The 60,948-nt window shown below is 40.0% G+C and overlaps 6 protein-coding genes across 7 annotated transcripts; 1 reads left to right on the forward strand and 5 right to left on the reverse strand.

Annotated features, from left to right (window-relative positions):
* Nucleotides 1-8,431: 8,431 nt before the first annotated feature.
* On the reverse strand, nt 8,432-24,957 carry esyt3 (extended synaptotagmin-like protein 3). Its single transcript, XM_071544433.1, has 23 exons — nt 24,407-24,957; nt 22,719-22,760; nt 22,032-22,166; nt 21,274-21,350; nt 20,984-21,053; nt 20,671-20,760; nt 20,509-20,564; nt 20,224-20,344; nt 19,552-19,728; nt 18,748-18,830; nt 18,309-18,357; nt 17,880-17,969; nt 17,623-17,685; nt 17,469-17,528; nt 15,499-15,570; nt 14,974-15,060; nt 14,025-14,174; nt 13,185-13,549; nt 12,336-12,434; nt 11,518-11,649; nt 11,240-11,345; nt 10,802-10,851; nt 8,432-10,354 (listed from the first exon to the last, which is right to left on the reverse strand). The coding sequence occupies exons 1-23, from the start codon at nt 24,758-24,760 to the stop codon at nt 10,315-10,317; spliced, it is 2,568 nt and encodes an 855-aa protein (XP_071400534.1). The 5' UTR covers nt 24,761-24,957; the 3' UTR covers nt 8,432-10,314.
* A 619-nt stretch (nt 24,958-25,576) lies between these two features.
* On the reverse strand, nt 25,577-37,153 carry parp14rs1 (poly(ADP-ribose) polymerase family member 14-related sequence 1). The gene is given in 28 exon segments (XM_071544426.1): nt 25,577-26,609; nt 26,896-27,070; nt 27,363-27,502; nt 27,763-28,377; nt 28,512-28,724; nt 29,168-29,344; nt 30,511-30,573; nt 31,111-31,258; nt 31,567-31,659; nt 32,413-32,633; nt 33,082-33,085; nt 33,207-33,437; nt 33,673-33,945; nt 33,947-34,098; nt 34,101-34,416; nt 34,419-34,648; nt 34,651-34,831; nt 34,834-34,997; nt 35,000-35,236; nt 35,239-35,385; nt 35,388-35,765; nt 35,768-35,836; nt 35,839-35,931; nt 36,114-36,131; nt 36,134-36,231; nt 36,233-36,335; nt 36,960-36,972; nt 36,974-37,153. Coding segments are annotated over 28 exon segments (5,016 nt in total). The 3' UTR covers nt 25,577-26,325.
* On the reverse strand, nt 37,130-41,229 carry LOC139665422 (E3 ubiquitin-protein ligase DTX3L-like). 2 transcript variants are annotated; one of them, XM_071544429.1, is made up of 5 exons: nt 41,026-41,229; nt 40,819-40,922; nt 39,912-39,939; nt 37,415-37,550; nt 37,130-37,244 (listed from the first exon to the last, which is right to left on the reverse strand). In XM_071544429.1, exons 1-4 carry the CDS (start codon nt 41,198-41,200, stop codon nt 37,459-37,461), a joined length of 399 nt encoding a protein of 132 aa, XP_071400530.1. In that variant the 5' UTR covers nt 41,201-41,229; the 3' UTR covers nt 37,130-37,244; nt 37,415-37,458. The 2 variants fall into 2 exon arrangements, with proteins under 2 accessions (XP_071400530.1, XP_071400531.1); XM_071544430.1 differs by lacking the exon at nt 37,415-37,550 and having other exon boundaries at nt 37,138-37,244.
* Nucleotides 41,230-41,395: 166 nt separating this feature from the next.
* On the forward strand, nt 41,396-49,124 carry parp9 (poly(ADP-ribose) polymerase family member 9). The gene is made up of 8 exons (XM_071544428.1): nt 41,396-41,526; nt 43,294-44,205; nt 44,593-44,823; nt 45,199-45,414; nt 45,796-45,826; nt 46,167-46,639; nt 47,095-47,257; nt 47,795-49,124. Exons 2-8 carry the CDS (start codon nt 43,321-43,323, stop codon nt 48,115-48,117), a joined length of 2,322 nt encoding a protein of 773 aa, XP_071400529.1. The 5' UTR covers nt 41,396-41,526; nt 43,294-43,320; the 3' UTR covers nt 48,118-49,124.
* A 432-nt stretch (nt 49,125-49,556) lies between these two features.
* Nucleotides 49,557-53,853, reverse strand: faima (Fas apoptotic inhibitory molecule a). Its single transcript, XM_071544441.1, has 4 exons — nt 53,456-53,853; nt 53,031-53,259; nt 51,367-51,416; nt 49,557-50,955 (listed from the first exon to the last, which is right to left on the reverse strand). The coding sequence occupies exons 1-4, from the start codon at nt 53,567-53,569 to the stop codon at nt 50,806-50,808; spliced, it is 543 nt and encodes a 180-aa protein (XP_071400542.1). The 5' UTR covers nt 53,570-53,853; the 3' UTR covers nt 49,557-50,805.
* A 3,231-nt stretch (nt 53,854-57,084) lies between these two features.
* Nucleotides 57,085-60,189, reverse strand: cxcr2 (chemokine (C-X-C motif) receptor 2). The gene is made up of 2 exons (XM_071544440.1): nt 60,055-60,189; nt 57,085-59,311 (listed from the first exon to the last, which is right to left on the reverse strand). Exons 1-2 carry the CDS (start codon nt 60,124-60,126, stop codon nt 58,226-58,228), a joined length of 1,158 nt encoding a protein of 385 aa, XP_071400541.1. The 5' UTR covers nt 60,127-60,189; the 3' UTR covers nt 57,085-58,225.
* Nucleotides 60,190-60,948: the final 759 nt, after the last annotated feature.

Here is a 60,948-nt window from a genome sequence, read left to right on the forward strand (position 1 = left end):
TTTCATGTTTTGGGGGGAAATAAGGCCCAAAACGTAAGCAAGAAAAGTTTAGAATCCATGGCATAATTAATAAATAAAGTATTAAATTATTGCTACTGTACAACCTGTCCTAGAAACAAAATGAGGACCAAAACTGGAACAGACATTAAAACCAAGACCAAAACTAAACCAAACTGAGAACTGCTACGAAAATTATTAGGGAGGCACTGGACAGGCAATTAGGAAGATGCAAGGAACAGAAAACTTGAAAGTGGAATGACTTCCATGAACCTACAAAAGCTGGTATTAACTTTAAAATATACCGAAGTCTCAAATGGTCCATATCCACATTGCTATGCTGACAGAATAGATTCAATATATTCCTGGTATGTGAGAATGCCTTTCGTGAAACTAACTGAAAAATGATAGCGAGCATTTTATGTTTGGCAAAACTGTTCCCATTTATAATGAGCTTTGGCTATTACTGACACATAGATCTGGAACAAACAGTGGTATGGTTTGGTTTAGCCATAGATGCCATATGGGTGGTGAGTAGAGAAAAGCAAAATGCAAAAGGCACCAGAAAGATTAGAGTCTGAGTCACTGAAAAGTTCCTTAAAGTCAATATAGTGTACTTTGCTTAGACTGACAATGTGACCTGAAACAATCTGAACTGTTCAGATGTTGTAAACCCAACCTGTCTGCTACCCCAAATAAGTGAAAACAAACACAAATAATTATTTACTATTTTATATTATATATTAGTATATTATTACATTATATAACTAATTGACTCAAGTCTGTTTAAGTGTGATGGTATTAAGCTACTCCACAGTGTGCATCAAATTGGAGCCAGTCATTACATATGTTGTAGACAGTGAAATAAAGCATATCTAGACTGAAAACTTGTGGGACTCAATTAAAGAGCACATCACCCAGACAGAGGGGACCCATGAGAAGCCAAACACTTTCAACATTAAGTCATAATGGCCCTTCAAGTCCATCTAATCCCACCTCCAACTGCTTTGGTCTGAGGTGTGAGGGACAATTAGTTATACACAGCACGTCGCACCAAGCTGGCCGGTGTGACGAGAAGGGAGTTAGTACCTTGAGCTCCATCAGTTTCTGCGTGTCGGGCGGCATGCTCAGTGCCTTCTCAGCAATCCTCTCAAATTCATCGCAGAGCCTGTGAGTGAGAGAATATTAGAGTTCAGTGTCATGGGCAAAGGGTGTGACGGCTTGGGAAGGACTTGGACTCATGTTCTTATTATTGCACAACAGGGAGCTAAGAAACAATATTGGGATCTAGGTCAATAATGCAGCTAAACGTTGGATTTAAAACAGAAAAGGGAGTGCTGCATTCCCTGTGGCCTGCAGAATGTTTATTTTGAGACTACAGAGTGAGGCCAACTAAGGTCTAAGCGCAGTTTGATATTGGTTGAAAGTGAAGAAGCTTCCCTATGCACACCTGAGGGGAATATGTGAAGGAGAAAATTCTGTTTATCCCTGTTAGGCATTTCTTAAGAAGATAACTTGGAAATTAAGTTTGAAATGAAGTTGCACAGAAGTAGAGGGGCTTGTTGGGTGGAGGATATACTGGATATTGGATATATTGGAAAAATAGCAAACCGACTCACTTCTTGTTGATTTCCTGATGGTCCTGCAGCATTCGTGTGACCAGCTTTTGACGTAGCCCCTCGGCACGCTTGGCGAGAGAGCAGATCAGCTCATGGGAGTGGACCACAAACATGCCGAGACGCACCACCTGAAGCCCAAAATATTGTTCAGTTTCACCATTAACATAATTTAACACATGTCCAGTGGTATAGCTATAGTATGGTTAATAGTAGACTTATATCAGCATCAGCTAGATGCCTAAAATGTAAATAAGAATGCAACTTTTGGGCCAGGGACTGCATCAGATTATAGTTTGTTGGTGAGTTCCACCATGCTGATCAAGTACCTTGCATGAGGTGTACTGGATCTGGTCAGCCAGCTGCTGGTAGCGAATCACCTCTACCATGATCTCCTGGAAGGAGTGCTGCTCACGGAGAAACTGATCCACATCTTCCTCCGCCTGCTTGGACACCAGTGTGGCGTACTTATCGTACAGGCGCACATGCTCCGTGGGCCTGAGACTCTCGGCCCAGATCACCCTGCGCACCTCCTCCTGCTGGGCCTGCAGGATCTCTGGCATGATGATGGGCTTCAGGGTGACCCCAGACTGGGTGCCCAGCTGGGGAGACGTGAAGCAGGGTAGAGAGCATGGCAGGAAACAAAATCTTTTGTTCACTGGATTCCATGATTTACGAGTAGGATTTTTAAATATAGAATAGGACCTCCGAACAACATTACTGGTAGACAAACTTACCAGCCACAGCAAAAATTTAGATGGTAGAGAATGCGTTTAACAAATAGCAATGCACCAACACCAATAATGGTATCAGATATAGGGATAAGTGAGGTGAAGTGAGGTGCACTAGTCTTTTTTTACGCACTTCTGTAAAATACATAACTAAATATGGCCATCACTATCTCCCATTTAGAGCCAACAAGCTTTCATAGGTACGATGAAGATGACACTTTAACAATCCCTATGGGGAAACTGTGACATAAGGCACACATGCACATAAACACACACACACACACACACACACACACTTTTCTGTTCTTACCCATTCAGAGTAGAGTTTGGTTTCCACACGAGGCACAACGCTGATAGACCTGAGCATGAAGTCGTAGGCGTTAAGGAGGGTGATCTCGACCAACTTGAAGCCAGGCTCAAATTTGATCTCCCTGTCCTCCAGGATCAGATGCAGCACAAAGCCTGGGTGCTCATAGGCTCGCACAGACAGCTAGGGTGGTGGGGTACAAACCAAAACAAGGCGGTAAGAAGAGTGCAACTTCAAATCCAGGTCCACCAGCCCATCAAAATCCAGAATTTATTGAAACTAGTCCATACCCGGGGATGCGTGCGCCACAACTATGTGCAGACTTCCGGGGATGCGCACAGCACAACTCCACGCAGACTTGCCAAAAATGTGCATAAACAGCGTAAATTTGGGAAAATGGAAAAATCAGCTTCGTCAGTCCCTGCCTATGCCAATGCTCAATGCCCATGTGCAGTTTCAGATTGATTGGCCAACCCATCGAGGAGCAAAATGGATGCAGACATTTTATAGTAGGATGGCTTTTTATTAGTCCAATTCTGTTTTTTTGTTTCATAGTACTATGTTTCAAAGTTGCAAAGGTGGGCTGGTGCACAGACAGAGTAAAAACAAGTATCATGTATCTTAAAATGTGTTTTTCCTACAGGATCTCGGGAGATGAGGTGTGTGTAGTCCCTCATGGAGTCCAGTGCCAGGCTCTGCAGCTGTGAGGTCATCAGGGCGGCCACACAGTTGAAGAAGGACTGTAGCTTGGTCATGTTACTGTTGCTGGGCACCAGCTTGCGCTTGTTCCCCTGGTAGTAAATGTTCTGCACCTCAGGAAACCATCTGGGGAAGAGAGGAGCTAAATTCAGTGAAGGCGTTCACAAGCACACAGTATCCTGGATACTAGCTCATATTGCAATTAAGATAGTTCGAAGTTAATGTCCCTACAGCTATATATGTGAATAAACAGGATATTACAGATTAAAAGTCTTGTTCCAAACTGATATATTTGTTGTTTTTTTACATGTTGGGCACGGTTATTGATATCTTAGTATCTTATTGATATATTAGTATCTCCAAAGTTTGGGACTGGGGACTGGGCACCTCCAGTGCAGTTGTTATAGGTAACTTTTGTCCTTCATCAAAAGTGTTATTGTGTTGTTGATGTATCTTAATCACTTTCTGAGTTCAGCTGTTGGAGCTTGCTTTGGCCCTTCAGTGTGTACTGGAGAGCAGCACTCATGGCAAAATTAAACAAAATTAAACAACATAAAGCTACAGTGAAGTAAGTGATAAAACTTTGAATACAATCAACCGTCATGAAGGCAAAAATGAGGAAGATAAGGCACAGGTTGAAAATAATCGGAATCACCCTTTAACTGATATCCTGGCCTTACTTTTTGAGGAGGATGCCTCTGGCACTATCGATATGTCTGGTGACAATTTTCTGGAAAACAGAGAGCTCCATGGACTCCTCTCTGCTGTGGAACTCCTCCACATCTATCAGACGCAGCTTCCTGCAGGGAGATCATCCAGGAGGGTGAGATGACATGCAGATCTGGGTCTACAATAACTGCTATCATACCAAAGTTGTAGTTACAATGGCTTTTACCAAAAGTAGCAATATATTATGGCATACTTACTTGAAAGAGACATGCCAGAGGTCCAGAACCTGCAGCATAGTGGGGTTGATAGCGTGAAGGTTATCTCTCATCCTCCTCTGGGCATGGACAAAGGACTTGTGCCATGGTTTTGGCACCACCTCCATTCTGACGGTGAAAGATATTGGCCCATAATTATAAAGGTTGCCCATCTCTTTCTCTCCCAATCTTTCCTGTCTCTCTCTACTTTGAACTATCTAATAAAGGCAAAAAAAAAAAGGCCATAAAATAATTTTAAAAAAACACAATTTTAAAGGTATAAAGAAATAAAGGCTCCCTGTCTCTCAGTGCTGATCAAGAGTAAGTTTTCCTTTTAGAATAAATAACATTAATGATTTGGGATAAGCAATCTGGATTATTGACCCTGAATTTGTGACCCTGGTTCCAAAATATTGCATGGTGGTCTATGTGGTCTGGTCTGAAGCATACTTCACACAAGATTAACACGCAACATCCTCCCTCAAATCCCATTGACTTACTCAGCTCTGTGAGGGGGCAGATCTTTCACCTTGCCTTTGTCACTTTCTCTTGGGTCTCTTAACACAAAATCCACTGCAAACACACACAAAAAAAAAAGTGTCACTTAATTGCTTCCTTCTTATTAATTACCAATTATCCAGTTCTTAGTGAGGAAGAATGGTTTGTTGTGAATTCCATCAAAAATTACTCAAGCACACTGGTATTCTTGCTTTTTGAAAAAGCCCTGAAGGTCTTTTGACCAAAACGAAAGTAGCAACAATGTGTAATTTTTTATGATTTGTGACGCCTATACTCTGAAAAGCTGGAATACATATGCAAACTATTTCATAAATTATAGTAAGTTGTCAATTCCCCCCACCACTTGCTAGGCGTATTTCAAGTCTATTGAAAATCTACTGTTTTCAAACACCCATTTCACCTGATAAAAATTCAGAACAGCACGTGAAATGTTTGGATTCACCTGTCACTTTAGCAGGTAGAACAAAAATGCTGTTTCTCATCCTAACTGCGGTGTTTGATAAGGTAAATATGTAGCCACTAGGCCCTACACATGCATGTAGGTCATAAGCCTACATGTGATAAAACCCCATGTCTGTAAGCCAAAGTGAATAAGTAAACACCAATAGCCTTCTTGACACTGAACAAGTAGTCCTCCTTCATCTCATCAGACAGCAGCTCGATTGTCCTGGCCTGGTTCTTCAGGTGGGAGGGGACCAGTTTCAGAATATTCTCCAGCCACGAGTCCTCCATAGGGGCCACATGCTCTGTGTCAATGCCATTACGGATGTAGTAGGAATATTTCTGACAGGACAGAATAGTACAAAATCACTCTCAGCAGTAATAACACCATTTTAACAGACATTGGACTATAATGCCTGAGCTGAATTCAGTGTAGAGGTACTCTTTTTCCTTTGTTCATTGTTGGCTTCAGTTTATACTCTGTACCTGAGATAAAGTTCTATTTGGGGAGTGTGTTCTGTGCGTCAATTGTTCAAATGCATTTATAAAAAACAAAAAAAATGCAAAAACCATGTATGCTGTTTTCTTGTTACGCCATAGTACAGGCAAACTGCTTGCGTTGTACTAGAAACAGACATAGCAACTGCAACTACTGGATTCCAACAAAACAAAACAATGTATAAAAGACTGGCATATCAAGTGTCTTTAGCACATTATGTCAAAGAATGATGCGTACTCAACCTTCACTGGATAGAATATAATAATGGTCATTAGAACATAGAACTAACAAGAGAGGGTCTGGGAAATAATGTATATATAATATACATATAATATATATATGTATATATATGTTTGTATATTGCATTTCACCAGAATATCCTTTTCTGTAGCTTCAGGAGAACCATATGTAGGAGAGTCACTGTCCTCAGCAATGGCCTTGTCAGCATTCTGCTCCTGCTGCCTAAAAAGGTCAAAAAAGTTAGCCAAACGAGAGTCACAAGGAATGGTATTTGTGTCTGGAAAGATATACAGTATGTATGTGCAATGTTTACTCAGTAGTTTAATGTAGCAGTGGTGAGGATGTTATTAGTTTTGGTCCCAGTTACGGTTAGCGTGAAACGTGTTTCTCTGGATGCTTTATCATAACAAATAAAACGATTCTAAACATTAGGACTACGTTATGTTTAAGAAGGAAATCAGGCAAAATTATATCATATTGTTATTTCACATTTTCTCTTGCAGTGGTGGAAATTTTCTTGCCGTGTTGCCAAACCACTGTTTAATAAATAAAGAGGAAACACTAATGTACGTATGGATAGATGGATGGAAATGACATTGCAGACAGATGGATGAATTCATTTGCAGATAGACTGGGCCTATATCAAGGCCCAATAACTCACAGGATGACGCTGACCAGGGCACTGCGGAAGTCCTGGCGGTCTTTCTTGGGTTTTGTGTGGGTGCTGCTGCGGAGCTTGGTCTGCCCTGCCTCTCTGCTCTGGGACGCCTCCAGACTTCTGCCCTGACTTTCACTTGGTCTACCACCTGACCCTCCAACCAGCACATCTCCTGCAGTGCACACAGGGGTTAATAGTTCAAATGCAAAGAGGAAACCATTGTTTTTGCTTGAGTGAATGATTGCCAAATCAAAATGTGTATAAATACACAAGAATGTGCATTTCTTTGTCATTAATAGTTGAAAATGTGTGAGAACACAGGTAGTTGATGGTTAACCAATAATTTTTTATTCAAAAGATTAAGTAAGTTTTTTATGACAGGTATGTTTGTCAAATATGCATAATATGACACAGGACAACATGGAACATTAAACTCACTTTTCACTGCTGCTCCAAATCCCTGTGGCTTCCATTTGACTGGGGAATGCAGCATAAATGTAGATTGTGTGTCCAGCCACGTGGGTTTTTTGCTGTGTCCCTTGAGATTCAAAGGTGACCATTAGTTTTGTAAGGCACTGGGGTTTTTTTGTGTGTTGTTTTGTGTGTGTGTTTTTTTTTTTTTGGGGGGGGGGGGCTTACACTTGACTTACAAAATGCCAAGGTATATGTAATCCTGGCAGGAAACAAACTTTTTCATCACAGTGGCTGCTGGATTCCAAAAGTCACCTGTTAGTTCCAGTATTTTACGAGTAGTCAAATGTGCTTTTTACAAAATGCCCTTGGAATCAGGTCACAAGCAGTCAAAGTTTACTACAATTTGGCTGGTGGACAGTGTTTATTTTCTACCCTTGACATTGTTGTATACACCTGTGGAGGTTGTGGTAGGATGCATGCTGGACTTTCAGGAATATTATCATTAGGGCATTTCCACATTTGACAATAGATTGTGTATGCCAGAGATACTAATTAAGCCTATTTAGACCCATGTTTATCATAGATAGGTTAATCTAGTCAGGACTTACCTTGGTGTCCATGTTGATGCACTTAGCTTAGCTATATTGCTAGCTAGCTTAAACCAAAGGAATTCTGTAGGGTGGCGAGTTTGCTTCAAATTAACCGACAACCTGCGTTCAGCTAACAGTAGGCGGTTGCAGTTTTGTCAACAGTAGCCAACAGGTGGCCTAGTCATTGTGTCCGCCCTCCACTACTATTTTTCGTTAACGTAACTTATTCAATAAAGTTGTAACCGCTGTTTATCCGTGAGGGCTGAAAGTTATCTGGTTGCTCAGCGAAAACGGCGTGTCGTTGCTAGGACGGTTGCTAGGGACAACCGTTGCCTCCCCGCCCCCTCCACTAGATTCCACTGTAGTTTTCAAATTAAAGTAACATAATGTAGCAATTAAAGTGCTTTGCTTTCCAAAATAATAGGAATGGGGTCAGAGCAAACGACATTCTTGCGGTTGGTATAAGCAATAATATATATATATATATATATATGAGTAATATCGATAAGCTGCTGCAAGGCCGTACCTCTGAGCTGCTGTGAAATCACTAATTGCCTTACTGCATTCATAAAACGTCGATAATGACACTATTGTAATAGAAAGACAAATGTAAACTTCTATTTTCAATCGTACCGGTAAGATTTTCGGTCAGTGCAATAGTATTTAAATTACAGGTCACAGGTGTCCTTTTATCGGGTATTTACAACTTGTTTGAACGTGTCTCTGCCAATCAGAATCAGGCTCTTTAACTGCAGCCCACCTGGAACAATGAAATAACCAACTGAGAACAATTTGGGTGCCAAAACAAAACTTTATTTGTCATGCCACAAAAAGGTCTACAGCAAACAACAACTTTTTTTTGCATTTGTTCACAGTCATTCAGAACTGATTACAGCAACTCCAGAAGATACAGAACCAGTCAAAAGTTTGGACACACCTGATTGAATGTAGGCCTACTATTTTTTTCATTATCTTAAAGCCATTTTGATCTAAAGGCTTATGCTTAAATGCTTGAAATTAGTTTTTTAGACAAATAGTGAAGTTGATGCCTATGTATGAATTTATTTCCAAAGCCTTTGCCTTTCCATCAAGGCAAAAGGGTGGCTACTTTAAAGAATCTAAAATATAAGATAATTTTGATTTGTTAAACACTTCTTTGGTCACTGCATAATTCCATTTGTGTTCATAGTTTTGATGTCTTTACTATTATTCTAAAATGTGAAAAATAGAAAAAATAAAGTAAAATGTGTGTGTCCAAACTTGACTGGTAGTGTACCTGAACTGGAAATATTTTATTCTCTATCCTGTGAACAACCTCATTTAAACAGAGAACAGAGAAACCGCTCATGGTTAGTCAAGACCTAAGTCTTGACTCTTTCAAGTTCAAATCCTATACTAAATGTAGACCGCTATGTTCATATTGAAAACTTGCTTTGCTCTTTTTCAAAATTAGACATGGTTATTTTGGCTTAGAAAAATGAACATTTATCCATGTTGGTTATATGGGAAAATACAGAGTTCTGTGCAAAAAAGGTGGACATTATCCACGCAAAGTGGTTGTGTGAAGATACTTAAAAAAATAAAACTGGGCATGTTTCTAGAAGGTCACTAGTCCCAATCCTGACCAGGTCGGAAAATCTGAGAGGGTGAAGTGAACAAGACATGCCCTTCCTTCCTAACTGTGGTCCGGGCTCCCTGAGCTGGTCAGCTGCCAGCACTACAAGACTGTGGTTGTACTGGGCATCTCCCAAGTGTGAATGTGTGTGTGTATGTGTGTGTGTCAGAGTGTGTATCCCTTCCTCCCCCAGCAATTACTCCCTCAGGTTGTTGCTGTAAATCAGACTTGGCTCTAAATCGACTTGCCTCATTACATAAGGGTAAAAAAAACAAAAACAATCAATACAACTATTTATATACAAACACAAAGTAAAACTTTGGTTCAGAAAAAAAACAAAATAACAAAACCCAGGCCTCTCTTAAAAAAAAAATAAATAATATCTAAAATATAGACTTTCACTTGTTTCTTAGAAAAACACAGATGAATGACTTTCTTTTTTTCTGTGACAAATAAATGTTTAGCAGTTTAGGAAACTGACAATTTCCCTCCAATTGTATTGAAACCATGTTAGCAGTGAGGTCAGCCAGTGTGTTTACATGCGCAGCATTTTCATTATTATTCAGGATACTTACTTTGAGTTTGTGTGTGTAAACATCCCACTCACAATAACCCAAATAACTCAAGCTCCTTTCCATATTATTGAATATATATATATATATGATAAATGGGTTACGCCAACATTATCTGGGATGCTGAATATATGGCACCATATTTACAGTGTACTATATTTTGTTTAATCATGTATATTTGTATATCCGTGAATGGGATATAAAAGATGCACTTCAACAGTTTATCCCGAATAAGACCTGAAGCAGAGGTATTGTTTGGAATATTGTGTGCTTGTGAACATCTGAGCCGGGTTTTACAAAAGCAAAAGCAGCATTTGTTAACTGGCAAGTCAACTGGACAAAGCTTTTGGAACACCTAGCCCTGGTCCATGATGATGAAGAGACAAAGAAATATGTAGCTCTCCGAGCTTTTATTACACCTGCATTTTGCACTGCAGCATCCGAGGAGCAGCTCTCTATCTTGCTGCAAACAGACTTTTTACAGCTCCACCTGCTAGTTGGATTTCTTCAGCCCAGGTAGTGTGAGCTCATACCTTGAGAGGAGAGAGATTTGGAATATTGATGCAGTTATGCTTGAACAAATTTCTACTCCAATCATTCATTATTGTCCAGACTAGACAAAGTTATTTTAAAGATCTATGCCCACAGACGATACTCGGGTCAAATAGTAGTTGCAAATAATTCCTGACATTTGTTTTAACCTGCTTGGAGAGCCTGATTGGATCGGGTTTGCTATAGGAAACTATGTAATGATACTGTAATATACTTAGTTCCATCACTGACAACTGACCTGACACTATCTGACTTGTTCTGATGCAATACACCCAACTCACCTGGTATGCTATGCAGAATAAAACACCAAGAATCATTTGCAACTACTGTTTCACTATAAGGTCCGCATCTACACCCTCGTACTACAAATATGAACCCATGCTACCAGGTTCACACATCATGGAAAAGTAGAAGACTGGGCTCCATACCATTCTGTGACGCCTTTGGCCAGTTCCAGCTGGGAAAGATCTATCAGGACCTGTGGACAGAAAACAAGTGGGAAGCAGATACAGTGCATGTTGCTAGTTATATTTTGCATTTTGGGCATTTATCCAGACCGATGTACAATGCATGCAACAGTAGAAGATGCTTAAAATCAAAGGTCGACAACATTGCAAGCAGCCAATGGCACAGAATCCGAGGGTCAGACACAGCAGCCAGATATTGATTCTGCTATATACTGTATGTATGAAATAAAACTTTATATAACACAGTACCATAACGATCAGTCCAGTGGCAAAGTGAAATATCTACCAGTAAAATATCTACCAGTCTAATATTGTGTAACATTATCAAGCATTTCAAATACCAATAGCCTTTGAGCTCTTCTATCAAAAATCAAAAAAGATGGCAGCAGCCTTGCCTACCATGCCAATCTCCTTTCTCTCCCGTGTGTGGAACATCCTGTTGTTTTTCACTGCCACATCCAACTTCCTGGTTTCTGCCTCTTCAAGTGACACAGAAAACTCAAACCTGTGACGAAAGAGGATTGGGAGAAAGAGAGGAATGCCATACACAGTCTCAACCTCCAAGCCTCAAGTACAACTTTGCAAATGTCGGGAATCATAAAAATCAACAGATGAAAATGTCAAATGTTGTTTTTCACACGTAAACGTGTGATGTGCGAGACATCCAGTGAGCTTACTTTTCGTTGAAGATAGGGTTGATCGTCCTCTTTTTGACATGAGTCTTCATGCGGTGTCTCCAGGTTTGGTCAGGGAGCAAGTAGAGGCGGACGTAGGAATCTGAGCCATTCTCATTGCAGGGGAACAGGTTCCTGCGGGGAACCGGCACAAGTGACGCCTTAAATATATTGCAGCTGGTTATGCGTTTTTCTCTTAATGATTCGTTAGGTTTGAATGACATATATTAATTCCGGTGGCAATGTCGTTGTAATTGAAACCACAAAGAATGAAGCAAATGAAGAAATCTGAATCAGAAATCTGTGTTTGGATCTTAGTTGACTAAATTCCTAGTTAGTATACATACTGATGTAAAACACTATAGGCCCTACTAAGAGGAGGGAGGTTATATGTTTTCGGTGTACCTGTGAGGAAGTGCTACAGATGGTATTAGGACTGCACACTAGAATGAGAAATGCTAATAGTTATGAGTAAATCATAACCATTAGCATCTCATTTTCTTAACCCCAAACTGTGTTTGACATTCTTGCTGAAAGGAAATTATGCAGAAAATGTTGTGTCCATATATTTCCACATTCATATAGCAGTCAAAATATTCAGCAACAATATCCTAGTTCCCTTGATAGTACCATAAATATGTCAGAGTTGCTTATATGTATTTTAAGTAATATTTAGTGTTGATTTTTCATGTTGATTAACATATACTGTAAATTCCAATGCATTCAAGAAATATTTATGTGATTACAACCCCCAATGTGCCAATATGCCTGTGTTCAGATCTGAGCTGAGCAAATGAAGTGGAGCCTGGATGTTGGAGTACCTGCAGGAGTTGACCAGGATGATAAGCTTGTTCCTCAGGGTGGCGTAGCGCAGGGTCAGCTGGATCTCCCCAAACGACCCCTGATGGTTCATGATGGCCCTTCGGTGATGAAAGTACTTTTTTTGTTACGTGACTGTTACTAAAACACCTACACGACAGCTGTAGAAAGGTTAGAACTCACACTTAGAACGCACACTGACTAAAGGTATAATGAACACGAGCGGACACACTTCAGCCTAACCATCAAAACTTGGAGAGCACAGAAGATTAGCTTAAGTTTAGCATAGATTTTTCAAGTTAAGAAACCTCCAGCGATGCCCAGAAATGATGCAATAATTATAACTTTACATGCTGGTCTAGAATGAAATCTTGCTGGAAGCTTGAACTTCCCTTATAAACTAGAAAAATGGGAAAATAATTCTGCACACTGCAAATACAATGCTTGGACAAAAAAGGTTTTCCTAGCTCAGAAAAACAAATTTATTGTATAAGTGCCCAACTTGAAGGTGAAAAAAAAGTGAAAGTGAAAAAAGAACTATATGTAATATGTTGGGCACTTATGCAAAAAAAATGTAATAAATTTGTTTTTCTGAACTAAAAAAAAACCTTTTTGTCCCAGCCTTTTATTTGCAGTGTACAGAATTATTTTCCCATTTTTCTAGTTTACAATATTTTGATTCTTGCACCTGCGTTACAACTGACCTTCATTTTAGTGCAACCAGCACCTTTACATTTTTCTCCACTTTCCTTATAAAAAAAATCTGTTAAGTGATAGCATTTTTGCAAATCCTCTCAGATCTCACACTGCAGCTCTGCATGGTCTCATATAGAGTAAAGCAAAAGACTCACGCTGGGTAGGGAGTTCCCTCTGAAAGGTCGAAGCGCGACGAAGCGATGGAGTTCTCCGACAGCAGGCTGTGGGAGTCGAACCGACGCATGCCAGCAGGTGTCCGCCGGCCTTCGGAGGCCAGGAAGGAGCCGCGGCGCTGGGGTGCGTAGTCTCCATTAAAGCCGTTGGTGGAACCAGCGGCCGGGATTGGAGATGAGGCTTGGGCAGAGACGGTGTTGGAAGGAGGAGATGGAGAGGAGGCGGTGGAGAGCGAGGGAGTGGCTGAGGAGGCGCTGCTTGCTTGGTTTGTCTGAAGTGTTTGTGGTTTGGGTTGCGGAGGAGGATCGAGGATGATCTTGGGCGGGGGCTTTTCCAGGGTAAGAATCTATGTTGGAATTGAGGACATCAGTGACAGTGAAAAAAATAGCTGTACCAATAAGGTGACATAAAGTGTGAAAATGATGACTCTACCAAATTTTAATGTGGTATAAGTTGTTTCTGAAGAAAGGGGCCAGAACCCAAAAAGGATAAAAACTGAGGTATTGGTTTCAAATAAGGATAAATGTTGCTTAAAGTGGTAATCAGCAAGATTCTTGTTTTGGAGACATCTTTGGTGCCAATCACTTTTCTTTTTTCGCCACAGGGGTTTTTCCTGGAAAGACATACCTCCTGGCAGGTGTTTAAAATAACAAATGCAGCAAATGTCGGCAAATGTCACAGATACTTAACTGCAAGTGAGAAGAGGAAGCAGTGTAACCGGGTCTGGTGTATGGGCGTGTGGTGTGCTTATGTGTGTATGTGTAAAATGAGTGTATATGTACTGAATGTGCGTGTACGTTCGTATTAATGTGTGTGCTCACCCTGAGAGTGGCCTTCATCTTGATCTGGCTGTTGGCTCCAGAGCGCTCCAGCAGGAAGCGCTGGTCCAGCGTCATGTTGGAGGTGCTGAGGAGGCGAGCCAGGGGCAGGTTGAGGACACCCAGCAGAGTCTTCTTCTCATGCTCTTTGACCTGGGACAGCACAGAGAGACAGACAGACACATCAGAAAAATCTTCATATAGTGAGTGAATTAACTTTTATAGTCCCTGAGGATACTTGTTTGGCACAAAGAGCATGAGAGGCGTAAAAAACATTAAAAACATATGGCTATAAAGACAGTTCACATGGGCAATGACAAGACACAATTTTAAGTGTAGCATTCCATTGCAGGACTAAAACTTTCTGGGGACTGGGGAGGTTTGGCTCATGAGATGGATCCAAAAAATAAAGTTCAATGGATTTCAAAATATGGTGATGCTCTTTATGTTTTGAAGCCTTCATCACAATAAAACTGCCATTGTTATGTATTGTACTTTTATATTTGAATAGGATTTTTAGCAAAACATTAGCCGTGTTCACTAACATTCTCCTGTTCGTGGCACCGAGCAAATTCCTTGGAATTGACCAAATACTGTAAAGAATTACCAGGCTAACACTCTCTCTGATGTGTGCCTCTCTAGTGACTTCTCTGAATGTGGACTTTAAGACACCTCCAATGGTCAGAGCACACTCACAAGACTTTCGGTACATGACACTAGGCGGAAGCTGATCCTAATAATACATGACCTTGGGGGCTGTATTCCTCTTAAATATTTCTGCCAATGTCTGATTCAAGACAAAAAATATGTAAAAATGCTGCCTGGTAAAAAAAAAAGCAACTTTAAATTTTCAGTTGTGATTATTGCTCCCTTTACAGCTAAATCCAAAACAATGGATCACTTCTTCTCGGAGAGAGCTTTTGTGTGGCATGTACAATGTTTAGTGGCAGACCTGAACACTGAGCTGCTGGTTCTTGATATTATGCACAAAGAAGGTGAAGCCTTCCTCCCACACCGGGTCTTTAGACGCGTACACAACCTGCGAAGAAAGAAGTCAGTGACAGGGATAATTAGAAGAGAAGGGTTCAGTCCAAAAATCTAGATAGCAATTTTGGACAGAAGACTGTTCATAGCAAGTTAATTTACTTTCCCTGAGATGTTTTAAACAAAGGACTTAAAAAAGGCAATAACCTAAGTAATTTCAATAGTGACTTTTGTGAAATTAAGTGTTACATTTTTCAAACCGTGGAGATATAATTTTGGAATGAAACTTTTTCAGAGAGTGAAGATGTTACAAAATGTTTTGGAAAGTAAGAGAACTGAAAACTTAAAGCAAAGTGGCTCCTAATAGCAAAGGGATTAGCTGGTGCTAAAATAAGGCAAGCAAACAAAAGGAACATTAATTGACAGATTTGACATATTAGACATATCAATTAAAATAAAATGGTGTATATATATAATAAAGTGAGAGCTGTACCTTGCTTTTCTGAACTTGTTCATCGATGGAGAATTCCACAAATGAGTTAGGATTGGCGGTTCTCCTTGTGAGCTGAAAACATAATGTAAATTGTCTTTAATTTACCAGAAAGATATTTTCTGACACTGGGAGTCAATACGCCACACAAAAAAAATCAGCAACCATGATGAATATTAGCCAGCGAGTGTACTGATGGGTAGAGTAACTATTTCAGCCACTTTGACACTTGATTTCTTAACTGCTAGCAGAAATAAGCCAGTGCTCATCTCCCATATCAGAGAGTCACGCTGGTCCCATTTAAGGTATTTACATTCAAGAGCATCTGCTGTTATGATGCTGCTTGACTCCTCCTCGTTTTCTGCCTGTGGGACAGGGAACCACCAACACACTGGAATGCTGGGAGTTTGCCTGCAGGCAGCCGGTTGCCTCCTAGCTTGGGTTGATTCCGCATTCCACTCCTAATACACACCAGAGCCATCTGGGACATGTAAAACAGATGTTTTACGTTGGCAAGGCAGAGAGAAGTGCCTTTTCTATCACAGGATAAGGAGGTGGATGCTATTGCAGGAGTGTAGTCCATCTCAGATTAGCTTCTAACAGGCATGGGTGACCCTCATTTCAACATCATTCCATGTCCAATGCTCATTACTATTCTATATTTACTGTAGAGCCGACCCACAAGAGAGAGACATCTCACGTTTCAACAACAGTCTTCCCCAAACCCTTCAGCATGCACTGAAGGAAGAGGACTGTCTTGTATACCGCCTCTAAAAATACATTTTGACAATAACGGAGCATTACAACCACCTTCCTGTAGGTGTTTCCCCTCAGTTTTTTTTTTTTTTCCTTGATTGTGAGGACTTTCTAGTGCAGAATGAACCTTCTACACAAGCATCTGCCTGTAGTTCATTCTCAACTATCTTTACTAAGATTAAATATAGAGTTCAGGATAGCAGAACCTAAACAAGACTGCCAACTTTTCTCTCCCTGAAAGGATCCTGTGTTGACTTCAACACTTTTTACTTTGTGAGTGTATTTTCACACAATGACCAGCAGAGGGCATTTAGAGGGAACCGCTCCGCAGACAGTTCAAGTCAGGACATACAGTGCTGGGATATGTTTACCAAGCAGATCTGGGTCAAATAGTGTTTGCAAATAATGCTTAGCATTTGCTTGAAATTGCCTTAATGGCTGTGGTTTACAACATCAGTACACATCAGACCGAGTAGACAAGCTGTCGATCACAGAAATCACTTATACTAAGTGATAGTCAAACTACTTATCTGTGCTCGTCTGAACTTTATGGCAGCAAAACTATTTAACCCAGGTTTGTTTCCAAGAAGACAAACAAATAGAGATTTAATATATGGAGTATAATTCAAATTTTACACAACAAACATAGTTCCTCACCACACACATGCTCACTTCCTATTATACACTTCTAATCCCATTTCTTTGTCGTGGAAAACTCACCCTGAACAAGCCTCAGGTGAAGGAGTAACTCTAGCAACATGCACACCAGCTGGTAACACACACACCCACATAAAATGACAGGCATTCACCAGACAAACAGGAAATACCAGCCATGCAGAGGGATAAGTTCACCTGGAGTGAGTCTGTGTCTTGTCCGAAATCTGCACAGCGTATACACAATCCCTCTGCAACGACTATCCATACTAACCTTACTGTATACTCCTTACTGTAGCATGCAATGTATGGAACAATATCAACATGACAAATTAAAATATATAACATTCATACTCAACAGGTACAACACAATGTAGTGGAGATTTCAGTCAGAGAGACAGATCTGGGGCGATGGTAGCCTCTAGGTCTAAAGAAGGGGTTTGTGACTAGGAGGTCACCGGGTCGAATCCTTGGACTACTCCCCTGGGCCAATGGTGTAATTATGTTTGTGTTCTTAGTCAACCTGTCTGGTTAAACAAGGGTTAAGAAAAATGCTGACTTACCCTGGCTTCCTTTGAGTGCTTCCCGTGTTTCTGATTGTGGGTGAACTCACTGTTGTCCTTCTGTTGACACATAACGAGAACATCATCAGCACACGTGTCAACACATATGGCAACATCTGTTTTTAGCAACAAGGAGACCTGTTAAACCACTTACTGGTATGTTTGAGGCATTGTCCAGATACACTGCAAGCATAGCGCAAGCACAGCCCTCGGTAGACTGGAAGAGAGTAATGGCAGACAGCAATACATGATTTACACACCTGATTAGGCACTGGCCCTACAACCTGGTCCCACACAGGGGAGGTGAACTTGTGGCAGGGAGGTTGCCAGGTTGAATAAGAGCCTACTGGGAGTGTATAAACGTGTGAATGTGAAGTTTGATGGAAGAGAAGTAAGGAAAAGTGAGGCTACCTCCTTCAGCAGGGTCTGGTCAGTCTGGAGGGAAAGCCACTGCAGTTTCATATGAACTTCTCCATTCGGGACCCCTTCCAGAGGAAACCACTACAACAACACAGAAGGATATCCATTTATTAACATGTCATTAATATAAAGGCTTACTTCCAAATTGCTATATATTGAGTTTGGGGGAAAAATTAGAAATGTATCAACGTTTAAAAACATGTCAGTTCATTCTCAAAAATTGTGCCATTTTGTTAACCAAATGGTTAATAACCTAGTAAAATAGTATTAGGATTAGGATAGTATTCTGTAATGTGATTTTCTTTCATGCCAGCAATCTTTTTGTGAGTGCCGGTGTCATTGTTTTTTTGAATGGTGGAAAAAAAATATTGGAACAAAGCTCTTTATACAGTGTAACCATTGCATTAAATAGGACCTCACCTGATCCATCTCTTTCTCCCTCTTCACCTCTCCGAAATCAAGGTGATACCTAAGGGGTAAGTTCGTTTATAATGATGAAAACTGATAATGAGGGTTGAATAATATGATGACTTTAAAGGAACAAAATCAAGTAGATTCACTCACATTCTCAACAGTGCATATAGTGCAGTACAAATAGTAATAAAAATACTAATTGTTATTCATAGTTCCTTACTTTACATCGCCACATAACTTAGTCTTAATAGTCTTATCCAAACAAAATATCTTTGTAGTCAAACAACCTCTGTTTGCAATCAAACCATAACTGAAACGGTTGATCAGTGTTTATAGCTGACAGGCCATATTAGGACACAAACCAAGCAACATCATGAATACAATGGATCTGACTAGAGCAGTGTTAAACCTATTTATTCACACTGTTATTAGCTGGTTTGCTTACCTTCCAAGGAAGTCGTCTTTGTCTGTGTCCTCGTCAAATAGCTCCAACTCCAACTCTTGTCCTGGGGCCTCATGGACCACAAACTGCACATAGAGAAAGACAGGTTGGCATTAGCAGATGTCTTAAAGATGGGATTGTGGATGTAAGAATATATGCCCTGGATCAGCACTCATACTCAGTTTAATTTCAAAAAGAGTGCTATATTGAGGGAAAAGGCCATAGCGGATTAAATATTGAAAAGAGTATATTGGATGTTGAACATTACAGCTGCAATGTGGCGGATAGATGCGCCACTTTGCAAAAAGTAAACAAAAAATGGAGGCACTTGTCACCACAGGTGACAACCTTAACTTTCTAATATTGACTTATTGGCAGTAATCTGTTTGATTTGTTCTCCAGTGTAATATATGTGACAGAAGTTATGTTTCTTCACCTCTGCCTCACAAACAAGGAAGTGAGGGATGGGATTTTAACAATCTGGTGGTTTGCATTACAGAATACACACGTCTCCAGTGATCACAGGGTGTCTTCAAAAACGTGTTAATAAACATGCAGGTGATGTGTTAACTTTCACTGTGTATAGTTATGTGCTATGAATTCATAGTATTGTGCTCTGCTGTTGGGTGAAAACCTTCAACCTCCAAAATGTCAACTTGTCAGGAGCTAAGAAAAGCAGCCTTGTTTGTAGCTTTTTGAGTTTCTCCAATGGGGTTTGAAAAGGTTTTATAAGCACAAGGATGGCAGAATTTTCTTAGTTATGAGGTTCTCACATGACAACAGCAATATGTTACGTAAAGCCTCTACCTCATACACTTCGTTCCATTGCGGGTTCAGATTCTCTTTGATAGTCTCGCTTTTGAACTGATTGTTGCCAACTCTGAGCACCGCGTATGGGTCTGATTTGCCCTTCACAATGCCCATCATGTACGTATCCTTGGCAGGCAGGTCTCTGGCCTCCAGCAGGTGGACCCTCACCACCCCCTGAGGGACAGAGGAGCACATGAGTCCAGATGAACATTTCACATGAGCACAATCTGTGTGAAAAGATACCCGCACACTGTCTTCACCTGCACTTCAGACATTATAATGGCAAGGACTGCAAGGGTAAAAACAATTTTATTAGGCAATGTTTTAGCTGAGGACCTTTATCAGATATGTCATGATGTAGATCCTAGAGCGAGCAATGGCTTTTAAATATGCAAGTGACTGTGCAGGGGTCTTTTTACATGAATTTTACCCTGTCTTGCTTCCCCTTTACACAATGACATTAAGCACAATCTGACAGGGCAAACATCACATTCCCATATTCATAATTAACAACCAAAACATAATCTACTTCTGACATTCAGCAGATGCAGAGTGTTGTGCTGACCCTTGATTCTAATGTTAATAATTTCAACTCTTATTTTAAGTCACTCTGGATGAGAGTGTCAGCCAAACGCCTACAATGTAAATGTTAATGAGTGAGTTACATACACGAGGTAGTGGGAATCGCATCTGGTCCACTTTAACCTGGTCTATGAGGGGAATACACATGCGGTTGGGCAGCACCATGAGAGAGGCAATGATGTCCATGATGGCCCCTTCAGACAGCTGACTGGCAGGGGACAGATGGGGTCAAACAGCATTAAAACCAAGAAACTCAACACCATGAAGACAGTGTGACCATTAAGACCATTTTTCAGCCACATCCTGCATCACTTTCACATGAGTTGCACACATTCACGCGTAACAGTCCGAGGCTTTTCTGTGGAAACTAACCTGAAAGCGGGAGTGTCCAAGAGGTTGGTCATGCCGGTCCAGTTAATCTGCAGGGTCTGAAAAATCATTTGGACTTTTACACTTATCACTAATCGTACAGCTCAATTAATCACAGTGAGATGTAGAGTAAGATGTAAGAGTAAAATGTCCTTGGACACTCACGGGGCGGCGAATGAAAAAAAAGGTGACTCCTCCCACCAGCGGGGCTTGACCAATGAGAGGCTCCAGAATGACTCTCAGCATCCCTTGTAGCTGAAATGATTCACAGAACTTTGTTTTAAAGTGCTCATGTATTTTTCAAATTGTGGAAATATGAACCCAATTTTTCACACTACATATGTAGCGTGTGTCCCAGTAATCCCAGTGAAACGATCTTTAACTGAATATGTATTATGTAACTAAAACAACTTGTAGTACGCAAGAGTAGTGCAGTGACGTGGTGTCAGGCGCAAAGCAGAAACTTCAGAAAACCCACCTGAAGTCCTTTGACACCAGCTGTGATAGGTGGCTTCACCTCCGTGTCGATGTCCACGTCACCGTCATAACTGCAAAGTGAACAGAACCTGTGAGAACTACATGACTGTAAAAAGAGTAAACATTATATGGGACAGTATGTACATCTAGGAGCAGGGGTCTCATGTAGAATTTACAGGGAACTGGAAAAAAAGAGACAGTGATTGAAGTGATTAATTTGACAATTTCGACGTCAACCTTTGTGTTCTTCACTGGCAGGCATGATTATAATTAGAGTACAGCCTTACCAACCTTATATTCATGTCCATAACCACTTCCCTCTTATCCACTTCATGGGTGTACACTTTCATTCCAGTGATCCTGAGAGGCTGGAATGAGGAAGAGGAGGATCAGGTAATGTTCCCAGAGATGGTGTGACGGTTAAGACTCACATATCTGGAGCCACATGTACCACAAATCCCACCAGTGCTTTCTCTACTGTTTCAGCTTTCCTACACTCTAAAAACAAAATAATAAGGGGTGCCGACTGCTCACACTCCTTTCCTAAGACATTACTTGACTTTTTTTTTTAGAGTAAATGTTTGCTGCTGTTTTACCAGAATTTACATGCACTTTAAATTGTCTATGTCCTCTAGATGTGTGCATATGTATGTATGTATGTATGTTTTTATGTATGATTACGTATATGTTCTTATTTTATTTTATTATACATGTATTGCTCTTGGCTTTGTGAAGCACATGGTGTTGCTTTTTGTATGAAATGTGACTTTTTGACTTGATTGTACACTCAGTCTATTAGGTGCATCACTGCAGGAATCATTCCTATAAATGACGTGGCTGGGGTTTGCTTTATAGAGCAGGCAGGCATTGATGGATTCAATAAGTGTTCAAGTGAACACTAGACTGAGCTAAAGCAGGTGTTTAAGTGGCTTGGACTATGGAATGACTGTTGATGCCAGGCAAAAGAAAGAAATACACACACAGACTCAAAAACACAACACACAGAATGTAAATGGACTAACAAAGAAAAGTAACAGACGTCAACTCACTATGTGTCCGAAGTGGACCTTGGTAAAAGTGAACGTTTTGAGGGCGGGGCTAGAGAGCCTGATGGACGGCTGGATGTTGTCTTTAAGGAGCTTCTCCATGAACATTCCAAAGAAAGGCCAAGCTTGCTCCAACACCTGACCACACACAACAAAACAGACCTGTAAACATGACATATTTCCACGCCTCGGTCAAACAGCAAATATGTAAACGTAAATAATTCTTTGCATTTGTTTTAATGTGCTTGGAGTACCAGATTGGTCAAAACTTTTGCTGTGCTTGTGTATAATTTCTGGAAGTCATTGCAGGCTTTTTTTTTTGTAAACCATGCCAATCTGTCACATAATTAGTTGAAAATAAACCACAAAACCTAATTGCAAATATTATTTGACTAGGTTGGCTGCAGGTTCAGGTTCAGCTGCAGTGGTAGTGATACAGTCATAATAAAAACTTGCATGTGTTAAAGGTGTCATACAAGCAACTGAGCCCTGTGCTTCTTTGCATAATGCAACCAGGTCCTGTGCTTCTTTGCATGATAGACGGCCATGCTACCAGTCGAGTCAAATCAAAAACACCCACTTGATTTATTCAGAATGGGATTTCTCCAACTCTGTCAGATATGCTTTGCATCACCTCTTCAATTGTAAAAGCATAGGAAGAGGCAGGTTAGCTTCATTTTATTACTGTACCTTGTTAACCCAGTCAACTCTCTCAACATCAGGGAAGTGGACCTTTGGAAAACAAAAAATGATAGTTATGATAGAAGTTGTTCGGTTTTCCAATAACTACTAATCACAGACTTTGACTTCTATTGTCCAGCCCAAATCACAATGAGGTGACACACAGTGACATGCATGATGTTGGTGATAAGGGTGATTATCATGATTATGATTATTATTATGTTGTTGTGATAAAGTATTACTGTTGTTGAAGTGATATTGATAATGATTCCTCCATCATTTAGCTAAAATGGCTCGTGACTAATTCATTATACAATCAGTGAAATTAAATAAAATCCCCAAAATGGCAATGCAGGGAAATCAAGCAGCAATAAGATTAGTGAGACAAATTGTGTAAAATTATGAAAATTGTTCCCATTTCAGAAATTTGACAACATTCCATGGGAGCACAAATGGTTGAATTACCACAAATGAATATGGCAAGTACAGTAATATTTGTTATTTAGGTCTTACCAAAGCTTCTTTGCAGCTGTAAAGCTGTGGGCTGTAACAGAAGTGTGGTATCATCTACTAATACACAGCAAGTGATGTGACTCACACCTTGTGCTATTAAACTAGTGAGTACCTTCACTGAATTCTATCTTAGATGTTAAGAGGAAGGATGGGGGTAAAATTGGATGAATTGAATACTCTGTTTAATTCTAAAATTGATTGACAGAGCTCTTGTCACAAGGACTGTTACAAAATCAAAACACCAACAGCAACAGTTCCTTTGCTGTTCGTAAACACTGGAGAAAAGCTGTTTTGAGCTGTGGAAAGCTTATTTACCATATGTATACCCTTTAATAAATCAGGTATAATTGGTATACTCTGGAAGAGAGGGCAAACCATCTGTTCTTTGTTTTTGGTACTTGTTTAGTGGGATCGAATGACGCATTGGGCTGGAAATGTATGTCTTACCTGAAGAAAATCAAGAGGCTGCGTGACACAAAAACATTTGTTTGAGAGGATTTGCATGTCATTACCTCCCTCTCTCCCCTCTCTTTCACTCTGTCTCACACACACAGCAATTGAGAGAGGGGGTGAGAGAGAAAGTGCTCACACCAAAAAGATTGAATCAGTCTTTTCATGTCTACTGTACGTTACATTCCTCTGACATGACAAGAATCCCTCTCTCGGTCTCTCCTTTCTTGTTAGCGTGAGTCACTGTTGGTGTGGGTGTGGTGTAACCAAATGTGGAGGGGTGAATGCTCCTGCAAAAATGATAGCTGGCTTAACCAGCCTCTGAGTCTGACATGTTGATCCCGAATCTAGCATTTCATTGCCCCATACAAACAATGTGTATTGGTAGTCATGACAACAGTGAGTGTAAAATGTAGTCTGAATATGGGATGTAGAAAACACTAGGCTTGTTTAAGATTTATGATTCCAAATAGATAAAGAATGAACTATAGATGTGAAATCTGGCCTTTCTTTCACTGACATGATGTGACTGGTTAGTGTCTGCTTTGAATCCCCAAACTGAAAGAATGTGGAGTGGAGTGGAGTGGAGTGTTGCTGGAAAGAGCAAACCTCCTTGGACAAATCAAGGATAAAAACATCAGTCCTCTACCTTTGTTTGCCTTGCACAAATTTGAGATTTCGCTCCATGCAATGGGCAATACCACAGCCACATCTCCATACATAACGTTACATACCCAAGTTGCCATATTCAACGCGCTATGCAACTCCTTGTTGATCACGTGTGTTTCATTATCCACAAATTCAATGGCGGTTCCGATCCGGACGTCTTTCCACTTGCGATTTTTCTTCCACCAGGTGAGCATCATCATGCACAGCAGCACCCAGCTGATACTGAGGCCGAGGTATCCCGTCAGATACACGGGATAGAAGACCACTATCGCCTTCCCACAGTATGCCAGGAACTCCATGAGGATCTGATTGACCGCGGACGGGCTCAACTTCTCCGTGCTGCCGTGAGCAGTGGAGCTCTCGCCGGGGCGCCCTCCCTCCACCGGGCCGCTTGGAAGCATCTGGCCGGCGGATGACATTCAGTCAGGGTCCCGCTGAAGCCCGGTGCGCTCCGTCAAAGTTCGGAGCTGTTTACTTACCCCGCTCCAATACAAATGATGTGTTTAATTTTCTTTTCTGGTTTTATGTCGTCTCACTTGTACGGCTTTCTCTTAACATAGCTGCAACATCCAGAAAGTCAACTTATTGCACAGCACAAGAGCAGTCACGTCAGACTAAAAACTATGTAAACTTCCGTGTCTGAAACTTGCAGCAGGTAGACACTCCCAAAAATCTACACCTGCGCCCATGGGTGGGGGGCGACTATAAATATAACCTGCAGGTGGAGCCAGAAACACAAGAAACATGTCTAGTTTAGTTCCTAAATGCTACAGCACTGTAGTGTAGTCTAACAAGAGTACATTTTCTTGACGTAATTTACAAGCGATGTACTGTATGTTTCTCTCAAAGATGAATGCCAAGTTCACTCAGGTCCAAAACTCGTATACATGACTCAATGTTGATGACCCAGAACTGGAACTGGATGTGACACCAGATATCTACCATTTTATGATTCATGACTGGACTTCAATAAATTGGATTCAGCCACACTAGAGTGAAACTCTGCAATCCTCCTATTCCAAAAACCCTCCTTGTTATTCTATTTCTTCATCTCACTGGATTGGAAATCAGGTGATAACTACGCAGTTGTATGCTGCTCTCATTACCCTGAGACTTGGGAAGGGACTTAACTAGGACTCAAACTTTAAAGGAAGTCCATCATTTCCTTCTCAGACTTGAGCTTTAGTGACTCATACTAGCTGTTACTGACCTGTAAACCAAGCTACAAGTTGGTGTTCATAGTTTTATTTTAGATGACGCAAACACAACACGTTAAAACAGTTGATACTTGTTTAACAGAACAGATGTTAACTTTCACTTTTCTTTTCAAAACCAAAAGCTATGGTTGACGTGATATGAGCATGCATACACAAACAATCTTTGTATCACATGATTTCCTGGAATATCCTGTTTTTCTTCAAGTATCCATTAACCAGTTTTTACGCAATCCAATTGTTCTGTGCAATTTGATTAAGTGTTAACACACTATACAGGTTAGAACAGTAGGGAAAATCCAGCGCAAAAAAGACCACTGATTTGAAAAGAGTAAGTAAAACTTTGATCACCTTTGCAATTAACTTACACATAACCTACAATATATGAATAAAAGCGCTTCAAAAAAATCCCTTCTACCCCTTTCCTTTTACTTTCTTTTCCCAGCACTTCTCTCTTGCATGATCATTCATTCTATGTTCATATGGATATTTTCAAGGCACTATGGCTCTGAGCCTTATACTCATTGGTTGCTTGTAATGTTGTAATCTAGGAACTGAATCTTATTGCACTCATTGTAAGTTGCTCTAGATAAGAGCGAAACAGCTAAATAACTAAAATGTAAAATGTCAAAATGTGTTCAGTATATGGTTAAAAAATGAAGAATGATTTAAAAATCACCTGATCATTAGCATTGTAAACAACTATTTAATATTTTAAGGCAGTGTAAAATGTAAGGCATCTTATTTCTGGCAGCGCTCTGCATGCTCTATCACTTGAATGTAATCAAATATTCTGGGTAAGCCAGAGAGTCATGGAAGATGATGAACATGGAGGGATTGGCCGGGTTGTCCACGACGCTGTCGTACTGCTGAATGGAGGCGGAGCTCTTGGCCGGCGGCACGACCATGCCTGACTGGCCCCTGGTGAAATCCCCCGTCAGGACACGACAGAGGTACATGAACTTCTGCCCTTGGGCATCCGGCTTGGAGTAAGTGTCGCTGGAGGAGTAAGCAGCTCTGACAGCAAAGTATGTGCCGTTGCCATACGCAGCAGCTGAAAATGGGATATTAGCAGAGAGTTATTAAATTGATCTGTGGTATATGGAGAAAGGCATAAAGATTATCAGTAATGCCAGATTATATTCTGAAATTACCAAAATACAGGACCTGATGTAACCATCCCATGTGCTATTAAAATAGATGTGTGAGATCTGCTGGGACTCGATCTAGTCATCTAAATGCTTGCATGAGAATTACATATATTAATTTAAGGTTTTCAAGCAAGATTGAGGAAGTCTCAGTTTAAGCAATGTCCCAAATATTCAAGGTATACTTGTCACCATTCTTCCCAGCGTAACTCCTGTTGAAGCCGTGTTGGTTGATGTAGGCTACAGTGGTGTGGCAGGTGCCGTGGAAGAGACGCCTCTCGTTGTTCTGGTGACCGTTTCTCTTCTCCATATCCTGCTTCTTGATCTGGAGGCTCTTCCACAAGGTGGGGTTCTGGATCCTCTCAATCTTAGTGGGATAAAATATGTTTGTTCTTTTTGTCATTCTGTTACGGTTTAATGATTGTTATTACTTTAACCTCTCGTCGTGCAACACTGGTGTACAAAATGCACTTTAAATAAATTTGATTCAATTCGATTCATTTGTGTCAAAACTTGAGTATCTTGGTCTGCAAATTTGTGATCAATTTAATAATCTCAGCAAATGTTGCTTTGATGATGCTCCCAAGAAACATTCATCAATATAATGTGATAATTAAAACATTACACATTAACTACGGGGCACGTTACAGGTAGACTACCTTAGTAACCGTTCGTGGGCATGTGGCCTGGAACAGATTCAGGACTTCAATGTACTCTGCCGTTCCAGCCTGGATGGTGAGGGCCTGACACGCAGCGTCGGCTGGCATGGTATCCCAGTGCTGAGGCAGGGTTTCAGCCTGTTGAGCTGGAAGCATAATGGACAAAAAAGATTTAGTTTACCACATCAAAACAATTTAGATAGGTCCAAGTAAAGTATGCTAAATACTAATAATAATTTGTAAATACAATTTGACCCAAATCTGGTTTGAATGTACTTCTATTCTGGCCTCAAAGTGATATAATTAACTACTGCAACAGACTGCAGAGCTTCGAGAAAAGAAGTGAGAAGATTCTTTCAATAACAGGCTTCCATTGATCAGTGGACATGTAAAATACCATTCAGTTTGTCAATGCGTCTGATCTGTAGAGTAAGTCCCTGTCCATGGATATCTGTGGCAGGTCCACTTGGCATGGCGACCTTGTAGACTTGACCCTGGACATTGACTTCTACATGAAGGTGTTCCTTCTCCAATGCCTGCTCAAGGTGGAAGTTGGACATTGGGTCAAAGCTTTGGAACTGAAGCCCCTGCTGCTGGTACTGCCAGTCCGCCACCGTGCCAGCCAGTTCCACTGTCTTCTTCAAATCCTCCTCATCTCTGGCCCTCCTCAGCATCTTATGGATCTCATTGTTGGCTTCTAGCACGTCCTTGCTGAGTCCCATGATGGTGAGAGATGCTTTGAGCTTCTGACATTCGATTCTTATGCTCACACCCCTGGTCCTCTGGATGTCAACAATACGCTGGTGGTCCGCAGCAGTGAGGTTGAGGATGGTGTCGTCGGTGATGCAGTAACTGCTCAGCTCCTTGGATATCAGGTCACTGATCCACTTTTTGGCTAAGTCAACTCCAGCCTGCGAGGCACCGCAAATGTGGAAGCAAGCAGAGGCCACTTCCTCGCAGTCAATGACAAAATCATCCTTCTGTGGCTTGTCAGCAGTTACCCCAGTGAAGATTGCTGAAAGAATGAGATCCAAATGTCATAAAAAAACAGGCACGCCTCTGCCATACTTCATTACCCAAGACACGTGGGATAATATTGGTCATGGATTAAGCATGATGAATACCTGATTTTTTTCCCCCTTTACCTACATTTTATTTTGGAGCCGAGGTTTCCCCAGAATCCCACTTTATCCTTAGCGTCAGTGGCTGCTTTCGTTTGCAAACTGTTGTAGAAGTCCTTCAGCATGGGAGGTTGGAAGATGACTATCCGGATCGTCTTCAGAGTGTTGGGAGTGCTCAACACGTCGACCACTGCATCCAACATGGCATCCGCCACCTGGCCTGCCTGTACATTGCCTTGGCCTGAAATAGCACAACATAAATTACTGATTTTTGCTATGAGCAAAATAAGTCAACAGTAACAACAGTACCTGAATAACAGTAGATGAGTCTGTAAAAAACACTATGAAAAAGTTACAAACATATTCTACCCATGCTCACAGTCTCCCAATCAATGGGCCTCACGCATGAACATTTTCTTTGATTTCCCTTAAATGTCTGTTAAATTTGTTCAGTAGAAAGATACTTTAGGCAACTAAAATCTGAAAGATTTCTGTCTGAATCTGAACTGACCCTGAGGAATAGAGAACCTTTTGTGATTCCAAACCTGAATAAAACCCTAAATTTGTATTAAGGGTATTTTTGACCTTTGATGAATGCTTTAATCCAAAGTGCCTTACAATACCACAAGTGCACACAAACTTGTTTTCATACAATATACTCCAGGCCCTGCTGTTAAATCTCACCTGTACCAATGGCAGGAAAGGAGACAGATGTGTACGAGTTTTTCACACACATTTGGAGAGCATCCTTCACAGCCTTGTTGATTTTGTTGGGTTCTGACTGTCCGACTAGGTGAAGGATCTTCTTACACTTCAGGTTGCCCGGCTGGGTCATTATCATGCCTGGGTTCTGCTGGGCACCTTAAGGTGAGGACAGTGGATTTAATTTCCATGTTATAATGCTTTAAAACCATGGGAACCTCAAGTGTATGTGTGTGAAAACAACAATCACTGCCCCATAGATTCTAAAAGATAAAGTATGATGCAAAAACACAATTTGTAATAAATAAGCAACAAATATTTCAGCAAAACTGTAGTATTCCTGCTGAAGATGAAGGTAATGTCTGTTGTTAAATTCTATTCAGGTCACAGTTCCCTTCCTGATAATATTGTATTATTGTGGAATATAAAACTGGGTTAATAATTAACTCTGTATCCAGGTCATAATCAGTAGGATGATGGTTATGCTGTGCTCGTTCATGCTTGCTCAGGAGGACAACCAGTCAATCATTGAGCCAGCATTGTAATCAGCAGAGTACAGGGAGGAGAAATATGGTCTAATTTTAACAGGCTTCATTTCGTTTTCTGAGCCACTACAGTTTTGATGCTTTATCTGTTGCTTTAATAATAAAGAGGGAGTGAGTTTTGTGTATAATTTGTTGCTTTACTTTCACTATCCTTGCTTCACTATCCTTTAATCCTATATTAGGATGTATGGGCTTATCTCTTTATTGTATTCAAAACAGACCAAAAGAGTTAATCAATAAATTGAAAAGGAGTGATATGTTATACATTTTTACTTCTTAAACGTGTGATGTCAATGTACAAATAAAAAGGACGATGACATGGAAGACGGACACAACTGAATTTCTAGTTATATATTCTCTGTACACTGAAAAACGTGTCAAGTTAGGTTGCCATTTCATATAGTCTCATTATAGTTCTGCTGCCACCCGCCACACAGTAAGACTGGAACAAACAGCATTCCATGACTGGCATTCATCTCTTGATCTCACAGAGGAATGCAGCAATAAAACTAGTTCTATGTTCCAGTGAAAAAAAATTATTGTATTGTGAAACTACATCAGTGGCAAAGGTTCTCTCACTCCTCTATTATATATGATCATTCTAGGGACACAGAAATATAGTGATAGATAATGTTAAGTCGGTTATGGATGCTGTGGCTTTGACATTTTGGACTTATGTTGGCAATCTAGGAATTTAAGCTTATTCTATCAATTTTACTTATTCCCTCAGGATCAGAGCTTCAGCTAAAGGCTTAAAGGGTAGGTGTGATAGGTTTTTACCAAGGGTTTGGCATTCCGCTTGCACAGCCTGACCAGCTGCATTCAGAATGGCCTTGGATACTCCTGGAGGAGAGAAAGACAGAAAAAAAAAAAATAATAACAGCTGCATGTATTCATGTATAGTTTTAAAGCCTTTGTTTAGCCAAGGAAGTTTAGCTGAACACATTTGCTCTTTTGCAGGAATACCCTGCATTATACTCATACAGTAACATGAGCTCAAGCCAGAGAGCTGCCATCCCAACCAGTTTGCGCCATTAAGAATCGCTGCTGGTAATAGCTCCATCGGAGCAGTTTGGGGGTTAAGGGCCTTGCTCAAGAGCTCAACAGTTGTTATGAGAGAGGACACATTCACCTCCCTCACCAACATATTCAAAACTGGTCAGGAAATTCAAATCAGCCACCTTTCAATTGCATGCACACTGATCTGGGCTACCGCTGCAGTCGTTCAACTATGATGTTGAAAGTAGCTTAAGTCTGCTTTACATGTGCAATAGGTTGCCTTGATGTTACCTTTAATTAAAAATATTATCTACTACACAAACAGAAAGGAAAAGGAACTGGGAGCGAATTGAGTCAAAGTTGAGCTGATGTGTGATCTACCTGTATTAAGAGAGAAATCATTGTTGGAGGAGTTGACAATGACATCAGTCGTCTCCTTGGTTATGTCCCCTGTGACCACCTGCACAGCCACGCTTCCCATTTTGGTTTCATGCATTCCTGAGGTTGAGGTGACTTTAGAAAAAGTCACCTCAACACGGAAACAAATATCAAGAATAAACAGCAAATACACACTGAGCAAAAACACTTTTTGTAAAAAACACACAAGGCACTCAAACATAAAAAAAACAAACATTTGAAGGGTTTCATTCCAAAATTATATAGTCGTTTTTGTTACTCAATCAGTGCAAATTTCTAAAACACAGGTCATTACATTTGCAACAATGTTGCTAATTTGTGAATAAATCTCTTATGGTCATTATTAGCATCATTAATATCCCTTGGTGCATTTTACCTTCCTTTCAGTCATCATTTTTTAAAAGCAGGTTAAGATCAAACCAAATGTTTCCTACCTGTAGTCTGTGCTGTAGTTGTTGGCACTGGACCACCTGAGGTAGTAGAAAACCTTTTCTTAAACTCATCAGTGAAAACCTGGGGACAGAATGAGAGAGAACCTGTCACCAAAAACTCGCAGATATCACACCAACACAACACAGCACATAGAAAACACAGCCTGACAATGCTGCTGGTATCATGCAGGTTTCTACCAAACAGTTTTATTTATTGTGCCTCTGTTTGTTCATGATTATTATGTAGTAGAGTCTAGGTCTGATAAGTGCTGGGAGGTGCCCGCTTGATAATGCAAATGATATATCCATTCTCATCAAAGCAGCTTTCCACTAACATCTAAGCCAGTTTTCTTCATACATGTTTACCCTAGTTTAATAACACAAGGGATACTGCTTAATGAGTATTACTCTATTTGTATGAATATGAAAGCAGTGTCTTTTTTCATGCAAGCATCTACATGTGTTGATGTCACTAAGACATAGAATTAATAGTTTGTTGAAGTGTTTCACTTGCTAGTAGAAGATTAATTTCAAGTTCCCTAGGTTCCTAATGAAGTAAGTCATGTCTTTTACCTTTTGTTATTTAGGTTTTGCATATTGTTTGTTGGACTTCTTCATTCTAAGTGGGTTTAATCCTTTGTTGAGGATGTAACATTACTGTAGCAGGCATTGCTAAGTGTATGTTACCAGTACCACCAGTTAAGTTGTAGCAGTGAGCTATTATTGGTTGGTATTACTGATTTTTCATTGTTAAATTTTCATTTGCCAAGACGCTCACAGCTGGCAAGCATGAAACTAATGCAAAGCTAGTTAGTTTTCACTTTCGCTTCTTTACCTGGATGGTCTGTGCATCACTTGGGTGAAGGACGATAACTACTGTCTTCAGGTGCTTAGGTTGTCTCTTACTGCTGAACTTCAAGATTTTATCCAACACTGAAGAGGCTGCAAGGTCTTTGGGGAAGCCCAGGTTCCCCGTGCCAATGGCAGGGAAGGTTATGGAGGTCAGCCCACTGTCCTCAGCCTGGCCCAAGCAATTCTTAAAATGCCATCCAGTATCTGGAAGACATGTATTTTCTTTAATATCTAGTTAGCCTACAAAATATTGATCACTTATACTAATGTTGCAAGTATTTAGCAGTCCTTGCAACCAAGATATAAAAACAACTAGATGTTTGCGATGCTATAAATCTTATTACTGTAGAACATACAACAAAGCATGTACTTTCCATTCTATATTTCTGTGTTATTTTTCTTGACTTCTATAATGACCCCGCTACCTCAACTGACTATGGTTGAATGGCACTTGTCTTGAGAGTTACATTATCAGACGTCAATCCAAATATCTTCTGCAAGATGTGCAATAAAGGAAAAGAGAAAAAAGTTAAATAATTGGTATTTGCCATCAAATGATGAATTATAACTATAAATAAAAAATATGCAGTTTGTTCATTATAGTAAATGGTTGTTCTGTTTGCAACCAAAATGTGCTGCTGCTGTCTCTTACAGGTCTCCATTCTAAAACGATCCCTGATGTAAAACAGGATTAACCTGGCTTAAAATAAAATCAGATCAGACCAGATCAAAGGACTGAGTAAATACATAAATATCCCTCACAGGTTAACACTTTACCTTCTGAGCTGTGCCTTGTCCATTGTCCCAATGAGGCGCAACTGCATGAAAGATTTTTTTGCTCTTCAGCTTGCAGGCATCAGTAACGATGACATCGCCATGATTTCCTTTAGTTTGCTTTTCCTTCACCAACTCCTGAAGTTTGGGTCCGGCCACACCAAAGATGGCATTTGAAACTGCTCCTCTTGTCAGCACAAGATCTTCAGCCACAGTATTCACGATCACCTCAGTCTAAGAATGTGTTAACAGAATGTTTTCAGTTGCAAGTAATATATTTTACAAAATTTTTTCATATCATCGAATAGTCTTAAAAGTCCTATAAGACTACACTTATGACTATACTCAAAAGCCAGAGGATAGGGTCAATAGTCGATGATATACAATCTAATCTCTCTGTAGGAATATTACATTTTTAAACTAGCTGATTGCAGGCTCTTATTGTTAGATAATAGAAAATACGAATTACCGTGGCATCCTGGATATTCCCTTTCATCAGAGTGATACTCAAGCCCTCTTTGGTCAGCACTTGATCCGAGCTGCTCGGATTCTGAACATGTCGCACTTGCGGAGGCTGGCTGGGTCTGGTAGGCTGATTCTGTTGAGAATGACTAACGCCGTGGGTTCCAAAACTCCTTTTGACAGCTGCCTCCATAGCAGTAATAGTACTGTCGTCATTGCTCACCAAATGGATCCTCTTCAGGGTGTTGTCGCCATATTTGTCATCACAATGTCCCTTCAGCTGCTTTGACGATGGTGTCTGCACACAAGCTGAGAGGAAACCCCAAGTTTCTGCTGATGGCAGGCAGAGCCACAGAGGGGCAGCTATGCGTTTCAGCAAGCTCTAAGCTTCCTTTAACAGCTCTTCTCAGCTGCCCCACGGCCTTCTGGGGTTAGCTTGATCAAAACTGGGCCCCACCGCATGGATGATATTTTTGCAGCAAAGCCGTCCCCCTGCACCAGTCATGACACAGTCTCCAGGCTTGAGCTGTCCCTTCGAGTTAATTAGTTTGTCACATTCATCCTGCAACTGAGGGCCAGCAGCATTCAGAAGTGCCCCTGCAAGACCTCCGTTATGTTCAAGTCCTGATTAGAAGCCGTTGACAACTACACTCACTGGGTAACTGCACATATCAGCCTTGCAAACAGCTATTTCTACTCCATCAGGTGTCTCAAGCTGGTACATGGGTTTTGGTACTCGTCCAAGGGCCAGGCGTCCTGCCCACCACCAGTCTCATCAACCAATTGGACCAAGCAACCAGTGTCATTCATGACTGAGGAAACATACATCGCTTCTTTTTCCTGGAAGAACTTCTTTGCTCCAGGCTTGGAGACTTTTAAATCATTACAGAATACTGAAGAGATCAAGTCTTCAAACAAGGTCTTGCAGTCTGTAACATTGACTCTAGAACCACTTAAGTAGATGGCCTCTTTCCTGAAAGAACCTCCACTTTGTCTTTCACTTGGTCCCACCAAGCATTTCTGTTATGTTTCTCAATATATTTGACATTGATGTCGGGCTTGACCACAACAGTTTCTTCAACTTGAGCATTCTGCTGTAAGAAATCATCAAGTTCATTTCTAACTGTTCTAACGCTATCCTTGTAACCTGACACCACTACTTGCTGACTTGTCTGAAAATCAGGGGTTTGAATCAGAATTTTCCTGAATGAGTCATTGTGGCATCCTCCAACCGAGCAACCAGGTCCTGCCACTCTGACTTGTTCAGGACATCACTATCTTCAACAGCAATGGATTGAGAGATCAGCAGTGTGCTCAGTTGATCCTCAGCTTCGTCAGAGCTCTGTCTGAAACAGCAAGGAGCTGCACTCTCTCCCCACTTATCTCAAGTGCTGCATCTATTTTCTTAGATGTGAGGAGAGAGCTTGTCAGATCTTCTTGATCTTCATCCTTCAAAAACTCAAGCACAGAGTTATCTATTTCTAAAATCCGTCGTTTTAGTGCCGTGACTCCTTTATATACCCCTTTGCTTGCACCCAAAACCTCATTGTTTAAGCCAGTTAATGACAAATCCTGGCTCTCCTTTTGTATGCTATTTTTAGCTCTGGGTATTCATTTAACAGCTTGTCCTGAAGACCATCTTGACATAGGATGTAGAAAACGGATGGTGACAAATTGATCGTGTCTGTTATGCCACAATTTCTCCGCTGTACCTTTTGGCGATCCTGTTGAAGATTTCATTAACAGTCTGCTTCAGTCTGTTTACATCATCCTCAAAGCCAACCACTGACAAGACGCCATTGGCTTTATCTGCGACTACAGCCACAGCCTCATTCAACAGCGCCTCTCTGATCTTCTCTTCAGACTCTTTCCATGCCACCGACTCAGGCTGAAGCTGCAGGGATTTGAATTTTGACACGGCTTGTGCAAAGGCCATCTTTACTGTCTGTGTCCACTGTTGGGATGTCCTTGGCTTGACACTCTTTTGCTGCAGTAGAGATGGTAAGGGGCTTAAGCATACAGTAGACCGTTGGAGGTCTACCTTGCAAAAGTGTTTTGCCAGATCGCTATGAATGATCGCTGCAGCTTCATGCTTGTTTTAAGGTATCTCCATATAGCATCATCAATGCTCTCAGAGAAGGCAGCAGGGAGTTTGAGTGTGGGTCTGTCTTGCCATAGAGGGCCGTTCCCAAAGATTCATAAAAAGGAAAAACTCTGATCGGTTTCTGTTCGATGGCAAGCTTCTTCTTGATGATTCTGTCAACAGCTAGTCGGGAAAGCAAATACATCTTTTTAATATCTTAAATATTACATAGGATTATCGTCTAGAATTCATATGAAAGTGTTAATTGTTCCTTGTTCATTCAAATGGTGAATATATTTTTAAATGAAAAACTCCATATTTATCATACTATCATATATTGATTAAAAAAAGCATAACTGCACTACCATTATGGTCTTTAAAGGGATGATGGCAGACTGTTCCTCTTCATTACGCGTGACATCTTCCACATCCTCTTCCACATTCTCAAAATATAGGTAGAGGTGATCAGTGCTAACATCTGTATGTCTTCAGCTCTAACTTGGCTGTGACTTCAAGAGGTTGGACCGATAATTTCTTACTCTTGAACATCCGGTTGCTGGGGCAGCTTGTAAGGAAATCGGTGTTCTCTGTCAGGTAGGGATAGAAATTAAGCAGTCAGACATTATAACTTCCACACCCTGTACAGCCCGTTGTGTTTTCATTATTCAGTTTTTTGAGGAAGACATACTGTTTAGTACTTTTTACTCATTACAAATAATCATTCATCACTTTTCACTGTGATTTGAATTTTTTTGGCTTTGGTATACTTTTGAGTTTAACATTCCTTAACTTAGCGCTGGGCAATAATTCAATATTATAATTTATCACGGTTCAGTAGAATATATTGTGATGATATGACAATATTCTGATATAGTGATACACAATTATGTTGTCAAATTGATAACAAGCATTTTATTTAAACTGATTCAAAGTGCTATTGAAAATTTTAGTTTTGTTTGACATCACACTTAACATTACAAGCAGTTCAATGCGATGAACATTAATTTAACGTGATTTTTGCACACATAATCCATACTTTGATATATATCGATATCAGAAAAATCCTTATGATTATTGTGGTATTGATTTCAACCATACTGCCCAGCTATTGCCCACCTACAATGAATATTTGAGTTGATAATGCCTTGATGATTATAGTGCATGCGCACACACACACACACACACACACACACAGGCCACTAAATGACTACCTTTTCCACTCTGGGAAAGTCACCACAGCAGAGGAGATGTCAGGCAGGACCTCCAAACTGAACTTTTTGGAGGTAGTTGGAGAGTCTGGATCCTTTAAAATGTTCTCCACCAGCATCTCCAGAAACTCGCGGTTCATGCTCTGTGGAATATTGCCTAAAACAGCTGAGGTGGAGCATGGCTCGTCATCTGCCATCTCATCATCTCTGCTTTCCGTCTCCGTCTGAACTACAGCTGCGGCGTGCCTCCGTCTCCACCTGTTCCTTTGTTGTTTGCAGCATCGTCAGCTGGTAATGAGACATGATGCTAAGTGACTCAACACAAAATTCTTCATGAAGTGAGCTAACCCGACAAGTTGATAAATAACAATTAACACAAAAAAGATATGTATGAATGGATCTCACTATGTGGATAGTTTAATAGACATGCTTAAACTTTTCAACACATTACTACTGACCAACCACTTGCTTTTTGGGGACTATCTCTTTGCTTGGTGCCAAATCAGCATCTGCCTTCCGTTTTAGCTGGTGGCTTGTGATGGGTGTCCCTTTGGTCATTACTGCCTGATGAACTGTACGGCTGATTATCTACTACTAAAAACACACAAATGATAGAAAATCAATCCAAAATACATACACTACCAGTCAAAAGTTTGGACACAAACATTTTTCTTTATATTTTACTATTTTTCATATTTTAGAATAATAATAATACATAACTATTGAAATAACACAAATGGACTATGCAGTGACCAAAAAATCAAAACTATCTTTTATTTTAGACTATTTAAATTAGTCACGGCAAAGGGCGGCTTCACCATTTAGATTTGACTAAAAAACAAATTTCAAACATTTAACATAAGCCTTTAGATCAAAATGGCTTTAAGATAATGAAAAAACATAGTACATTCAGTCAGGTGTGTACAAACATTTGACTGGTAGTGTATGTTTATTTGTTACACTGTAACTCTCTCAGCAGAAGGCCCCGGCATTAACACTTTGAGTGTTTCCAGAGCCTCAAGAGAGGAGAATTTCTTTTAACTTTCATCAACAGAAAGTCACGTTTAAAGTAACTAACCTTGTGTCTGGGGCGCAATAGGGGAGGATTTTATTATTGTGGTAGGCACAACGTGGTCTTAGTCAAATAGTGGACAATAACAAAACCTAACTGCCTTGAAAAGAATTACTGTAATGTGCAAAAATGTTGTTGTTTGGGTTCTTCAATTCTATTTGCTCAATAAATTCTATCTGGTTTTCAATCCCTTCGTACTTTCAGTCTAATCTGAGTTTTTGAAGGATGGACGATCACAGAAAGTGTTTGGACAGTCACAGGACTTGGTCTACTCCATTCTATACTGAACTGTATCTAGGTAAATGGGAAAATAACTTCCATGCCAAAACAAGCTCTCTGCCAAGAATGTATGCATGCACACAATCAATGGATAATTATTAGTGGACTATACCAACAGCAAATAAAAATAAATATTGGCTTTATCATCTTATAAATACAGTATTCTATAGAAAAGGCATACAATTCATATCAGTTAATATGTATATTAATAGTTTACATCAGTATAATATATATATATATATGTAAATGGTAAAATAAAATAATGATAATAATAATAATAATAAAAATAAAAATAAAAATAAAATAATAATATGTATACTGTATATATTGTTTGTTTGCACTGTTGCACTGTAAGCCTTGTTCTAATTTTAATGATCATCCTATTTGTATTGCTCCCTGTGTTCCTTTTACCATTTGTATTCTGGTTTGACTCCTTTTAATGTTATTTATCATTTATTTAACCAGGGTAGTCACACTGAGATTTGCATCTATTTTTCAAGTGGGCCCTGGCCAAGAAAGGCGGCATACAGAGAGTTTAAAACAATCAAGAAGAAAAACACAAAAACCAATGGTAAAAAAAAAATACAAATAAAAGATAAATGAACACATTAGAAAATAAAGATGCAATAATAAACCTCAATACATGTTAAAAGCATGAGCACTCCATGGTAAGCAGGTCTCCAATCTGTTCTTTAACTTGATCAGTTCCAATAAGAGAGTTTAACTTAAGATCTTTTTGTTTTAATTGATTCCAAGAAAATGGAGCAGCATAGCTGAAGGCATGTTTTCCAACTTCAGTTGTTATATTGGGAACATGATATGAAAATACAGTTTTGTGATCTTAAATTGTAATGTCCACCTCTTGCTCGGGTCAGAGCGCTTATGTAAGGCTGCAGCTGCCCCAGAATGGCTTTATACACAAACAGATACCAGTGTTATTTCCTTCTTATAGCCAGGGATGGCTGGCCTGACAATTATTATTATTAATGTACATTAGTAATATATATTAAGATATATAGACAGTATATTATATATTATTATTAATATACAACTCACAATGATGTGTAAGGGGAGTGCTGTTTGTAACAAACTGCAATACAGTACATTTAATTGATGATTTTTTACCTATGTATTTGCACTGAAGTGCCTTTTAGCTTGTACTGTAGTAGCAGTAGTACTGTACCTGAATTTTGTATGCACTTTTATATATTTTATGAATATTTTTTGTCACTTTGTGACTTCTTGTCTGAGAAGTGCTATATATATAGTGCTATAAATAAAGTTTCATTTTAATGTGTTTAGTGGTGATGTTGTAATTCAATGTGTAAAAGAAACAGGAAACAGATTTTTATTATCATTTGATTTGGTTTGTAGCTAGCGCAAATATGCCTCATCACATACAGGCTAAGAACCTTACAGATAACTCTGATGACATGACAAGCTGTGTGTGTGTGTGTGTGTGTGTGTGTGTTTAGAGACAGTCAGAAGTCAGAAAAACATGACATTGCACATAAATGTAGGATTAGAGGCAATATTCAAATTTTAGCATTTCATACAAACAAAAAGCATAACTACTGAATACAGGACTTTCTATCAATACTTACAGGTCTTGAGGTTTTCAGATGAAGGTTCCTACATAGAATGAGAAAACTTAATTTAACATGGAGTAGTGAAGCCTTACATAAAGCCCTAAATGTTAATTGGTTTTCAAGGGGGTCGTAATAGAGAATAAAACAAGCAGTAACCAAATTTGTCACATGACTATAAATCCCTTATGCAGTTAGACTTTGGAGTGTGACATACTGTATGCAATGAAATATTTCACTTCATTGCATACAGTATGTCAGTTTGGGCCTCTCATGCGATGCGATGTGATGACACTATCCACTCCTCATTTTTCCATCTCCAAATTTTACACATTTGCCATTTTGACAAAGCTTTACATAAACAGCAGGGATTATGAATACTGAATCTCCCTTATCCTTGCAGCTAAGAGAACTAAGAGAACAAGAGAAGAGTCTGTATTAGACAAGGCCTCAAGGTTTATGACCACTCACATGACTAGTAAGATGTCCATAATTTCAAAATGCTTAGAGCAAGGGTTCCTAACTTGGGGTCCGGGGACCCCCAGGAGTCCTTGAGGGGGTTTCAGAGGGTCTCCAGCAAAATGAGGAATAGTTTCTTTTTCACTGTTATCTCATTTGAATAGGACAGTGAGAGATTGGTATAGGAAGGACTGTTGCAAAGAGAGCTTTCACTCTCCCTACTGTTATTTCCCCATATACAGCAGTAAAAGTTAAGTCCAGTTCTGTAGCAAATTATACCAAACAACAAAAACCTTCAGATGAGGTCCCGCAGACAAAATCTTATCGAACTGGGGACAGCAGCCTAAATTACTTGGGGTGCTTTGACGTGATAATGATGGGAAACCTCTGATCACAGTTGCCAATATGCTGTGCTGTGTATCACTGATGGCATATTGTATGGACATTTTGTTTTATACCCACTTACCTGCTTTGGTGATTTCTCATCATTAGGTAAGCGAACAGTTATCTTCAACACCCCTTTATCCAAATTGATCTCATGCCCTTCTTTCCCCAAAACTCTTTGCCGGTCTGTTAGAAAGACAAGTAAACCATTTTCGGCAAATTAAGTCAAATAGTTCTTAAAGAGCAAATATAAGGAAGTAAAAGTCGTCATCTGTCGGGCCAGACTCACCCTCCTCTGTTCGGAAGTACAGCACCGCCGTCCCGCTGCGATCCTCATGCTCAACTCGACAGTCGCCGCCGTTTGATTTCTTACTTTGAAAATATTTCACTAACTTGTTTTTCAGTTTTGGGACATTGTTTTCACCGAGCTCGACGAGCAAGGCATGAGGATACGCGTCGTCCATCGCTGCTCGCCCGAGTCGCCTCGCCTCGCTGCGTGAGACGAGTCTGTCAGTGTTAGTTTCACTTTTGTTTCTCGTGAAATGACGCTGTAACTTTCACAAAGCCAGTTTGATTTCCTGTCTGAGAGCGGCGAGGTACTTTCTAATTTTCAAGCCAAATAGTGTTAACGCAGGCTGTTCGGTGACTGTTGAAGGTAGGGCAAAGTTATTAAAAGGTTTACTACTTAAAAGCTGGAAACTTGGCGAATCTCCTTGGGGGGGGGGGCGTATACTCCATCTTTCTCCTTTCACTTTCGGGCTGACCAAGGTGCTTTCCAGACGGTTGGTGGGTGAGTACAGAACAGTCTCGTTGTTTTGGTGCAAATTACTTTATATTTCTTCAAAATGTATGGTATGCCTGGCTGAAGATCGGCGTTGAAATATAATACACGGTTAACATTGTGTTCTTAATGTAGTACAAAGTACTTTAATCGCACTAACGCTGCACAACCACCATTTGTTTTCCTTGTCACTCCATCATGCGTCAGCAGCTCTCCCTAATGTCACCCGTTGTTGTAGAAACCAAGTGCAAATACAGAGAAAAAAGTTGCGTGACCTGTTTTTATTCTAAGTTATCTATAATTTGGCCAAGATATGGGAATGGACAACCAAATTAAAATTTAGCTTCACAACAGTGAAACAAATGCATTTGGGCCTAACTCCCCTGCTTGTTAGTGAATAAGGCTTTTTGAGGCTTCTGTTAGTGAGATTACCTGGCTCGTTGGATGTTGTCTAGGTCTCCCTCTACTGGACTAAATGGAGAATTGCACTAATTTGGTACATTTTGTGGACACTAATGCAGCCAGATAAGTAATTATGAACATGAACAACTCTCTCCCTAATGAAGAAACCGCACAAAACAACGGGATACTGCAAGATATTCACAGTGGCTTTTCAGCTCGCCACACGTTTTTTCTCCCCCCCCTTTCAAACTAGGCCAATGAAATTCCTCCTAGTGTCTCACTGCCCCCACATGGTCAAGACTGGGAATGTCTGTCATAAAGAATGAATTGGGAAAGCAGGTAAAGGTGACCGTGGGGGATAAAGGAGCATCATCTGATCGTCAGACCTGAAAACACTGCCGTAGAATAAAATGAATTTGTGTATAAAATCTTAAACACAGTGTGTGGGTCCTGGAAACCATTCTGTAGTTAATAATTGTCTTTTGGCTCCAGGTGCTCATGCTGAAATAAATCCCAGGTTCAAGTCTCAGTTCTCTGGTTTCTATTGTTTTGGAGAGAGAAGTTTATGGTCACAGTTATTCAGCTGTCATAGATCATAAGAAAAACATGAATTGTTAAGTCAGAGGTATTTCCTTTGATAAATGAATACTGTACTGCTGCCACAATAACCTCACTTAAAGTTGGGATTTCTAAGCCAAGCTACCAATTTAGTTTATTTCGGTTGTTATTAGATATAGAACTTAATTTCCTTAAGAGACAAACGGTATCATCACTCACTATGTTTTCATGTACATAAAAATCTAATTATTTCCCTTATTTTGATTATAAAAATCATTCAGTTAAGCCACTGACATGCTTTGTAGAAAAGTGTGCAATTATTGATTGAACACATTGTGGGGTGCCTCCTTCACTATTGGCACCAAGAGATGTCAATCATTTCCCTCCTCATTATTACATATTGAGATCAAAATTGTAGTGTGCATTTAAACATAGTTGCTGATCATTCATTTGTATGCGTTGTCTCAATCCAGTTTGAAACATATCAGGCAATGGCATGATGTTTGAAGCTTCATCTGTTACAAAGTAGATAAAAAGCTTTCATTTGTTACAAAGCAGATAAGTGTAATAAAGTCAAAATATGTCAGGGTCAAGCACCCAATGTAACGTCCCAACAGTGTTTCCTCTGCATTCATTTAACAGTGTTACACCACTACAGCAAGAAAATGACCACCGCTGCCTGAAAAACTGTTGGATAACATAAATAAATACATCAGTAATCATAATCATAATCAAATATGACATCCCAACATTGGAGTCACTGTGTAGGCTTGCATATTGATGATGCATTTACTGACACACAAACTCTCTCCCTAGATCGATATTGGGTTGTCTGTGGGAGTCATGGCCAGCAAATTAGATGTTCCTCTTCAGGGGCCCTCATTTAACATTGTGAGACAGTGTGGACCTGCTCTGAAAGATGTCCTTCAAAGCAAATTTGGGTGTTCGGTCGAAATCCATGATGTGGATTTTGACAGAGATCCAAGCTCAGGTCAGTGGAGTAGGCCAACTGTTGTCCCAAAAATGAGGTATTCTGCTCAGCTGCAGAACGGCGTGAAGGTGTCTGTGTGGAAGGCTGATCTCACCAATTTCACAGTGGATGCTGTTGTTAATGCTGCTAATGATCAGCTTGAGCATTACGGCGGCCTTGCGCAGGCACTGTCCGATGCTGGTGGCCCAGAGATCCAGAGAGAAAGTAAACAATACATCAAGAAGCATGGTGCTTTGAAAACAGGAGAAGCAGCTGTCACAAATGCTGGGAAGCTACCATGCAAGAAGATAATTCATGCTGTGGGCCCAAGAGTACCAACCCTACCAACTGCGGCCATTGTTGCCCAGGCTGAACCACGGCTCACAGAAGCAGTGTGGAACATCCTTGCCTTAGTTGAGAAACACAATCTGCAGTCTGTTGCCATTCCTGCTTTGAGCTCCGGACTGTTCAACTTCCCCCTCCCGCGATGTGCGGACATCATAGTGACAACCCTGAAAAAATACTATGACCAGAAAAAATCAGGACGTCTTCCCAGCGAGATCTTCCTGGTGAACCATGATGACCCCTCTGTCTCGGAAATGGAGAGAGCCTGCCGTAGGATACTAGCAAACACACACATGTCATACAGCCAGGCAGCAGGGAGCCAAGGGAAAGGTGCTGCCAAAACCCCAGAAACCGTTGTCCAGATTGGGAAAGTCAGTCTGACACTGGCGAAGGGTAGAATTGAAGAACAGCAGGTAAGAATATTTAATGTTTATTCATTATTTGTTAATTTCTTATTTACTTACTTGTTAACTGTCCCTGCCTGCCCCTGCATGCTGACCTCTGGTGAAATACGGACTTGAATGTGTGTCTCAGAAGGATATACAAATTCCTAATTATCCTGTGTGTAATATGGTGCCTGACTTCTCCAAATTCATGTAAAAATTCCAGTGGCTATATATTTATTCTTAAAGGCTGTTTGCCCTTCATCCCCTGCCTGCTGTACAAAATCAATCCAGTTGGTGATGTTATCACCCAAGCCAAGCCCAAAATCCAGGAAAAACTTTATAAAGTAGATGGCGCTTCTCACAAACTGTATTTTTGCTTTTTCATAAACCATCTGTGTTTTTGTCTCCTTTCAGACGGATGTCATCGTGAACACCACATCACAAGACTTCAAGTTGTCAGGTGGTGAAATCTCCAGCGCTTTATTAAAGAAAGCTGGCTACAAAATGCAAAGTGAAATGGATCAACATAACAAATATCATCTCACTGGTCAAGCACACATCATTCCCTCAAAACCATATGATCTAAAGTGTAAACAGGTGTATCACACTGTATGTCCTCAAGTAGGGGACAAAGAAGCGCAAAAGGTACAGTATGAGTTAAGTATTCCTTCAATGTTGAGGGGCATTTAAAAAAATGCAGATAGCTGTAACAGTAAAGTAAAAAACTGAAAGACATTTGTCACATCTCAATAATTTTCACAGGGTTTTACTGTTAAAGTTAATATGTTTGAATTTGTCTTGTTAGTGATGTCACCCAGAGAACACTTATACCATGTAGTGCTAAATACAGCTTACTGTAAAGATGAAAATGAAAAAAAATCGCATTATATACTTGTTTAATGTGATGATGTACCATAATTAGAGTTTTTCAGAAATTCAGATCAAAACAAAGCATTACAACCAAATATCAAATGAACTATCTATCTATCATCTATCTATCTGTTCATTCATTCATTTCAGATTCTTTCCACCATAATATACAACTGCTTAACGATGGCAGCCACAGCTCACCACAGGTCAATCGCCTTTCCAGCCATCGGCACTGGCAACCTTAAATTCAATAAAAGTGTCGCTGCCCAGATCATGACACGTGCAGCAGCTGACTTCGCCCAGAAAGCCTCAGACAAGATGGACATCCACTTTGTCATCTATCCTCCTGACAACGTCACATTCAAGGTCATGTCGCAAAAATGCCACGAGTCATGTTACTGAACTCATGTTGCTGTACTGTCAATATCGGCCTACAGTCTGAGGCAAAAGTAGAAGTGCCTTTACTGGAGTAATAATAGAAATAATAATCAACTTTATGTGTATAGCAGTACAAATTGTTTTATATAAAATTAAACAACAATAAATAAGAGGTAATAAGCTAAACAATAAAAATCCCAGAAAAGTAAGATTAGAGGAATAAAACACAAATACAATCAGAATCTGTAAAATATGTGTTTTAATGAGTGATTTAACCAATGTCTTCATTATGTATCAACTGATAATGGCATTTATTCATTGCAAATTGTCTCATACAAAAAAATAATATTAATGACCCTCTCTTTCTAGGCTTTTGAGGATCAAATGAGATTTCTCCAGGGTATGGCATCTCATCTTGGCCCCTCACATGATAACAACATAATATTGGAATTAACATTTAATATACATAGCACTAATACCCGAGAACGCGTTCTTTACTGTGATGGTGATGGAGTGCCACGCAGCATTGGAAGTACTGAAGCACCCACAGTCACAGTAAAGAACGTCCTTCAAGGCATTATGGCTTTTATACAGTTGTTTACCAATGCATGTATACTGACTGAAAAGTTTTTGGTTTGTTTGACCAATCCCGGTGCTTGGCTGAAACTACTGAAACTAATTTTGATAATTATCCTAAATTGCAGTAATGATTGTTGTCTTTTTAATGTCTTCTCTATCAGGATTTGAGCAGAATGACGAGTTTCGTGGCAGCAGGACTCCCAGTCCACAGATCAGTCTGAGCAGCCCTTCTGAAGAAATGATACGCGAGGCTGAACGATGGCTCACTGCCCTCTTGAATTCTTCATCTGGCATCGTCACTGTCCGCAACAACTTCATCCAGTACTTTGGCGAGCAGGAATTTCAGCAGCTGTCCCGTCAAACTAAAAGGGGTGTTGTCATTGAGGAGTTTTTTCAGAAAGGTTGTGCAGGCATAATAGTGAAAGGGGAATCAGTTGTAGATGTGGCAGTTGTCGGGGTGCGGGTGGAGGCCATACTCTGCAACGTCCAGAAGGAGTTTGTCAGAGAGGAAGAGAAGACCATGACCATGTCAGCTAGGAGTGTGTCCTATGAAAGGAAGCCAGTTGACTACTCCAGTTCTGAATTCTCAGACAAAGACCACATCTTCAAGAGTCACAAGCTGCAAGTAATCCGGGTAGGTGAAAGTGCAACAAAAAAACATTTTAGGCCCAAGTCTTAACTGCAGGTATGACTGTATGATAAGTAATCCGTTTATCCTCTGATACACAAATAGAGCTATTATTCCGAAAGTAGATATCCACATTTGAAAAAAGTGTCACCTACTAAAACTAAAATGATATATAGCACAAATAAAAACATAATGGTACTCTTTAAACATGGTAGATCAATTTTAAGTCCTTGTTTTTTTTTTTTTTTTAAGAAAATGGATGTATAGTATTTTAGAACATAACTCTTCATAAGGTTTCAAATATTAGAACTAATTGAACAATGCTCAACAACTGAACAGTTTCAAGGTGGACGCATTACTTCCAAGATAAGATAGAGGAAATTGCAGTTTTCCTAGGTCTGGTATCACACCACTGCTTGACCCTTGTTTTTCATTGTTTTTGCATCTGTGATGTGTTGTAGGTGGACAAAGTGGAGAACCGAACTCTGAAGGAGGTCTTTGAGCTCAAGAGAAAACAGCTAGGTTCATCTGTTCCTTCTCAGAAAATGTATCAACGCATACCTGCACAGTTCTGCGACATGGTCAGCCATGTTGGATTCCAGAGGGAGTATGCACCACCTGATGGTATGTTAATGAATGCTGCTGAATATAATATTTGATTACGATAACGTTATTACATAAAGTTTTGGCAAATTTAATTTTCACAGGGTCTTTTTAATTAGAATTAGTCTTTTGTCAGGTAGTAATAAAATTTTAGGAATTTGATTAAACCCTGGGTGGAAATTGGGAGCGTAATAAGATATTGGCAACACCCAAATTTGCTTTGAAGGACATCTTTCAGAGCAGGTCCACACTGTCTCACTATCTAAATGAGGCCCCATGAAGAGGAACATCTAATTTGCTAGCCATGACTCCCACAGACAACCCAATATCGATCTAGGGAGAGAGTTTGTGTGTCAGTAAATGCATCATCAATATGCAAGCCTACACAGTGACTCCAATGTTGGGATGTCATATTTGATTATGATTATGATTACTGATGTATTTTTTTATGTTATCCAACAGTTTTTCAGGCAGCGGTGGGCACATTAAAAAAGAAAAAGAGATAACATAAAAGATACAGTACAGTTATTTTTCTTGTGCATTTTCCTCTACACACAGACCCAAAGTATGGAGAGGGCATCTATTTCACTGACAGCGTGACTAAGGCCATGGAGGTGTGGAAGGACCTGGCAGAGGAGGAGTATCTGTACTTTGTGGAGGCAGAGGTGCTGACAGGGAAATTCGTCCCCGGTCAGCCAGACCTTATCGTGCCACCTGCTGTGGGCGACGACCCAGTCGATCTGTACGACAGTGTAAGAGGAGGAACTGATATCTCTGTCATATTCAGTGGTTACCAAGCTCTGCCCAAGTACACTATCATCTGCAAAAAGCCCTCTTACCACTGGGGCGCCACCACCAGCACGAGAGCACCAATAAAATAACAGTATAATTTAGACTTATATCCCTCGAAAACATGAATAAGTATATTCCAAATGTTTGGAATTAATGCTTCTATTATATCTGAAGAACAGCTTTTTTAGCACTGCAAAAACCATAACTGGGACCGAATCAGAATCAGATATGGAACCAAAACTTAAATTACCCCCCAAGCACCACTTCTGCATAAAATTACAGAGGAGACATTTTTGTCGGTAAAGAAATTAAATGAGTTGATGCAATTTTGTATTATCTTGAAGTGAACAACTCTCATTATTTTGAACTGATTTTGTTTTTTACTTTTTGGCTGATTGTGTACTTAAGATGGTGGTGGCAAGGCAGGGCATTGTGATTTGTATATTGAGCAAAGATACAAATTGAAAGACAGTAAGTTTAACATTTGCTAATGGAAACAACATTGTGTTTTATACAAATAGATGCACGTCTGAGTGATTTGTTTTAGTGGCGCCAAATGATATATCGCCACTCTCCGGTGAAAATCTCCAAAATGTAAACTTTTCAGGAAGTAAGAAAAACAACCTTGTTATTAGTTACAGAGATGAATTTTTGAGTTCACCAATGGGGTTTTAAAGGGTTTTCTCAACCAATAATGGACCATGTGAAGGTTCAATTAAAGTGAAAAAAAAAAGAAATCACCAAATTTGGAGTTAGTTCGTTTTCACATGACAAAAGCGATATGTACATTTTCTCCACAAGTGCCCTCAGATAACAGCAATAAATGTAACCAATTTTTGTATATTGAAATGACAAAACTGACTTGGTCTTGTTTAGAGAAAGACCACATGATATAATCCTTATTACAACAGATACGAGGCTTTGGCAAAAGGGTGGGACATCCTGCATAACCACTGTAATACAAATGCGTTATTGTAACCTCATTGTAAACTGTTTCTGATACACTGACGATGATTGTCAAACTTTGTGTAACAAAATGGAGACTGTGACTACAGTGGGATGGAGCATGTAAAGGCAGAAATCAAAATTAAAATGTGGGTATAGTTTGAACAATTGTATTGTTTTCCTCTCTGTTTGAAGAATGTAGATGAACCGATTTACCATGGAAGAATAGTTTAATGGAATGGTTCACTCCATAGAAGTGCAGCAACAATCTGCTAACTGCACCATCCTCATGACGTCAACTAGAGCTGTGACAATATCACACTTTTACCCTGCAACACCAAATCGAGCATACAGATAAATGGTGTGATACAGCACCAAATAATACTGAAAACTGCTCACTGACATTTAAGTAGTTGATACAGCACAAGCTACAGTCATACACAGGCTATGAGTTGCTTCCAAATATTTTCAATACTATGACACTTAAGTACCACAGGCATCATAACAGTTTAGCATTGCTGTCCTATTGACGTAAACTGACATGCAACCCTATCATCAAGTGATGATTCAAATTTCATGACCCTTCCCTGCTGCAGCTCAATAACAAAGCCTGCTCAAGTATAGAGATTTAATAAAATTAAACACAATATACATTTTACAACCATGTAATAACAGCAAACAAAATAAAATATACATATAAACATTAAGTATTTATACATGACATATTTAAGACTTAAAATGATATAAAAGTCCCTCAGATTCTAAGGGTTACAACAACACAGCTGACTAATTTATGTAACAAATCGCGCTACAATCCATTAGTTGTGGATAGTATCAGTAGCTGCGTTTACATGGATCCTTTTAATTTGAATAGTATCCCAATCAGAATAAAAATGCCTCATATAAATGCCTCAATAAACTGGCCGATCCGAATGAAATTTCATTCCTACATCTCAGATTAATGTACACTACATATGAGTGTAGGCCTACAATTCTTTACTGTAGTTTTACCAATGCTCCAAGAAAGAGCATGCCTCACTTTGTAAAATGTAAACAAACATTGGAGACACTCATCTCTGTTGGAGAGATTCTCAATGTCTGATGAGCAACTGTACATGTCACTTGTTGAAAAATATTCTTTTACTCTACAGCGACCACAACAAAAATTAGGTTTTTTCTGTTAATCTGTCCTTCACAAAAAAAGAAATGAAATTTTAATGATTTGACAGCATAACAGAACACATCTATAAAGATGACAGTGTCTCCAAATTGTGTTTAGAAATAAGGAAATGATTCACTTTGGCTGTGTATATGATTATAAATGCTGTTGCTCTCATATCTGAATCTGATTGTCTATGAAACTGTTACAGCCATTCCGTTGTAGACTATGCACCCTAGGACATGTTTAGACACACCTGCCATCACACCTGTAGCAGCCTACAAAAAAGCAAATTACTGGCACATTATTGCAATATCAGCTGGCTGCATCAATCAAAGAAAAAACATTTCATACATGTCACATTTGAATTTGAAATTTTTGTGACTGAAATTATGACTGCCTCCCTCTCATCCAAACTGCAGCTCCTGCCTTCAGCGACTGAAACTATATGAATCAATCACAACCTTTACCGACATATGGCTAATATTCCCTCCTAAGAATGGCCTTAGGGGGATTCAATATTTTTCTCAGTTGGTCCCTGATTCCAATAGTGTCTAATAACACTCTCATCCTCTCATTTATACCCTCTCGCTCTCTCAAATATACATGTACAGAGTCATACGCACACAAACCGAACCTCTGCTTTCATGCAAATGTGAACAAACACACACGGTCACTCGGTGCATTCAGCTATCTCTGTGCCGTCCACGAGGAGTGTGTGAATGATGCCGTCTCGCCTCTTCCCGCTGCTCACGGCCTTCACGCAGCAGTCGTGGTCGCCGAGAGTGAAGTGCGTCTCCGTGCCGTCGTCCACAAACTCCCCCTGCGGACGCAAGTGAGGATGAGTGCGGGCTGAGAAAGGAATGGTTCAGTTCGACGTCGTCAATAGACAGTGAACTGGAGACTGATTTTGTAGAACCATGGGATGCCTGAGGCTTTGCACCCATTGTGGTTTTAGCTTTTGACAGCATTATCAGTTCTGGACCAGAAAGACAGGTACAAGTCTTAGATCTTTGGTTTCTGGCTTTGGGAGACAGTTATTAACGTTCACAAATGTTGATTTGACTTTCCTAGACAATAGGAATAATATATATACACATATGACTTCTGAAATTGAGTGGTGTATCCCTTTAATACTTTAATACTGTAAAAGTATTGCAAAACTAGTGGAAAATCTAAAATCTATGCATAAATCTTATATAAAAGTATGAAAGTCTTAAAGTATTATACTTACCGCAGTCTCCATTTTTTGTCCATTACACCAAATATCCATGGTGTCTTTCTCTGAGTAAATGAAAAATACAACTGACAGTGAGAACACATCGTGATCACTGCAAGTTCTAGTAGCAAAGCAAGTTTCAGTATATTTGTATGGAAAGGTTTGAGCAGTCGTTTGTTCATCCTCTCAGTTTGGTTTCCCGGCAGTACAGGCACAAGAGCAGTCTGTTCTGTGTATTGTATCACTTGTGTTTCACTGATAAGGAAAGTCCCATGATCAACAAAGTAATACAACTACTACTACAGCTGAGCTTGTGTCTGGAATTACACAATGGGAGTACAGGCTCTGTAGGCAAGGTGATGTACATGACAAACACCACATAGTCAGTAGAGGGAAATGATCCCCTGAAGAGTAAAGCTCATGATGGTCATTCCCTGTTAACTTCCTGCTATAAAGGCTCTGTACTTTAGAGAGACAGCTGCCAGTGGCAATTCTGCTTATGTACACAACACACAGTTCTATAACATTTTTGCCAATCGAATTCTATGACTTTCCATGGCATAAAATGCATTTTCCATGACAAATATTTGTCAGTCTTCGGTTCAAATATGATTTTTCTTGTTGAATAGTTGATATGAACGTCATATTTTGACTGGCTACAACTATCATTGGGGGCAACTGGAATCAGTAAATCTGTTAATTGGGTTATTATTCCTTCAAAGATACTGAGATCTACCAGGGGGCAAGCTTGGTGTTAAACACTTAACATTTCACTTTCTGGACATGTATCATTTTCCATGAGCTGTCGAAGCCTGCTTAACCCATTTAAACCATTTGTTAAACTTTGTGACTTATCTAGGTTTTATATGGCAATAGAAACTTCTATATTGGCCATGTGAGAGTGAGAGAAACATTATGCTGTTTTTGCAGTTCTAACAACAGTATGTAGATGGCAGTATGTAGTTTTAATCTGCTGCCACAGAGTTTCATCTGTAAGACTGCCATTTAATTGCAGATCACAGCTACATTCCTCGGCCAACCATCTGAGTGAATTAATGAGGTTATTCCACTGCTGAGGCAGAGCATGAATTAAACAGGCCACAGAGGCAGGTACCCCATTCATATCTATCAACATTGCGTGCTAATGTAGCTCTTAACATGTTGGACATACACAAGGTGTTATGTTATCTGATCGGCTGTAAGCGGTGTGATTACACGGAGCAGAGGGATTAGCTTTCCCAGATGACAGTGGCGGCTGAAGATGGTATGGGGCTTTAAGCAGTTAAAGAGCTTAGACTCAATTCTGACATTACATCAGTGGGGTAGGGCAGGAATCACATAGGAAACTTTATCTGGACTGATCAATTGAGATGTAACGTTGTACAGCATTGAATCCAGATACTAAGAACATTGTGAGGTAGAGGTCTACAATGTTGAGAATTAAATTATGACCTAAAATGACAGCACCCACGCTGATGTTCATGTTTAGTGGAGGATCCCACATAAGCAAAGGTGTTTGTTATAAGGAGATGAACTCTGTGGCTGCAGATTTAAAACATTCTTCCTGTGGCAAGAGCTGAAAAATACACTCATGCATTCATTCCTGACTGAGGGAAACAGCACCAGTGTTTAGAACATAAAATAAAAGAATATCAATACAGAAACACAGAGAGGCTCACCCAGGACCACTCTAATGTCGATACCATCCAAGTTGAGCACCCAGGTGCTGGTGACCTTTGATCTGTTCTCCATGTACTTCTTCAAGCTCTTCCCGTTGATCTCCAGGGTGTATTCATAGGCAAAGCCGCTCACTGCATCAATGTTGATGGTTGCTTTGGTGTCCGAGCTGCCCACACTGAAGGTCTCCTTCCCCACAAGTTTGAACATCCAATCCCTTCTTATTATCTCCTGTTAAATGGTGTGAAATCAGAACAAGCCTTTGCCTTAGAGTAAAACAGGCACATTAGGTACCTCACTCTTTAGGTCAGTTTTCAGAGTGTCTTCAATTAACTAACAGAACTGAGCATGGAATGAGAAACTTCGATGCAACATAGAGAGATTGAGGGAAGAGGCCCTAGCTACTGAGGAAGTTCATAATTCATACCTTTCCATCAATGTAGATGACCCTCTTTCCAGTGGTTGTGCCATGTTCAAACTCTATTCTGTGGACTCCATCACTCAGCGCCACCTCCCACACTCCAACCAGGTCATTCGACATCCTAACTTCTTCAGCACCTGCTGGAGTAAACAAAAACCAGACTGCTAGATGCCTAAATGAATGAATGACGCTAAACGCTAGTTAGCTAACAAGCTACATAGGTATCTGATTCCATATGTGGCTGGCTAGCTAACGTTAGCTAAAGAGAAATACGTTAAACAAATAATATAGTCCTTTTCTGTATAAGTTCGATTGTATCTACAACAGCAGGCACCGCATAGCTAACTAGAATAGTCAGCGAACGTTAGCAATGTTAAAAAGAGTAGAAGGTGACTAATGTTAGAATCATGGCTAAAAGATAACTTATGGTAAGTTTTGTTAAGCTTGTTGCATTAAAACTTCCGGTGTGTAGGTTTTCCTTTCAAAATAAAAGCACAAAATTAAACTACTTTGTACATAAAAACAAAGAGATGCAAATCTATAGTCTGAGAAAAAAACATGAATGACTGTTATTCATAACATCATTGCAAAATTTATTTTATCTACTACATGCTATAGAAGTACATTCATCCTACACAAAACAGACTGTTTGTGGCACTCTACTCCCAGGCCATTATGTAGAAACCTATTCACAAACAATTACAAAATAAAGGATGCATTGAGATTTTAAATTGAAATAATGTTTCATGCTGAATTGCACTTTATAATCACCTTTCACCTGAAGACCAATGTACTATATGGCTTTATTAAAAAGTCAGGAACATTTTGAAGAAATCATTTCATGTTGAACTCACATAATGGTTTCGCCAGGGCTTGTTGCATATGTTCCATTAAATTCAATGCTTTTACAGGGTTGCCTGCATTGGCCAGACATGGGACTATTACAGCTGGTCAGTGCTTAAAGCATTAATGAAGCATTAAAACATTTGTTGTGAAAACATCACTTATTCTTCTGGAAGTGTTTGCAGGTAGTCTGCAATCTGCCTTGGCTATCATAAACACTGTAGGCGTCATGCACTATTCACTATTGAACAAACAAACATAAAAGTGAATATTAGTGACGCTTAAGATTCGACTGGGATAAATCAACTGGGATTTTATTTTGAAAATCAACCGGAAATATGAATGCATCAGCCAACCGAGCGCTTCTACAATCTACTAGCTTGTTCAATGCAGCACACCACTACCTAATTCTAAGCGGATAATCGTAGGTGTTATCTCACGAATGTCACTCTTGGATATCCATCGCAGTTACCTTAATGGTCTTGAAGTCAGCACTCTAGCTCAGTAGGTAACAAATTAAAAAGCAGTCCACTGTAACGCAATTTATTTTATGTGCTTTGCAAGGCTAGCTACTGTGGGCACTGGGCAGTCAACAGACTGGCTGTGGCTTTGCTGTCACTATGGTAACATGATATCCGGTTACGTAGACTCCTGACCCCGCCCCCACAGGAGGAAACAGCATGTTTTTTATGCAGGACAATGCTCCATCACATGCATCCAAGTACTCCACTGCATGGCTACCCAGCAAAGGCCTTAAAGATGACAGAATAATGACATGGCCCCCTTCCTCACCTGACCTAAACCCTATTGAGAACTTGTGGGCCCTTCTTAAACATGAGATTTACAGTGAGGGAAGACAATACACCTCTTTGAACAGCATTTGGGAGGCTGTGGTTGCTGCTGCACGAAAAGTTGATCATCAACAGATCAAGAAACTAACAGACTCCATGGATGGAAGGCTCATGACAGTTACTGAAAAGAAGGGTGGCTATATTGGTCACTGAATATTTGTTGAAATGTCAGAAGTGTTTATTTGTAAATTTTGAGTTGTTTATTTGTTATTCTTACTCTAATAAATGAAAATAAACAAGTGAGATGGGAAATTTTTAGTTTTTCATTTAGTTGCATAATAATTCTGCACACTAATAGTTGCCTAATAATTGTGCACACATATATATTCTCCTGAGAAAGCCAAAACTCACTTTTCCTTTGTTAAATACTCTGGTTTGAGGTTTATTAACATTTTGGATTGACTGAGAGCACTGTATTTGTTCAAATGGTTTGTCAACCAACGCGACGTGAAAAAAGGAAACTGACAGCAGGACAGATGAGACAGAGCAGCGCAGCGCAGCAGCAAGTTATTCAGACCATCTGAATAGCGAGAAATATACACAAATTATTATATTATATTATTATATATATTATATTATTATTATATAATTATTATATTGTAATTTATTCCCATGCATGCTGCTCAGAGTAATCTCAGTCAGCGGCTCTTCTGCATCTCTCCCTCTCCTCTCGCGCCGTGCGCACGCAGGCAGGAGTGAGAGTGAGTTGCTATGGTTACGGGGACGCTTTGTGTCTGTCGCTCTGAAACTTTCTCACGATTCCCAATAATAGGTTTTTTAGGTTAGTATGCCTATGCAAGATCATGAATGTAAGCACCTCAATGCTGAAATCTAGTAATATAACATAATCTTTACATTTTTGGTTAACATTATACAGGGTTGCTGTTTCTTGACTTAATCCAAGAGGTTAGGTGGTGTAGAAATGCAGGAAATTTGTTTTAAATTACTATTTTTTTCTGACCCCCCCCCCCCCCCTCCGAAACAGGGTTCCCCCACCTGCCAAATCCCACTTTAACCTGTCAACAGCGGAGTTAGTTACACCATTGGTCGGCCGTGGCACGTGGCACACTCATACACGGTCCAGCCATATACTAGGTTTTGACCTAGTCTTGTTTTGAGAATCTGTAGGTCTTGTTGGTAGCCTACTGTATGAAACATCTTCAAGACCATGCCTTTCAGAAATAATAAAATAAAAAAGAAATACTTGTTTCAATAGAGAGCACAGTAATGATACCACAAAATATAGTCTGTAAATTACTGTGCTAGTGCAGAGGCGCCTCGGTTTTGACTTTATCTTTGATACGTTGCACATGACTGTGTCTGTGATGCAGCAGGACTGTAGTGTATGCACGTCCAAAACATTAACCAGGTGGATGATACAAAAGGGTTGGAGGAAATGAAATAGCCTAGAAAAGGATATCCGTACACTCAGTTCCACTTGTGGTTTAGTCCTGCAAAGACCAGCTGCAGTCAGAATCTGTCTTAATAAACCACTGAAAGAGCAGCAATCCAGTCTGCGGGTATCTTTTGTTATTCTTCCTGTCCTTTAAGCAGTCATAAGCAAGCCACATATGAATTTCACCTGATATGTATATACTGTACACATAAGGAATGATATCTAGGCCTATGTAGTTTATTTCTATCACAGAGCCACCCACAGATGTATGCACATGCAAACACACACATTACACACACTCAGACATGCAACCATGTGCACATACACACACACAAAATCATATAAAGGACAAGATGAACCAAGGGTCTAACTTATCCTCAGTGTATTTGTGCTAAAAGGAAAAACTTAAGTAATATCACAGACCAGTGTGTAAATGATCATGATCTAATCATATCTATACACCCTGTAGCCAGAGACAAGTTGCAAAAAAAATTGCAGCCGATTTCCAACATTTTTATTTTTATTAGACAATGAAAACAATTGGTATATGAATGATTACTAGTTAGAAGGCTTTTCCATAACAGCAGTAACATGCAAGATGTTTATATACCATGCAGTTTTGGTAAAATTAAAGAAGCATGTACAGGCGAGACTTCAGGAAAACAGTATAAGGTTGACTTCACCACTTCCTCCTGTTTTGAAAGATTAAGATATCTGATTATTTCTTCAACAATACTATGTTTTTGTTCCTGTCTCGTTCTAAGCAAAAAAAAACAATGAAACTTTGTCGAGTTAAGCCCTTAAGTTCACAATATTCAAATTAGAAAATAGCTATATAAACATAGAATTAAAAGCAAAGCGTTAAAGGGATACTTCAGTTTTATTAAGAAGCTTGTTCAATTTATCATGATCCAGGTGAACTGTTAGCCCAAAACATCCTAAAAACTATTTCTCTGATAAAGGACATGCAGCTCTCTCCGAACAATATTGTAACCTTTTCACAACATAATGAGCTACATAAATGGTTTTAAAATAGGAATTTTCAGAGAAATACTTCTCTCCCCCGTTGATTTGTAGCCTACTAACGAATGAAGTGATTTTTGGAAGGACTAAAAGGACTTTCTTTTCATGATAAATCAGACAGGCTTTGAAAATTGTAAATAAACAAGCCTACAATTGCAATGATTACATTTAAAACAAGGTTAAATCACATCTTATGATCATCAAAACACACTGACACAATAATTCTTTCAGTGCTGGGTTCACTTTTGGGTTCTGAGAGGATGCTGGATCAGACATCCAGCTGGACTTTTGACAGTAGATGACAGTGTCCAAACCAATTTTAACTTCAAATGTGTTGAAGGATATTGCTCCCGCACTGTACATTATTCACCTATGGTTGAATTATATAAAAAGGTTATGGAGTGATGGATATGGTGTTTTGATATTTTACAGATTGTCATTCAGATTTGGAATGACGTAGGGCCTACATATTTTAGTTTTAGTCGATTTTCACACTCTTATCACAACAAACAATGTGGTTAATTTTTTTTAACAGAAGAGAAGCCCAGTACCGGACCAGATGATAACCAGCTCTATAACATTCCTCTCTATTTTCGCAAATGGAGCAAATGAAAATGCCACCTGACTCACAACAGATAATGCTCATCATCCATCAGGGGTAATTTACAGGGTCACAGATGTGTTTCTAGACCTGAAGCTTCCTGTGCTGTTGGCAGAACCCTTCCTGTAAGCCACCTGAAGCCTCTTGCTGATGAGGCCGTGTTTGTGGAGAGCCGCGAGCAGCTGGTTACGGAACTTCTGCCCGATGAAGGCGTACAGCACTGGGTTCACCGCACAGTGCATGAAGGCCATCACCTGGGTCACATAGAGGACCAAGTCCACTCTGTTCCGGACGTCACACGTCTCCATCCCAAGCGCCCCGCCCCTCATCAGTGTGTCTATCAGTACAGTAATGTTGTGAGGCAGCCAGCACAGAACAAATGCCAGCACCACCGCCAGGATGACACGCATGGCCTTATGCTTTTGCTGGTTACGTGAGTGAAACAGCGTCACCACGGTGCAGCTGTAGCAGAAAACCATCACCACCAGCGGCAGGAAAAAGCCCATTGTGTGGCGTAGGACACGCACACTCACTCGCCAGTGGTCGCTGCTTTCCCCGGTCAGGTTTTCATAGCAAAGGATGTGACCGTCCATGCTGTCAGGCTCCAAGGTGTCCCTCTGAATTGCCACGGGCAAGGAGAGCACACCGGCCGCCAGCCACACCATGCTGCACACCAGCCCCACCAAGTGACTCTGGGAAGACAGGATCCGCGTAGCTTTCACGATGGCAAAGTATCGGTCCACACTGATGCAGGCCAGCAGGAAGACGCCACTATAGACCGATGCCTCCTGAAGGCCTGACAGGAGCTTGCACAGGAATTTGCCGAAGATCCAACCAGAATGCATGTTGACGGCCCAGAAAGGGAGAGTGATGGAGAAGAGAAGGTCCGCCAGGGCCAGGTGCATCAGGTAGACGTCTGTGCTGGCTCTGCCTTTCTTCATATAACAAACCACATAGACAACCACACTGTTGCCTAGCATGCTGAAGGCAAACACAGTCATGAAGGTGATCATCAGGCCCAAGCTACTCAAACCACGCACAGTTTGACTGCAAGGGGCGGACGATTCTGCTTCAGACGTGGGAAGCGTATTGTTAAATATGGATTCGAAGAGTGCCAGGTCAAAGTCGAATCCCAGCGTTGTCAAGGACTACAAAAGAAAATTATTGAAAATCATCATAGTAGGCTTACTAGAAGTAGCAGCAGTATTGGCAGTTCTGGTTTATTAGTCCCAAAGTGGTAGAGAATAGCATCTGATGAAATTACAAAAATAAACTTTTAAAGCTGCACCAGGCGATTTTTATGCAAAAAATACACCAGTCTTATTAGCCTAAGTGGGGCTACGACAAACAAAAGCATCCCATCCTTCCAAATTGAGATGCTGCAGATTTGCCCTATTTGCCCAAATTATTATTAGTAGTAGTATTTTGGTATCAGGTAAGGTCACTGGTGGGAAATCTTCCCAGCACACAGTAAGTGAAGAATTGAAACTTAAATACAAAACAGCAGAGTGAGCGCTCGGTCCAGAGAAAGCTGGACTTGCTAACAACGCCTCAACCTGATGCAAAAAGACTTTCTTCAGCTCCTCCATCCCCAGCAGCCATGGAGAAGATGAAATTTAGGTCCAATGAGTGCAGATTACTGACACCATATTGTATGATTTCTAGTGAAGTCCTCAACATTCAGTTACCTCTCACTGCAATTTCTGATCAACCAGTGTGTGAAATTGCCTAGTGCAGCTTTAGTTTGATATTTTCCCAATGTACAGTGAATCCAATATATTACATGCACAGTTGCATGTGTCTTTTATCATTTGCTTACATATTTAAAAGAATTTATTTGCTCTGAATAAAAAGTTGCTATACCATAATTGTGAGTAATTCCAATATTTACCTGTTTCCCCTCTTCTTGATTGGTTAGAACAAAAAATCTCAAAACACTAACTATGAAAAATGTTAGTCTCATCCTTCCTTTTTTGATATGAACACCTTTATCAAGAATGAACCTCCTTATCGAGAGTGTTTTATCGTTGTCTAGAGAGGTGGAAGACAGGAGATATAGTGTGCAGAGCAGTATAGCAATTACCAAATGGTATGATGTAAGGGAAGTAGACAAACCCACAGATATTATCTGTTGCAAACAATGTGAAAAAAGGTACAGCATTGCAGCAGGTTTTCTTTTCTCTATTTTTTGATTAACTGATAAAGTGACTTGATAAAGTGCGAAGCAGCCTAATTGTGATTCCAAGATGTTGATGGTAAGCCAAAATAATATAAAAGAAAATCAATTTATTTTACAAAATTAGAATAAACACTTTAATTATAATTTAATGTTTAAAATCCACATAGACCACAGGGCATGTCTCTCTCTTAGCAGGCCATGCTTGTGTATCGTGAATTCAGCTTAAGTGGGACACTTTGCATTTTCAAATTCTGTGACATCTATCAACTTCCACCCAACATGTGATGCATTTCTGTGTTGCTCAAGATGTTGCTTAAAAAGGATGCATGTTGGTATCATATTCACCGGAGGCATGACACATCTATTTGCGTTAGAGAGCAGTACAGCACACAGCACACAGGCCACTTTAATTCTATATACTACAGTATAATTCAAGTCCTAACTGTAGGCTCCCCCAATTACAATTGATTTTTTATTCTCATACACGTGTCTATTGTTGTATGATTTGTGTTGTTTTATTACCCTTTTATACTGTTGCCCTGTCTCTCTTTTTTCCCTTATTTATTTCCTCTCCCTTTGCTCCCCTCTCTCCTTTTGTTTTACTGC

The sequence above is a fragment of the Centroberyx affinis genome, unplaced genomic scaffold (genome assembly GCF_046629955.1).
Source record: "Centroberyx affinis isolate AG114_WGS23_722 - 3 ecotype Tasmania unplaced genomic scaffold, CSIRO-AGI_Caff_v1 ptg004576l_1, whole genome shotgun sequence".
Lineage (NCBI taxonomy): Eukaryota > Metazoa > Chordata > Actinopteri > Beryciformes > Berycidae > Centroberyx > Centroberyx affinis.

Excerpts from the sequence above, each read along its gene's own strand:
- esyt3 (XM_071544433.1), bottom strand. The coding sequence starts at position 24,760 with ATGTCATCCGCCGGCCAGATGCTTCCAAGCGGCCCGGTGGAGGGAGGG. Across the intron at positions 21,054-21,273 it reads GTTATGGACATGAATATAAG|TTATGACGGTGACGTGGACA; the intron begins GTTGGTAAGGCT and ends TTCACTTTGCAG. Across the intron at positions 14,175-14,973 it reads ACCAGCAGCTCAGTGTTCAG|GTCAAAGAGCATGAGAAGAA; the intron begins GTCTGCCACTAA and ends GTGCTGTCCCAG.
- parp9 (XM_071544428.1), top strand. The coding sequence starts at position 43,321 with ATGGCCAGCAAATTAGATGTTCCTCTTCAGGGGCCCTCATTTAACATT. Across the intron at positions 45,827-46,166 it reads TCAAATGAGATTTCTCCAGG|GATTTGAGCAGAATGACGAG; the intron begins GTATGGCATCTC and ends CTTCTCTATCAG. Across the intron at positions 47,258-47,794 it reads GGAGTATGCACCACCTGATG|ACCCAAAGTATGGAGAGGGC; the intron begins GTATGTTAATGA and ends CTCTACACACAG.
- cxcr2 (XM_071544440.1), bottom strand. The coding sequence starts at position 60,126 with ATGAGACTAACATTTTTCATAGTTAGTGTTTTGAGATTTTTTGTTCTA. Across the intron at positions 59,312-60,054 it reads ATCAAGAAGAGGGGAAACAG|TCCTTGACAACGCTGGGATT; the intron begins GTAAATATTGGA and ends TTTCTTTTGTAG.
- LOC139665422 (XM_071544429.1), bottom strand. The coding sequence starts at position 41,200 with ATGGACGACGCGTATCCTCATGCCTTGCTCGTCGAGCTCGGTGAAAAC. Across the intron at positions 40,923-41,025 it reads GTACTTCCGAACAGAGGAGG|ACCGGCAAAGAGTTTTGGGG; the intron begins GTGAGTCTGGCC and ends TCTTTCTAACAG. Across the intron at positions 37,551-39,911 it reads ATCTGAAAACCTCAAGACCT|TAGTAGATAATCAGCCGTAC; the intron begins GTAAGTATTGAT and ends GTGTGTTTTTAG.
- faima (XM_071544441.1), bottom strand. The coding sequence starts at position 53,569 with ATGTCGAATGACCTGGTTGGAGTGTGGGAGGTGGCGCTGAGTGATGGA. Across the intron at positions 51,417-53,030 it reads CGACATTAGAGTGGTCCTGG|AGAAAGACACCATGGATATT; the intron begins GTGAGCCTCTCT and ends TCATTTACTCAG. Across the intron at positions 50,956-51,366 it reads GACAAAAAATGGAGACTGCG|GGGGAGTTTGTGGACGACGG; the intron begins GTAAGTATAATA and ends TTGCGTCCGCAG.